Raw genomic sequence first — 55,121 nt, forward strand, 5'->3', positions numbered from 1 at the left:
TCAAAAAAAAAAAAGGTTTGAACAAGAGATTCTCCGGGAAAATCTGAGCTCAGTCCAATTTGGAGCTCATGCAGTGATCGTTGAAACATTGCTTTTTTGTCGGCGAATGAATGGAGCGCGCTCGGAGAAACTCAAAGATCTTTTTTTTTCAAATCGTGATGGTGCGATCGTTGGCGATAAGCGGCTTTATGACATTTACGCTGATTCACAACCTCCAGGCATCGGTTTTCAACCTCAGCTAAGGTCGCCAAGTCCAGTGAGGGCTATAATTATGTGTGGATAATGTCTATCCCTTAATAATTATGAGAAAAACTATGACAGTCATGAAATCATCATGGAGGGGCAAAACAGAGTAACAAAATAAAAATAATAAGGAAATTGTGTAAGTTAACAAAAAAAAATTGAAGAGTATTGAAAAAAGAAACTGAAAGCAAATAAGGAATTGTTTACAGGAAAGTGCACAACAATAAACTCAAGAAAAATTGGAAAAGTTGGAGAAAAATTAGTTTTTTTGTTAATCAGCTGCTGAGAAGGGACCTTTAGAGTTGGAATAAAATGATTTTTTCCCTAAAATAAAAGCTTACTTTCAGTCGTTGCACTTAAATGCGCAACTACAGAAAAATTCAAAGATGTACCGTAGGATAAAAGAAAATAAAACAGAAAAAAAAGATGGAAAACGACTTTTTTCTGGGATCTTCAGGCATAGGTTGCCGTGAAATCTCAGTTTTACTCTTCATTGCTAGAGTATTTAAGGAATAATTTGCCTTTCTATTAATGTCGCTATGAATTATTGGGGATTTTTGCATTCTGGATAGCTATACAGTCACGATATTCTTCCTTTATAGGGCCAAATATACCTCACAGTTACCGTATTTTTTTAACTAAGAAAGTCAGTCTTTAACTAGATACGGTTGGATTTGTTCCATTTTCTTACGTCCTTGAAAAACCTTAGTGGAATCCATTAAATTTAAGTCCTAAATTTAAAGATGAACAGGGACACAATGATACAATGTTGCTATATGGCAAAAAGGTGGACGAGGACGAGTGCTATCGATCGATGATCAATGGGCTACACGAGTTTTTCCGGTAATTTTAAAGGGTTTGAGGTTCATTTCATCTTAGTTCTTTTCTTTCTTCTTTCTGTTTCTTTTTATGTCCTCATTAGTTTCGCTTCTCGTGGTTTTCCGCGGTACGAGTGCAGTATTTCATTTTCTACCCGTTATTCACCCCGTTTGTTTCAAACCATACACCATTTAAAGGCATCACTTCACGAATCTGAGCTGGTACGGATTTCAGGTGGAGTATTTGTATACGGGATGGGAGACTATGGAGAGGAGGGTGATTCCGTCCATTTCTTCCTAATTGCCGTAAAAAAACGGCCCGGAAGATACGGCTTCAGGCGTTCTGGCGCACTATTTTCTAACAAGGAGTTCGGCTGGAGCGCGCCAGCTCTGTGCGGCGCCGCATCTTCCGTCCCGTTTTTTACGGCAATTAGGAAGAATTGGACGGAATCACCCTCCTCTCCATAATCTACTATCCCTTAGAAGAATACTCCACCTGAACTCTGTACCATCTCAGATTTGTGGGGTGATGCCTTTAATCCAACAGAGATACCTCGGATATAGCCCCAGGACAAAAATAGGTATGAATTAGGTAATAGGCTCTGCGTTCGAATAAAAAGTTGAAAAAGTAAGTGAGGTAGGATTTTGACCTAGAGAAAATGCGAGTAGATACAGTAGGGTCAAAACAAGATGAAGCTTGGTGCAGTTGCGTATGCGTCTGCGCTCAAAGCGTCGGTTAGAATCGAGGTGGGACCATCGGGAACTGCAACGATTCGAAGAGTGGTGCTAGCAAGGGTCTCCGCCCGGATCCTAACCGCTACGCTCCACCGTGCCGTTTTGAGCGTGGTCGTTTACGCAAACGCGCCGAACTTCGTATTTTGTTGTTGTTGTTGTTTACACCCGACCACGTATGTTGGTCCAGACGACAGCGTTCGAAACAGTTTCAGTTTTTCTCTGCTTATAATGCTTATTCTTTCCGTTTTTCGTTCAATCTCAATTAAACGCTAATTATTCTCGTTATAAAAAAGAAATAGGTCAGTGGGCATGAAAGAGTGGAATTTAAAAAAAGAAAGAAAAAAAAGAATGAAGAAAGAAGTTTTCGGGGAGAAAATATAGTTGGGGGTTGGGGGGCTGCGAGGACACTCCGTGGCGGCTTTATTTCTGGACGTTGGATTTTCTTTATTTCTGGATGTTTCTTACTTTTTTCGCTTGATAACTTTAACTTGCATGAACTTTAGCCTCTAAAATTTAAATTACACTTACAACTTTAAGTTGCTTGAACTTTAACCTCTTTAACCTTCTAAGACTAATGTTTAGGTGTTAGGGTCCCGTCTGATTTAGTTACTTTAGTTGGTCCCCCAACTACATTTTACCCGCTTCCGGTCTTATATTTTTTACGAGTATACTTTTTACGTGGGAGTGGAGTGAAAGGTGATTTTAATTGAGTACATTCTTAGAGATGTTACTAGTAGTAATGTAATATATGGTGCTTAACGAGAGAGAGAATGATAATTGCATTTCCTGTCCTTGTATACAATGTGAAGAAGAGCAAGAAATTACGTTTAATTCTTCTTTTTTTCAGACTTCCACTAAAAAGACAACGAAGTACTCAGTGGAACCGTCGTGGAGCGAAAGCGAAGTGCATTCCAAGAACTTCCGCTCAACGGACGAACAGACTAGAGGTGAGTTTCATTGAATTGTTATTTTTAGTTGCTTTTCATTCACCGTGGTGAAGTTCTGACTTTTTTTTTCGAAATTGGCGATGCTTGGATGTTCTTTTCTCTTTGTTGTCTTGATTACGTACCAGCGTTATCTGACATCAGTAGTTAAAATTGTTGTTAAATCGTTACTTTAAGCAAAAAATCGAAGAAGGTAAGGTACTAGGAGATTCTAGAAGTTTCTTTCTATAGATTTCGTCATGTGATTTTTTTTCCATTGCTTTTCTTTTATTTTACTCGCATTGTTGCATTTATATATTAAGTTAATATACGCCAGGTTTGTTTTCGGTGATGAACACTTTGATTTTCCAACATTTTGTTGTTCTGTGGCCCTATTTTATTGAAATCATCGTTGTTTTCACACTAATTCATCGTTCCTTGAAGTGATTGACGTAATTTTAAATTTCTTTTTATGAATTGGTGGGTGGGATTTGCTGGTTCTGTGATAACCTAGTTATGGCCAATATTCTTCATCAAACCTTTGAACCATCTTTCTTTTTAGACCCTAAAAATGATCGTTAAAGCATCTCGGGCTGTAACTCGTTCCCATAAGTCCATAAAGATTGTGCGAACAAAAAGACTAACGCTCATAAATTGGTTCGATCAATGAAATAAGGAAAGCGAAGGAGATTTGGGAATTTTTCGAGGGAAAAAATAAGTGAGAAACTTAGCAACTGCACAAAAAATGATAAATAGCAGCAAGAAAAAAGTGTTTACACGCGTAGATGGACAGTCAGCTGATCACAAAAAGTCTTGTGATAACCAGGTGCTGACATAAGGGATTTTTATCTTATCGTTGTGCCGTTTTACGACAGTTGTAGAATTGAATTGAAAAAGGTAATGCAATTAGTCAAAACTCGAATCGTGAATTTATTGAAGACATCGTCGGAAAAAAATTTTACCTCATCTTAAAGGCATCACCCCACGAATCTGAGGTGGTACGGATTTTAGGTGGAAAATTCTTATACGGGATAGTAGATTATGGAGAGGAGGGTGATTCCGTCCATTTCTTTCTAATTGCCGTAAAAAACGATCCGGAAGATGTGACGCGTGCACAAGGCTGGCGCGCTCCAATCGAACTCGTTGTAGAAAATAGATCGTCCGTTCGAAGCCGCATCTTCTGGGCCGTTTTTTACGGCAATTAGGAAGAAATGGACGGGATCACCCCTCTTTCCATAATCTACGATCCCGTATAGGAATACTCCACCTGAAATCCGTACCACCTCAAATTCGTGGGGTGATGCATCTAAGATGAGGTCAAATTTTTCCCGACGAACGCATATGATGGCTTAATGATGATGATAGTCTCCAAAACCAATTTTTTTTTGACAAAACAAATTTACGCAAATGTAAGTCTCTTAGCCTTAACCAAATGTGTTTTGGAGCGTAGATTTTAGCAAGTTTTTTATAGCCATCTGGGACCTCTTTATTAAGAATTGCTCTTTAGACGCACCCAGCGACGGTTAAGGTAACCAGAAGAATTTGTTTTCCAGTCCTAGCTCACTGACAATCGGTAAATAACTAAGAATATGATAGAATAAATTTGTTTTTGCCACAGTTGAAAGTATTCGGAGGGAAAATATGAATGAGCAGAAGGAAAAGAAACTTAATACTTACTACAACTTATTTATATTCGGTAGTCGAAACGACATGAATTTCGGTGCAGTTACGTACACTGGAAGCGGTGCGATGGAGATTTGAAAGCGTGGTTGGCTGGCAACACTGATAGCTGTGGTACACGATGGTCCCACCGCGATCCCAGCCGCCAGCTCAACCACGCCGCTTCGAGCGCCGCCGCTTACGCAATTGCTCCGAGTTTCATTCATCTTGGTCCGATTGTTTTTGTTTTCGCTTGAAACGATTTGTTTTTTATTTAACTCTTCCGTTTAGTGAATTTGTGGAGGTTAGGTGCTTCTTCATTGAGCGTTAAAATTTGTATATATTCATAGTCGCTGAGCGATAGGAATTTCACTATAACGCCTAATTCTTCTTTGAGTTCGTACTGCTGTCCCTTTATTGTTTTCCGGTCCCCAGGAATACTGAAACCATTCATAAAGAAAAGGTTGTACATTGAATTAATGCAAAATATACGACTAGTTGGAAATAGAAATAAATATATGATACTGCGTGACTAATCCATGTTTCGTCGAATTTCGTTGATTGCCAGGGTGCAAAATATACTCATCGATCTCAAATACGCTGAATATCGATTGTTATTTCCTGTGTGAGTAATGTAAAGCGTGAGTAAACATTCTAGAATCAATCCAAAAGCGGATTCACATAGATTGTTTTTTTATTTCTTTTTTTCTGTTTGTTATTTTCTTTTTTTTCTGTGCGCTGATAATTTGGTGATATTTTTTTGTCGCAAACGCTGTTCAGCTCCGTTAGGGTGAATCAATCACAGCAACAGGGAAACAAACAGATAACTGAGGTTAATATTTCTATCGAACCGATATTTCAACTTAGTATTTACATTGGGCAGATAGTTCAGCAGCTTAAATAGGTTGTATAATTTATGGCTACATACCCTTAGGACAGTTTCTCGTTAGCTGATTCCCGATCTTGTACGTTTTACGGTCAACCGTTTGCAAGTTTCCTTGGGAAATTGTCGAAAGATTCACAGTCATCGAGGAATTTATCTGGTTTTATTGATATAATTTTAATTCCAAGGCCGGTTTGTCATTAATATTTTTTTTTTTTAAATAATACTTTAACTTACCAACTCGTTTTAAAGTCATTTAGAATGTTGTAGCATACTAAATTAACTAAACACGTTTCGTGGAAATTATTCACATCCCTACGCCTAACAATCATCGCTCGGTGAAAAAAGATTGCAAATCGGTACGTCAGGATTTTGCGAAGTAATTTCCTTGAAAGATGGTTTGAATGACCTTCGTGCTTTGACGTTTTTTAAACAATTTTGAACTTACGACTAAAAACAGTGCATCACGAAACTGACAGTTCGTGGGCAAACATGGAGTTCGGAGTGTAGATTACAAGTGTGAGCAGTAGAGTGTGTGGGCCCGCACAATCCCCTCTAACCATCCTGAAAAACAACGTGGGAATGGCGTTTGTTCCTACGAGACACATTAGAACATGTCTCATTGCTCTGATCGCTCTGGCCCCCTCAGCAGACTATTCGTTGGTTTTTGCTTGAATAGGCTGCTGAGGAAACCTCATTGATCCTCGACCTCTCGCTAGTGGATTCGGGTTGTGCACAAGGGTTAAGGGTTTTCGCATACCTCATAGGAATAAATGCAGTTTCCCACACCATTTTTCAGGATGATGAAGAGGAATTGAGCGGGTCCACGCCCATAAATACAATCTGAACTCTATATTTGCCCAGAGAGACCTCATCACCATCAGTTTTATGATATGATACGCGGTCTCTAAAATTATGTAGGAAGGACAGACGCTACCGAAGACAAGATCTTGTCAGCAGTGGACGCAAAGTGCAGCTCGGCGCCGCGCCTTTACGAGTTCAAGAAAAAAAAAAGGACAAGGTTATGACTAACTTCAGCAGCACATTCCACCGAGGAATTTGTTGAAACCAACGATACGATGCTGTGGAGACGAAAAACGCAATATGAGCGCACTTATCATGTTTTTGTTTTGGAAGTCGTACTATACTTACGTTTTTTATTGCCATCGTAAATCTGTACCCCCATTGGTTTCACCAGCAATGTCATTGGAATCTGGGGAATATGGTAGGGATGACCAGAACGCTGAGGAGAGGTGCACGATGTTTGGTCATGAAATACCGCTTACGCTTCTCGTCTTCAGCATTGAGAAACTAGTCTGGGACACTGGGACCCTTCCGACACACGTTCATGACAATGTGCTGTCTGAGTGTTGTTTCCTCCAAGTTCTAGGTGTGAGTGACTTATTTGAAGAGGCATGGGGGATTATCTGCTCTAGTGTTTACTTACCGAGACCTCTTTGAGGTTCCCTTTAACCCTCATTCACTGACTGAAGCGGAGGAAGGTTGAGGAGGTAAATGCTCTAAGGATCTTAAGTATTTATACACTAACTGATGTGCTGATCGAAGCGATACTTAACAAGGGTAAATCAGAAGCAAATGAGGAAATGAATACAAATTACAAATTACAAATGAGGAGGAAATGAATAGTTTGAGAAATAAGAGAATATGAATAAGATATGTTAGCGAAATTTGAAGTTTTAAGCCTATCATCGATATATTTGAATTGATAGAAATCGATGAAAACAAAATTTTGAAGCATGAACTTCGAAAGCTTCAATCGGGGACGAGAAATTATTGGACGTTCGGCGAGATCAATTTGCAAATATTCTATTTCTGAACACGGGGGAACTGTGTCCAATGAGTCATACGTTTGTTAGATGAATTAATTTCATAGCCGAAGGAATTTTTAAAGAATCCATGCACGAATGTTCGTGCCATTTTGAAGCCATTGACGTTAATTCAAATTCGGAAGCTTTCACTACAGAAATAATAAGAAGAAAACAAAGAAAATAAATAGAAAGAGATGTTGCATGAGAAATCATATGGAAAACCTTTCCTTAGGTTAGGATCTTCCTGGGAACAGCGGACAACGCCCTTAATGCTAACATCCAGAATGTGGTAATAAAATTTGGCATTCAAGAGCAGAATGTGTTTCGTGTAGGGGCCTGATAGTAGTAGGTCGTGTTCTGCGCTTGGACACCACAACGTCGTCGCGAATCGTTTCTTCTTATCTATCCATGTAGGTGGCGGACCGTATGCAAACATATTTGCAATGGGTGGAGGACCGGCCCCAGCGATGGGCATGGAGCCATGGAGCCGGGCAAAACAGCACCGGTTTGGCGGTGGTAAACATTCCATTGAGCACTGATAACGGTAGTGAAAGCGCTCTTTTACTGTACTCTTACTGTTGGGCAAAGAACTAATGAGAAAGCCATGAAAAAGCCCAAATTCTCGTCATTTTTAAAATTGGACCCTGTACCCTCTATCACGAATATTGGACCCTATATTAGGTTGATGCATTAGTCATGGCGTTTCTTTTTTAAATTTGAACTCGCGCGGAGAAAAATAAGAGAGTTTGATAAAATCTACCACGTTATTTGAGCGAGCATTTCTTTCTCTACAACATAGTTTTTGTTTGGTTTTTTTTATGTAGATGTAATTTCACTTAGTTTTTAATTCAATATAAATTAAATTATACGTTGTCCCATAAAACCTCAAATCTTTTCGGAATGGTCCTAGCAGGTGGACCAATGTTTACAGAAAGATATTATTCACGTCGTCTTCTGAGTGACGTTTACTGAGGCTGAGTTGTCCGTGGGATTTCAAATTTCATATAACATTTATTTTTTTTGGGAGGAAAAAAGGCAAAAAACAAAAAAAAAAAAAAAAAAAGTAAAAAAAAAATATTTTTTATTATTTCATTTATAACATTCTCAATTTTTTTTTCATTCTCGTTTTTTTTCTTAAAGGCATACCACGAACTAGGTGTGCGATTTAGGTGTATTGTATACAGGGGGGGCCAGGAGAGAGGTGATTCGGTCCATTTCTTGCTAATTGCCGGGAAAAGATGCGGCCGGCGCACTTAAATGTCGAAAAATTCAAGACCTTCCATGTTGCTACTGTTTCCACCCAGATTCGTGGGGTGATGCCTTTAAGAATCCGGTCACATACAGTTCTGTAGAATTGTAGCTTCATTGCCAACGATCTGAGCACTCTGCGAGAGAAATGGGACCCTCTTTCAAATCTCTTTCAAATCAAATCGGAATTGGAAGTTATTCAGTACATATAGCTGCGTGTCAGTGATGTTTTCGCAGCCACCTGCGGATGGTTTCAAAAAACTGAGCTGTTTGTGCTGGAGCCAGTGCCGTCAGTCATCATAGGGCGAAAAAAAAAAAAACCCCCCCCCCGAAATTCAATTTAGGGCATTTGTTTAGAAGATGAAAAAAAGAATTTTGAGAATTTCGTAACCGGAAGCCGAAATTCCGCTCATCGCGAGGCCAGTTTATGAATCACTGGAAGTCGTTATGACTAGGGTTTATCACCGTGAACTTTGCTCCGTCGACGGATACAGTCAACTTGTATGAAAGAGGACAAATTTAGCCACATATATGTATATCCCGTAAACTATTTACTTATTTTATTTATTTATTATTTTCTTTATTTTACTCTGTACATGACGCGATCCGATCAATACATATGCTCATTTTGAATATTTTTTTTTGTCTTGGAAGAAATTGAAGTAATTTTCTAATATTTAAGTTTTTTCTCCTAACTTTTTTAAAACTGAGAAAATTTTTATGAACTATTTCGTCTTCCTCTATGCAACTACGGTCTATTTGTTTTTGATTCTATTGTCCTCAAAATCCTCCGATGACATTTTTTTGGAAATTGGCAATGTACAACCCTCTACGACACCATCATCTCAGGGAGATTCGTCGTAGAACCTGTTCGGATTATGCAGAAAGCTGCTATAGCTAACTTAATGATTAAGAAACGGCTTTAATGGAACAGAGATACGAGGTGGTTAGGTGATTTCTTCGGATGGTTACGGATGACGTCTTTAGCTAAGCTAACGTTCAGGCTTTGTCGTAACAGACATAAGCATTGCAAGTATTTACGGATGGATGGAAGCCGCTATGTCGTGAAATTCGTTTTATTTTTTTTTTGATTTTTATATTTATTTTGTTATTATTTCATTGATTTTTTATTTTATCATTTTTTATTATTTTATTAATCAATTATACTATTTTATTGTTGATATTACCATACATATTATATTATTGCATCTTTTAAAATTGTATTATTCTTATTTTATTACAGTACTATTCATGTTAGATCATATTATCATATATAGATGTACTATTCCTATTTTATTTACGATTTTTTCCAACCTTTTTTAAATCCATGCGACATAGTAATTGGAAAAAGCGTACCAATATTTATCGCTGATATTTTTACGTGCCGTCATCAAGGAATAAGGAATTTTTACGTGCCGTCATCAAGGAACAAGGAATTTGTAAACATGGCATTGTATGCCTTGCAGTGCCTCGCTTGTTTGTCCTCAAAATGTACAGCCCGGGCATACAATGAATTTATTAATAAAAAAAAATCATTCAAATCTATATTTACACTGAGCAATACTACAAATAATCCGCTTTACATTGTTGAATTTTTGGCTTAATGTTGACCCTCATTGTGCTGGTGATCACCCGTCGAAGTTCAGGATTGCAAAGCTGAAAAATCCCAATTTTTAGGCAGAATCTTTCATATTTATTTTAGCCAGTTTAATTTGAAATTCATAAATAATTCAAAAAATTCAATTGAATTAAATTAAATTCATAAAATTCATAAATTTCATATGATATAGAAGTTAGAAATGTTTGGAAAAAAAGCTAAAAAGTTAAAAGTAGGGATTACCATGTAAATTGGTAGCCGCATGGCACAGGCGGTAACAACTAGTAAAGATACTAAATCCGTAGAGAACATATAAAAACCGAAGAATCTGAAATCAGAATAGTTATTTCGGATATTTTAGGCCGTCATGGTACGGTAGGGCAGATAAAATGGCACATAAAATCTCTTAGTGGACTCACTCTGTCTGCAGCGAATGCATATCGATAAATTCCCACGCTGTAACGATCACATTGGGCAGATTTGAGAGGAGATACAGTAGGCATACAAGTAACAATGTCCATGTAGCTGATCGTACTTTACTCTGAAAAGACGAGGAAATTTTTGTGGATTTCTTTTTTCTCGATGAAGGAGGTGCTATGAAAAACACTGAATCTAATGTTCGTTCTATTTTATTTCCACTGGAAAAAGGAGATTGGGTGGATATAGAAGCCGAAGAGGGTTCAGCATGCAAAGCAGTAGGGAAATTACATATAGAACACAACTAACACGTTTTTTTCACGTGTTTACCTCACTGTCTGCGTCTCTTTATGTTTTTTTTTTCTCATTTTTTTCACTTAAAAAGTATTTGATGATGAATTTGATGGATTTCTACAGGGATTTCACACCAGTGGAAGACGGATCTTCGATTAATGGTGGAAACTTGACTTGAAACTTGACCGCTAAATATTCGCACCTACATATTTGCATTATTTTAATTTTCTACGAAATTTTCACTTGAATGAAACTCTGAACTTACAAGTTACAAGTCTGAACTCTATTTTTGTTATTTATTATTTTTATTATTTTTCTCCTTGACATTTTACCTGTTCCGTATGGATTCTTCTGAATGAAATTTTCAGGTGTATTAATTAACTTTCATTTATAAAAGTGAGGGAAAGAATCATTTATCTATTAGGAAATAATGAGAAAACTGGATAGTTTCTCATTCAGGAGAAAATCTTATAATTTCACTTTTTTCTTTATTGTACAAGACCAGTACTTCCTGAGAAAAGATATTCCTGTACGCTTTGATGCCACCTGACATAGATTTCCAGAATTGTACGAGAAATTCCTTGTACGATTCAGTACAAGAGAAATTTTCCAGGGCAGCATATCACGAATCTGACGTGATGAGGGAATCCGCGGAAAAAGCTAGAGATTGGATTGTAGATTGTCGGATCTCGGATGATTCCGCTCATCTCTCCGGGAGTAGAAAAGGTTTCAGTTGCTACGCCACCTTTGCGCCGCATCCACGTGCGAGCGGTCGAAGATTAATGAGGTGTACGGAGAAAACGTGAGTGTTCTGACGTATCTCGTAGGAATTAAAGCAGTTCCCACTCCGTTTTTTTACGACGATTAGAAGAGATGAGCTAAACCACCTCAGATCCCGCAGTCAACAACCTCATCTCTAGCTTTTCCCGCGGATTCCCTCACCACGTCAGATTCGTGGTATGTTGCCTTTAAGGTAAATCAAAGAAATGGAAATCGCAGTCATACTGAACCATTCGGTGCAAAAAGTTTAAGTTATGACTTTTTTTTTGAGGGGCGGGAGGGGATTTTTTTCACTTCTCCCTTCGTAGAGGCAATGGCAAACGATTTTAGTATTTCATTATGTTCTTCTGAGTTTAAGGGAAAAAAGAAAATTTGGTTCTGAAAAACAGTTTTCTACCAATTTCTCTCGTTTTCTAAGCTATATTTGTAGTATGGACTAGAATTAATGATTGATGGTCGCGAAGCTTTTCATTATTTTTTTTTGTAGTTCAACTCTAAGATTAGTTTCTTACCTTAATTTTTATTTTAAAGCAGTAGAAAATAGAAAATAGGGATAATAGTCGGAGAAGTAGGTTTTGATAGAACTGTAGAGAACTGTAACAAAGACAGAAAATATCGAAAAATATCGAGAAGAGTGCATCCAGAAGATGTGCCAGAAAAACGTGTACATACATATACACATAGGAGTAGTGCGCTGTGATCTGGATGATGATCCAGATTCGGACTCGGATTTCGACAATCAATCGATATCGATAACTTACAATAATTCGCACTTTTCTTATAATGCTCGAATATGTCGTTTGTACTATGGATTCGAATCGTAGCGGTATATAAACGAGTGGAACGAAATTTTGTAGTTCCGTTCCATCCTAGAATTAGAAGCGATGAAGTACGGTGATTATTTTGATCCTTGTTTGTTGCGCACGATTTTTGCACGATTTGTGAATTATACACAGCACGTATAATGCTGAATTTCTGTAGCGAATCTGCGAAATTTGCTGCAAATTTGGAGTATAAACAATTAGAATTTTCGTTCGTCATTATAAAATTTCATTAGAATGCTATTTACAAGAATAGTCCGGGATCTATTCGTTTTTGATGGAAACGTGATGCAGTATTGCTGCAAAAATCATCCTCTGAGCTGACAAAAACGTCTTTGTCATTCTATTGCTAGTCATTTTTCATATTTCATTATTTTTTACGTTAGAAAACAGTTATGTAGAGAATTAGCGTCATCACTACTTGTGAACAACTCAGGATGATACATAGAGTGAGACAACTTGTTCTGAAACTCGAAAACGTTTCGGGGAACTTGTTTTTTCTGGATGCTTGAGCCTTAATCTCCTAAAGCTTAAATCCTAGGATCTTCCAGTTTTTCTCCACCCTTAGAAAAGTAACAGTTCCCTAAAATAAAAGAAAAAAAGAACAGGTGCATTTGCAGCTGATCTTCGGTAGTTTTTAACCTTTGTTAGATGATTTAGACTTGATTTGGAATCGATTGATTTAGATGTATCCGTTAATTTCCTTGAACAAATTCCTTTCAAAAATTCAAAAATAAAATCTGTACACGTGAAGAATTTTTAACGAAGGTGAATTCTTACAAAATCCTTGTTTATTTAATATTTATGTCTTTCCCGGGGTTTTTTTTTTCGTGATGCTTAGATGAAAAGTTAGTTTATGGCTCTCTATCCACTGCTCACTTAGTCCTTTCCGATTTTAAGTTCTTTTAATATGGTCAAGCGTTTCCAGTTTAATGTTTGTCGTTGCTCAGTCACTAAACGATTAAGAATGTTTTTTTTTCTGGAATTTCTTTTTTTCTCCTTGATTACTGCCCTATTCTCGTGGACGGGGAGCAGTCCTAGAGTCTGTGTTCAATTGGGGATTTTTTTTTTGGGACGAAGTGTGTCCGAAATTACTTCACTACTAGAACCAGTAGGAGTTTAGAAGTGAAAGGATAATCACTAAATTCCTACTTCATGAGAGAAAACAATTTTTTCAACAACTTTGTAGAGATTTTAAATGTTCTTTATAACCTACATTTGGTGTATTTGTATTTTATTTTGTATTCTCGTGATTGTATTTGCTTCCGAGAGAGTGCGCTTCGCAGTTTTTTTCTTCTGAATGTTTTCAATAACAGCAGTGATTCCCTCAACGAGGAAAAAACTAAATGGTGCATTTAAATTTAGTAATTTTAAATTACATTTAATTTAAATTATATATTTTTCTATAATATTTTCTTTTTTCTTTATCATATTTTCTTTTGAATATGTTTGAATTAAAACCTTATGATAAATGAATTTTTCGTGGTTTTTGACGTAAAATCCTCCTCCGCCACCGATCTATTAAGATCCCCCTACGCTTCGTGAGAACTGCTATTGAAAGCGTGCAATCACACCCGCGCCAGGCGACGTCTTCCGGCTAAGGATAACCAAGCGCAAAAAGAGTCAAAGAGCAAAAGTCGGCCGACTGCAAACGCACGCGTACGCATGGAATTTCGTGTGATTTGTCCGCTGAACTTGAAGTTCGAGGATTTCGCGATGGTTTCTGGATGATTCGCTTCCATTCCTTTGAGATACAGAAGTTTTAGACGCAATTTTGCCAAATTAGTGTTGTGGAAGAGATTTTCCAGCTTCACTCAAAGACGCTGGATTCAATTTTGGCGCAGGAAAGCGAATTTACAGATAGCTATGATTTAGATTCTTTAGATTTTCATTTGAAAGAAATTTCTTACTTAGTGAGAAAACGACTTGAATGTTTGGAATATTTTTATAAATACTTTTTTTTATTTGATCGGATAATGTAATGATAATGGATGTTCGATTCCATTCCTTCAGGCGTTGAAGAAGTGGAATTCGCTGAAACATTAGCGAAAAATGAAAAATTATTAGGACTGAAGGATAGGATTATTAGGATTATCAGGATTGAAGGATTAGGAAAAAGTCTGCGTTTTCCTCCACCTAGGACGACAAATACAGTCTGAAAAAATAATTTCCAAAAAAAAATTGGGAGCTCGTTCTCCCCTCTTCCCCTCCCCCCACCACCAGATTTTGACAGCTTAGGTTAATTTTCAACGCGGTGTTAATTACTCAACCCAAACACATCACATCGCACCTGTTCGCTGCTCTCTCCCGCATTCATCCACGATAACATCATGAATTAATTAAAGCATCCAGAATAGATGTGTAACTGAACTGAGTCATCAGAAAAATTGCGTGCGGCCGAACGCGAACGACATTCATTTTGGCGCACAAATATTTTGAATATAGCCATATAGAACTCGAAAATCATTTTAAAAAAATCGGATTTATTTTATTTATTTTGTACATACAGTCATAAACAGCCTAAATATTCAGTTATAGCTATTGCGGGTCATACGTGACGGGTCCTAGATTTCATTATTATTTTTTTATTCTTTATGTAATATTTTGTTGTTATTTTATTGCTATTTTTTTCCCGTGAATGCATGGAATGTTCTTTGAAGCAGTAATATTCTGCTTTATCCTGAAAGAATTTTTGAGCGGCTAGGCTGACCCCTTCACGAATTTTCACATACCCGGTCAGATTAAATCTGTTTACTAAAAAAAAAGTGATAGATGCAGACTCGTTGAAAGTAAGGAAATGTTCACGAAATGGTGACCAAACTGAGATCAAATGTAGTGTTTGGATAAAACTGAACAAAATCTGGAATCCCAAAATTTTTCACTTTGTTTTTATCCAATTAACCGATTTTTGCTATCTGATCAGTTGGAATTTCCAACGAATATTTTAGAAGTATTGATCCGATCCAGGTGTAAATTGTTTATTTGAGAACAATTTGTTTTGCCCTCTGCGCTTCGCGCTCTCTTTGCTTTGCAAAACGAACGTTGAGTTTGAATGGGATGATTTATTGTCTACGGTATCCCTAGTTAGTAAAGAAACTGTTTAATTCCTATTTTTTTAGTGGAACAGCAGAGATCAAATTTTTGGTACCTTAATTCTTGCTATCCTTTAACGGCTAACCATCACTAGGAGAGAATAAGGACCAATTTTAGGGACGAATTTGAAAAAGGGCACATAGATGCGATAGTCGGACCCGATGCTCCGACCTCCTTCACTTTTGTGACGCTTGGAGGAGGGACCTCCTTCACTTCTGAACGATTGGCGAAGGGATCCTCATCACTTGAGTATCACCCTATGAGCTAGACCCCCTTCACCTGAAGAGGGTCTGTCTCCTCCCTATCGCACCTATGAAAGAGCATATCAGGGAAGGATTTGAGAAATGTAGAGGAGGAGTGTATAAATTGATTCTATTTAACTTTATAATTAATATTATTTTATTAAATGGGTTGGTGTTCTACGCTTCGGCTCATCGTCTTTCGGTTACCACATCACAAATTAAGTATGACGAGAAGTGTGCCGATGTTTGAAGACCTGCTCAAACCTTCGCAATGAAGGTCAGGTCCTTCTGCTTCTGGAGCTTTATCCGTTAGAAAGGTGTTCACAGATGTGGAAAATTACCTTATTCTCAACGCGAACCGAAAATTTCCGTTCTCCTAGAGTTAGTAGTGGCTAGACCTTCTGAGTTCTTTCAAAGATATGTGATACGATGCACAATTTAATTGCTATGGTTTTTCAAATTGCTAATAAATAATATATTTTGCAAAATAACTTTGGTGAGGTTCCAAAAAAAAAAATGCCTTGGTTTGCAGATTGAGTATTTTTTATAGTTTATTTTCGGAGTTTAAGCAGTTTTTCCTTGCGATTTAGACCTCGGAAATAAATACCTTCTTTTTTGAAGCTTTAAACCTTTTTACAGCTCTGATATTGTTGTTTTCCACAAGATAAGTTTAGAAAAAAAAGGCGTCGAAATTTTTCAACCAGAATCTATTTCCTCTTGTGACGCTTCTGCTTCTCTTTAGATCAGTAACTGGATATTTAGTTTATTTTGGAGGTGTTCTGGAGCGCTATCGCTTAGGTACTAACTACTGTAAGTACTGACTAAGCCAGAAAACTTACCTTATTCTCAACGCGAACCGAAAATTTCCGTTCCTCTTGAGTTTTCGCTTCTCTGAGTTGTGCCTTCAATTCGACGAGCGTTTTGAAGTTGATCAACGTCAACAGGAAGAACGGGACAAATACGGTCACGATATTCCGGACCCAAAACCGATACACGGTCCCGTAAATCGGATTCGAATTCACCTCGGTCATATCGACGAAGTACTCGTGTACAGTATCCTGGAAATGAATTATTCATTCGCCTAATAAGTGCAAGCCTAATAACAATCAATCGGCTAATTCCTGGGAAAATTTGTCATTAATCAAGGAAATAGAATTCATGAGAATTTTTATGTCAGTTGTCCTGCATAGCTGGGACTTCGCTAGGAAAACATGAATGATACATAAATAAAACACCACGACGAGCTTCGACGGACTTTTTTTTATTGAGTCACTTTTTTGAAATGAATTAATCACGTTAACTCATAACTCACTAACCCGACACGATTCGTCCTCTTCGGGGAAAATATCCAGCTCGAAAAAGATTCCACCTTTTGTGATCAACGCGATGGCGAGGCTGAGGAAACAAGCCATGGTACGTCGTCGTTGGAAAGCCTTCAGACGGGCGGATCGTATAGTGATCAGATATCGTTCGAGTAGAGCGCAAATTAGTACGAAACTGAAACGGACGAGTTTCTCTGTTGGAAGGCAACCTTTGGACAACTGATACAAAGTATAAACGGAACCATTCTTGCCTTTAAAGAAAAGTTGAAAGCTGAGCACTGACACTTATCGTATGGAAGTTCTTTTTTACGTTATATGTTCTGTTTTAGTTTATTTTATTTTTAGTTATATATATATATCTTTTTATTTTATTTTTTTTTATTTTCATTACATCTTATGTAGGAGAACGTGAAAAGGTTTTTTTTTTTTGTAAAATCCGATTTTTTTGACCTAACTAGGACTTCACCTTCTTCCACGATCGATTTTTGGAATAAATCGAACTCTCGAAGAGGAGAACACCCATAAAAATAATCCCCGATCAGGTATATTTTGATTTTGAGTCGTAGTTTTTTCCATTTGGGTAGATTTTATAATTGCCTCGCAGTAGCACAGTTTCAAACGGAAATTATGCGCCTCGTTTGTTTTCTTTCATCCCTCATTTAAAGTCATTTATTGTTGAAAATCGGCTATTACATTTATGGTAGCTCGGTACGAATATCTATTGAATTTATTGGACTATTTATTGGATTACGTCCGCTTTGAACTGCGTTCAAACCAATGGGGCGAAAAGTTTGACTGTAAGATAAGCAGGGAATAAAAAAAAACGATGCTAAGAGACTCATTCCTTACGCCAAATTTAACAGGCAATGCTACCGTAATGTGGTTGATTACGGTAGCGTTTTGGCTGTTAAAGTTACGAGCATGTTTTTTTTTCAATCCTGCGATTCCACTGAATGTATCTGTACAACAATGAGCAGCGAGAACTGGTCCCTCAGCATCTGGTACGAGCGACTACACAGATGGGTCGAGAAGCATAAGAGTTCCAACACTCAATGCCGCAACGTTTTTTTGAACTTTTTAGCGATGTTCTTTAATCCCCCGGTTTAATTTCTGAAAATTTTTGAACCGAAATAAAATAAATTGTAAAATATCCAATTTTTTTTTGTTGCAAAATTGCCTAGGAATATTTTCTGAAAAAAGCGTTTATGGTCCGGATTTGTCGCAGAGTGAGCCAGAATAGAATAATATGTTTGGTAAAGAGGCTTCCACCTCCCAAGCTGTAAAGTAAAGTGAAGAAGCCATGAGTGTCCTACTTATTTTTTAATTTGTTAATTTTTTAAAGCGTTTTTATTTATTATAATCAGAGAGAAACGTACATCTCGAGAAGCATACACAAAAAGTTTTAACATTCGATCCTACAGAGTTTTTTGAAGATCTTTCGTGATGTTCTTTAATTCCCGGTTCCCGATCCCCATTTTCTGGAACAACGTGACGTAATTTCCTCTGTTTGTTAGTGATAGTTTTTCAAAACAAATTTTATGTAAGTGTTTTCTTTTTTACTTTTGCTTTAGACGAATTTTGTGAGTCGGTTTCCCTGAATGGAAGTATCGATGATCACCGAGCGAAAATGTGCAGAAAACAAAGCAATAAACCGCTACTCATTAACGAGGTCCTTGTTTTTTTGGGCCAGGAGCGATTCTGGTTCGATATCCCTCATCCTGAACATACTGGGCATCCGATCGAGAATCTTTGTGAAATCTGAGTGGATTTTTGCCGGGGTCCAGAATTGTGTCTGGGCGCAGTCAGGCGTGCTCTGATTTGATTTACTCATAATCATTTCACTCAGAAAAAGTAATTTGATTTTTTATAGTTTTTTTTTTCTAATAATTAAATTTTCTAATTTGAACAAGTAGTAGATATAACACAGCTCGTAACGATCAGTGAAAGGATTATGAATTATAAAACGATGGGATTGAAATCACCTGCTCGCTTATTACTGTAAAGTACTGTATAGGATGACGTCACCCACCTTGCCGCCGTCATTGAGACATGAGTGAGCGCGAGTAGGTAGACGAAATAGCTCCACCATAGTCTGGCGAGAAGTATTGAATTCAACCAATCCTAGAAACTATGATATTACAGGATATTTTCAGTTTCTTTTCGGTAAAATCTTCACGTGACCATCAGGGGATAAATTATAAAATTTCTGAGACTTTTTACAAATCGAGAAAAAAGCGCCTGATGAAAGATTATTTTTTCAAGAACAAAAACTCCGTTCCATGGGATGGCTTATCTAAAAATTAACAAAACAAAATAAAATAAAAACGTAAATGTAATAATGCTATACTATAAATACTATAAATAATACTATAAATAAAACACTACTATAATACTTTAAATAAAATAAAAATGAAATAAAATATATAAAAATGTATAGAAAATGAAACGAAATATGAATATAATTCAATATAAATAAAATATAAGATATTTGTAATTATCGTAGATAAAAAGTTTGAAGTTACTATTTTCTTTTTTATCACTTAGTACACTGAAAGGATTAGCCGTAAATTTCAACAAAAAAAAAAATTAGATTAATTAAGATTGAGTGCTGACTTCAAAACGCTTACCTTTAAACTATCGACAAGGATCACAGGCACATAACACATAGAAATTATCCCATCGAACAAACTCAACACGAGTAGAAACTGAAAAAGGAAGTTTTTTCATTATTTATTATGCTATTTTTATTTATTATATTATTTTTCTTATTGATTTATTCGCCAGAAATGGCTTCAGCACTCAGCTTTAAAAATTGGGAATGTTCACGTTACCAAAGTGGAGATTTTGGTAGTAAATTTTCTGTTTCCATTAGAGATTTCAAAAAAAAAAACTCTTGTGGCACCAATTTTTCATTCCTTCCCCGGGAAAATATTTACACTCTTCACATTTTAGCTACATGGAATGAGGAATTTTCCACGTTTCATGTCTTTCCATCCTTAAGACTGTAATTTACCTCTGCGACATATTTAGCTTCTGAGAAATTCGGAAATGTTAAAGCATAAGGCGTGACTTTTTGTTTTTTTTTTTTTGAGCGACAAAATATGGACTTTGGAGGATTTTTTTCTTGGCAATTTTTTCGAGGGGCTCGATGATTTAGTAATTTTTTTTTGAAATAGGAACCTAAGGATTTCAAAGAAAAACTGTGATCAGTTTCCTTTTGTTCTGCTGCGTAAACTCAAGGAATTAAAAAAATGCAGAAAAATCCGATCAGTTTCATTTCGACGATACAGTACCCCGCCCTTCCAAGATCTCTATGTTATCACTTTCCTGAGAATATCTGGAAATAGTTTTCCGGAAATCTCATTGTACGTAGACATGGGTTCAGATTTATCGTTGTGGATGAATAATAGTCAATTTTCAATTGTAATTAACTCCTGTACTTTGCCGTAAGCGAAATGAAAGCAAACAAATGACCGGCTGACGAGCCCGTAACGTTCCTTTCCGAGATCTCCTTAGTAAGGCCGATTTTTCACCGCCAACTGATTACTAGTAAATGATGAAGATATACTACTACTGTACTGTACTAGGAAACAGTCGAAGGTTATCAGACTGTTCTTAGTGAGTAACCTCTTGGTAAGAGGTTCCGCTTCCTGCATGATCGGTCGGAGGTTCGAATCCGCCCTAGTGCTCACCAAGCCTTTCATCTCTCCGGGGTCGATAAATTGATGCCAGACTTGTTCGGAAGGATAAAAACACTGACTTGACCCGTCGGCTAACCCCTGCAAGTCATTGTGTGGGCCAGTTACACGTTCGGTGGACCTTAAAGGCATCACCCCACGAATCTGAGGTGGTGCAGATTTCAGGTGGAGTATTCGTATACAGGATGTAAGACTACGGAGAGGGGGGTGATTCCGTCCATTTCTCCCTAATTGCCGTAAAAAACGGCCCGGAAGATACGACTTCATTCGTTTTGGCGCACCATTTTGTACAAGAGGTTCGATTGGAGCGCGCCAGTCTTGTGCGGCGCCGTATCTTCCGGACCGTTTTTTACGGCAATTAGGGAGAAATGGACGGAATCACCCCCCTCTCCATAATCCACGATCCCGTATACGAATACTCCGCCTGAAATCTGCACCACCTCAGATTCGTGCGGTGATTCCTTTAAACGATTCTCAATTGAAGCGAACGTGGTGACGAAGGTCCCAAGCGGATTGATCAACGCCAGACACTTTATCCTTTCATCCTTTACTTTAACAGTTGTGATACATGGATAGTTTGAACTCATCTGATATCATATCTATTATCATATATTATCTAAGTACATTTTTCCCCAATAAGCAGGTGTTCTAGAAGATTAAGACAGATTTTCATGAAATACGTATGTAGTTGACCATAAATAAATAAAATTGAAAAGGATAAACTGAACTATCTCTACTAAGATGTGCTTACGCGTCGGAAGACGTCAATTCAGAATTGTTTAAAGGCAGCGTATCCGAAATTAACGTGGTAACGTGGTAACGCCAGGGAAAAGTAGAGTTAAGATTATAGACCTGGCTTCGCTCAATTCCTCCTGGTCGTCGTCCCAAGAAAATCATACTCCGGTCCCCTCAGCAGCCTACTCTCATTGGGTTTACTTGAATAGGCTGTTGAGAGTGAGGTGAGAAGACCTCATTAATCTTCGACTCCTTGGATGTGTACACGTAATTGTGCCGTGTTGCAACTGATTTTGTGAGAAAGAACGCCGTTTTTACCACGATCAGCGGAAGATGAGAGGAGATTCAGTAGCTCGTTTCCCTAAAGGCATCAGGTGGAGTATTCGTATACGGCATCGTAGATTATAGAGAGGTGGGTAATTCCGTTGATTTCTTACTAATTGCCGTAAAAACGGCCCGGAAGATACGGTTTTTGGCGTTCCGGCGCACTACTTTCTACAACGAGTTCGATTGGAGCGCGCCAGCCTTGTGCACGCGTCGCATCTTTCGTGCTGTTTTTTTTACGGTAATTAGGAAGAAATGGACGGAATCACTCCCCTCTCCATAATCCGTATACTATCCCGTATGCGAATACTCCACCTGAAATCCGTACCGCCTCAGATTCGTGGAGTGATGCCTTTAATGTACAATCTTAACTCTACGTTCCCCCTACAATTTCTTTACCTCGTCACTCTCGTGATACGTTGCCTTTAAGGTCCCACAAACGCATACAATAGCTTCTGGGACCCTGGCCGATATGTGATAAGTCATAGTCGGATAGTTTTTATCATGCCAGAGGAGTGAGAGAGTTAGAGCGGAACCTCTTACCGACTGAGCTACACCCGCTTCCCTTTATAAGCTGTTATTTAAAGGTCCCATATTTAAATATGCATGTATGCAGCCATGCAACCAATATATAACGTCGAAAACGATACGGAAGTGGCGATGTCCTTCACAAAGCCATCAAAATGCAAAATTTTATGAGATGATGTCAACGGCTGTCAGGTGCCTTACCGACAAAGTGCATAATAAGAAAAAACGAATAAAATCTCATGATGAAAAAAGAATTCTCAATTTTTCAGACAGATAGATAGGAAAAGGGTTAAAAAAAAGGTTCTATTCAGCCTTGCACTAACCTGGAAATAACATTGAAAACATTTTTTGCTCCTTATCAGACAATAGAATAAGACACAGTTGTTAATCACGGACGAAATAGAAATTCCGGAACCTGAAAATTATTGGAATTGTTTTCAAACACAGACAAATACTTAAGAAATATAAGAATGAACTTTCTAAAGATTTTTTTTTCATAAAATAAGCGTCACTTTCTTCGTTTAATATTCCATTGTTCTAGAACGAGGTTCGGTTTTTTTTTTCTCTAACGGAAACTTTCAATCGAACACTTTACACGTCATAGCTCTTTTTTTTTGGAATTTTCTTGGAAGCGCTGCAACAATTTTGCTTTATTTTCACAAATCTTATTTCTTCTTTCATTGCTTTTATTTGTTTGTTTGCTTGTTTGCCTTTTTTGGCCTTTGGTAAGAGGAACTCAAAAAAACAATAGAAAGACGCGAACATGCCATATTTCTGGATTTCAGGTAGATGGGAACTTAAATCCTACGAACTTTGAGAGCTTTCTGATTTCCTGCTTTTTTTTCGAAAGAAAACTGACTCATAAAAAATTATTTTTTCTTTGAAAATAGATTTGGATTTTGGATAAACGCCACTAAGCCTTCAACAATTACTTTTTTTTCAAAATTTTGCTCCAAAAATATGTCCAGGAAGGATCATAACTTGGGAAAACAATGAGAGGAAGAACGTTACGGAACATGGTGAGGATTCTTATTTGTTATTTGTTTTCTATCACTTTCAAAAAAAAAGAAAAAGTTGATGAGAAGGGAACGGGAGAAGGAGGTGTAGGACTCCTAGTTAGACCTCCTATAATTTACTATAACACTAAAAAAAGTAACTTTTTTCCAGAATTTTTACCAGTTCATGGCTACAGGGTCCCGCATAAAATGCTACATTTAACAGTGAAAGTAAGGTAATTGAAATGAGTACAAATTCGTTTACGACGACACAATGAGGGATAGATTTAGAGTTTTTCCCTCAAATTTTTGTCAGCACTCAAACCAGTGATGTCAAGAAAAATTGATTTTGATGCAGTTGTGTACTTACAAAACTTTGCAGAAAGTGATGTGACGAGAAGTTTTATGAATTTCTGGAAGGAAATTTAAGGAGTTATGGGTGATTAATTACATTTGCTATATCCACGAGAGCAGTGACGTAGTGTTAGAGGGGAAAAAATCTAAATATTTGCGCCACACGTTAATACGGAACGGGACATGACAATAAGAAATGCATTGCGTCGAATTTCTCTGTGGGTTTTTTTTGCTATGTTTTAAAACCAGAGGTATTTGGCTTTTTTTTTGGGCTACATACTATAAGAGATAATTTTTTTGAACAAAAAAAAACTGATAAATTCTTAAAGGGAAAACTATCCGGAAATTCCTCTACTTCATTAGAACTGCACATAGAAGGTTCGGATATTCGTCTAAGCACATACGTTTTACAGAAATAAAAAATAGTTTTCTTATCAGGGAACGCCAAACTTAGTCAAAGGTGTTTTTGTGGAGTTCTATTGTTTAAAATCTCCAAATTCTCAAAAATCCGTCAATACTTTTTTTTCTCTCTCGAGTTCTAAACTTTTATATAAAAGGTGTTGAATCAGGAAAAATCCGAGAGGAAAGTTAACGAAGGCCCTTAGGCACCCTAACGCCGTAACCGTAACCTAAACACCTAAATCGGCCATAAACAAACCTAGGATAACGGCTAAAACTGAGCCGACGGTTCGTTCTGCGATCGGAGGACACATTGCGATGCGAGGCCACGCCCACTTGCGTCGAAGAAAGAGCAGTGGGCGGAGCCTGAATGGAAATGGATGGTGGAGAAGTTCTTTCTGAAACGTAGGGCTTAGATTCAGGATCAGCGCAATATTTATGGTTTTTATAAGGGTAAACATTGCAAAACGAGTTTTTCGACATGGTAACAGGCTGATTTGAGAAGAAGATATGACGAATGAAAATAAATGGAAAAATGAGGAAAATGAGTGGATGAATGAGGAAAAGGAAAATGAAAGATAAGAAGTAGACAGTAGATAGGAGTCCATGGGATAAAATTTAGCTTTGCTTAGATTATTATTTTATTTAGATATTTTCCTTTAGTTGAAAGTTCTAAATATTCTAAAATCTAAGGTATTTATAATAAATGAACACGAAAACAGCACCAGCGCAAAAAAAAGCGAGAAAATAAACAGAACGATCCTTATGTATTGAATCAAACTTCCACGGTCTCAGAGTTTCCTTCTGGACATCGACAGAGCTCATCTTTGCACCAAAATCTCAACGAATGGGACATAGAACCTCGATCATTTTGAAGAGTAGAGGAGGAATAACAGAAAATTAGAAAAAAAAGAGCAGGACAAGGAATCTGTAGAAAGTTTGAGATAAAAATATGTGACTATAAAAACTGAATGAAATATTGAATTTTGCAAATTTTAGAGGGCTATTTTTAGAAAAAAATAGAAAAATGCTAGCCAACCCTGAATCATAATCTCAGTTTACATTTTATATTCGGTGAAAATTCAAAGAAATGAAAGATGAAAGTCGATTTACTTAGTTGTTGGGGCATGGAATTTACTAATGTATGTCTCAAGCGACATCTCCTATAAGGCAATAAAGATTTTTTTCTAACGACGGTAAACGAACACGAGGATTCTCAGCAGAAATTAATGGAAATTTTCTAAGTTACAAGGAAATGACGTATGAGTGTAATAGAATTCGAGATACACTTCCTCCTAACCCCCTATCGATTCTCAAAGTTTTTATAATAAATTAGGAAATTTCAAATGTTTTTTTAGTCATGGTAAAGCTTTCAGTTCCGATCAATTTCTGGCCTTAGGAATTTTTCTAATCGTTGTAAATAAATTTATTACAAAATATTGAATCAACAGAGACCTTGAAATCAATAGCGATTTGAGAATCCTTATGAATCCTTAAGATCCTTATTTTGAAAAAATTTTGGTATTTCTATTGAAATTTTTAATGGAATATATGACTGTGAATTAATTCGAATTAAATATATGACTGAGAAGAGATGATGAGTGTAGAGGTCGTGACCTTTTTCAAATGAAAATTATTTTGATGAGTGTAGAGGTTGTGGACATTTTTCTTAAATTAAAATTATTTTATCTTCTTTCATCCAAAACCATGAAATGGCAATGATAATTCCTAAACAAATGTATTGAAGGAACAGATCCAGAATTAGGAACAGTGAGCGTGTACGACCAGAAATGTGCATTATAAACGAGCGTTTCCGTCCGTCGCTCCGCCTCCGTCATCCATACCTCAGCTGCAAATCACTTATATGGACATTTTTGATTTTACGCTTCGATAGTCTAACTTTAGAAAGGAGAATATTTTTTTTCACAGCCAAAGTGCTCTTAACAATATGCTTTTATGACGTAAAACTGACAGGAAATGGTATGCTGACGGGAGAGATGGAATCGATTTTTTTTTCAGGGTTCGGGAAAACTTCCACGACCTATACTGGCTCTAATCCTTATTGTAGATCTGTTCACTTCAAAAAGAAAAAAAAACTTATGGATTTCAGACTTATAAAAACTTATAGAAGACTTATAAATTATAGACTTATGGAATTTGCTAACTTATAGACGTAGATACACATCAGAATAAAAATATTACTTAGTCAATTTTTGCAAAAGCAATAGGTTTGGCCATAGGTTGTTGTAGCGCAGTCGGTAAGATGTTTGGCTGCGAATGTACGATTGATCGATGGTTCGAAATCGTCCTGGAGCCGACCAGACCCTTTGTCTCTCCAGCGTCGATAAATTGGTACCAGATTTGTCTACGACGACTAAAAAAACGCTGAATTGACACATCGGCTCGCCCCACAGATTACTGTAAGACTGCAATCGCGTTCGTTCGGATCTCAAAAGATTCTTAAATAATGTCGAACGCGTTAGTGCATCCTCATAGGAGTGGATCCACGCTTATCCCTGCATTTCATCCTTAATTTAAAATAAGTCTTTGGAATCAGTGGATCACCTTTCTTCACGGTCCCTAACACATAACACTAGTTCTGAATTGAGGATTACAGTACCCCTCTCTCATATTTCTTTCAATTCTAACCACTATTTATAGTTGTTTTCGTGTCGATCTAAGAAAAGGAGAAGTTCGGCTCTTGTAGAAGTTTTTTGTGAAGATTTTCTTAGTATTCCTATTACCTTTTACTTTTTCCTATCACTTATTCTATTACTTCCTGTTACTAGTAATAGTTTCTGTTCTCAGAACTTTTGCGGTCCTGCGGTGATTGATACTACCGTACTTTGTCACAATTACCCTTTTTCTCCGTGCCCATAACCGTAATCAAATCAATGCATGATAACCTGCACGCATGTGAATGTCATTGATAAGAAAAAAGAGAAATTTCTATTAGCAGAGCATTTGCAGGATTTCTGAGAACACACGGCGGGAAAACGGCGCTAATCACCTGAAATCGTAGATTACATTTCAATACAACTCAAAAAAAAATTCAAATGCATAAATAATTATGTTTGTGGCTGCAGTTTTTTTTTGTTTCCCTTCAATTGCATAAATTTTGTGCAGACTAAATTTCAATTATGTCTGCATTTGCACACGAGAACTTTGATGCTTTTTCGCAAAAATATGTAAACATGTAAATAAATGATAACAATACTAAAAATAAATAAACAATAATAAATAGATATCTAAAAATATGTGATGTGAATCTGTTTGAAGAAGAGCTAAAATAGGAACCATGTTTTTTTTTCCGACATATATGTGAAATGTGAAAATCTCCTTATTTTCACATGCGCATATATGTCACTTCTAATCCGAGAAAAAAAAAAGAGAAATAAAGTTCTTCTGCTAAAAATACGATTACACCTTCTTGGTCGACGATAATTTCGTTTATGATTTCTCGGATTTTTTTTCGGAAAAATTGATCTGCGCTTATCTCGATAACTCATAGTGCATAATACAGAAAATGTGCAAAAGTTCTGTTTTCTGCAAAGCTTATTTTCAAATTGGAAATTACCTAAAAACAGAGGAGGATTTCAAAGCCACGATCCAAGCAACGGGGCTAGATGCCAAAAATGGTGAAATTTTTCTCCTTCAGTGCTGCGCCATGCGAGTTTTCAGGGAAGCAAACCACATGAGAATTTCAGAACTTTCAATTCTACTGAAAACACAAAAATAGTTTCATCTCTTCTTTTTGCCTCATGACATGCAGAAGATACGTTATTGAAATAATTATAGAGTTAGATCCGTCTTTACAGCACCCTGGAGCATTGACGTTAAAAAAAAAACTTGTGATTACTTTTTTTAGTGCTCAAAAAGTACAGTAATGTGACAGCGTATCCGCTAAAAAGTTAATTGCATGCGGTGCGGTTACTGTTTTTTTCTTTTTCTTTTTCTTTTTTAGAAGAATTACATCGTGATTATGTGGTATGTATGATTCGTAAGTACAAACAGCAAACAGAATGCTTCGTCGACTTTTTAAGAGCTTCTTAAAAATCAAATAAACTTGAATAGATGTAATTATTCTGTTCCTCGAAGGAATCCTTATTTTTCCGATGGTGAGATAAGGTTTCTTCTCAAAAAAAGTTGAATTAGCCTTGTTAACCTATTCAAAATGGCAATTCTGTAGAATTATAACAAGCAATCTTCGGATATACCTATAAACACGTGATTTTCACTCGATTCATGAATGACTTTCAGTAAGGATGGATCCGTCGTCCTAAGAAACTAGGTTCCTCCTCTTTCTTCTGACGCTTAGCTTTTGCTTTTCGGTTTCGGTTAGGAAAATGTGCACTATTAAGTAGGATAGCAATGGGAGCCACAGATGAAAACTCCTTCACTGGGACCAGTTCTCGCAACTCTTCTTAAAAAGAACAAGGATCAAATGGCAGGGGATGTTTGGGCAATGTTCTGTAGACATTGTGAAACCATAGAGATTTCCGAAATTGAATTGAAATAGATGGATGATTTTGTCTGGAATATCTGGAGCTAGCTAACCGATCACTAACCCTACGGAGTCATTCAACGGGGAAAAATTCCATCGAATAGTTAAACAGTCAATCAATATGATATATTTTATTTTGATATATTTTCATGTAGATCAAAAATACTATAGTATAATTTTATGTACAATAATATATGTTCAGTCATTATACATAATGAAGATGTTATAGTTTGAAGCAGTACTCTAGCATTAGCATAGAGTTAGTCGATTCGAATATTTCGAAAATATTCGATCAACTCTTCAATTCGCCGATTGAAATAATCAAAAATAGACAAAGAATTGTCATAACGTTTGTTTAAAAAAGTTCATTCAAACATTTGTAAGCAACAAAAACCGTAGATGTCATGAATTCCCTGTTTTCCTCAGGTGGTGGATCCTCAGAAGGTCACCAATCCTTAAGAGAAAAATTAAAAAAATAAAAAAAATAATAAAATTAATAAGAAATTGTTGAATAAATATTAAATATGTTGTAATGAGTACTAAATAGTAAATACTAAATAGTAATGAGCGTTCGTTTTTAGCTCTCAGATAAACTGAGGACCTTAACGATATCTTCTTCATAGAACTTATGTATTTTCACCTAATTACCTTACAACATGGATATTTTCAGTTAAGGAGGGAAAGGTCAGAAAAATTTTCATATTCTGAGAAGTCTGTGTCGTCTAAATAGATACATTTCCTCACCATTTTTCTAGACAGAACGTTCCAGAAGCAGCGAACCTGGGGAGATTCAGATTTTGTGTGGATATGTATTTCGTTTTGTTTGTATTTTTGTTGGTGTTTTTTTTTTCGGAGGGGGTGGGGGTAGGGGGCACAAATCTTACCTTTTTCTAACCCCGTTAGCAGCGTGGACAACGGAAACCGAATAATTTTCGTTGAAACAACTCTTTGCACCTTTGTACGCGAGATGTGTGCATCTGTGTAGTTCTGAGGAAGCTGTTTCCATTGAAACGATCCTTGAGAAAGAGGTTCAGCAAAACATCCCGTACTCATAGGTGAAAAACCGCAAATCCGCGAGAATTCCCACAGTCACGTCGCCGCCGTTGTTATTGAAAATATACGGACAGCCATCCTTTTGGATTGAATCTCATCGATGGGTACCATATCCATGGAATTATGGGAGAATCTCGTCATTGAGGAGTGCAAGAGGATCAGATGAGCGAAATATCTGTGGATATGAGATTTTCCGTTCTGATTTCTGCTCTTCATGCGCCTTAATTCAGCAGAATTTATTGGATCATCGCGAATTATGAATGAAAATGTTCAAAATCAGAACTTTATTAGGATGCTATGTACACCTTTGGCAAATGAGGGAATAAATATATGTCTCATTGGGAAAATAAAAAGTAAAAAAGGGATACTGTAGCCAGTAAACCTTTGTCCGGACAGCAAATCATTAAACATAAACTTATATGTTCATATTTTACTCATATTTATTCATTATTTCTTCATTATTACATTCTACTTTTTATTTCCATTTATTATTTAATATTTATTATTTTTTCATGACTGTCTAATTTGTTCAAAACCAGATCGAAAAAATCCAAATAAATGGGAAATTTTTCCGAGTCAGTTTGAATGACATAAAAGTAAATGAGCCCAGATAAGTGGCCCGAGAAATCCCGTAATCTTCAGCTATTCTGACTAAGTAAAATATTTCTACTAATGAGCCTAGCTTAAGGAGTTATACGGTACTCAAAAACACTACTCAAAAACACTAAAACCTGTTTGAAGAATTTTTTTTTAATCTATCTTTAGAACTAGTTCCAATAATTTTAATTTCTAATTGGTTTCTAATTGTTCTAATTTTATTGTTCACCTCCAATTTTTTTCCACCACACGCTATAAACAGAAATAAAAAGATAAATAATAGAATAAAAATTAATAGGATAAAGTAATAAAAATGGAATTAAAATAGAAAATAATAAATAAATAAAAATAGGGATAGATATCTATTATTCTAAATAATCCAGCACTCTAATGGAAATAAATTGAAACAAAATGTACAGGGTGGCCCAGGGAAAGGGAAAATTTTGAGGTAATGGCAGACCTAAGAAGTTGCTGCTTGTAACACTATAAATAAGGAAATAAACACATCAGAACACAATGGCTCACTGCTTATTGTTTTCTTCGCTGAAATAGGGATTTTTTGTAAGAATTTTCTGAAATTCCGCTACTTAGCACATTTTTTTCCTGAGAAGTTTTTTTCACGAATGCAATTGCAAGTGGAACTAAGCTTCTGTTTTCTTACAGTGCTTAGAAGCACAATTTTCTTAATTGTACATATAAATCCACGAAGTTGTACGTGAAGGATTTAAAGAAATTCTCAGAGTGGAATTCGCTAAATCCCTTCATAATCCTACACATGGAATTTTCTATCATCAAAAAATCAAAATTAAAATTTTCATTGGGAATCAACTAGGATGCGCTCGACGCACCTTTATATTTCTTTATATTTCCTCGTTTTCACTTTTTTCTATTAGTTTCTGATTTTTTTTTTTGTATTTACTTCCTCACTCCTTGCCAGCTATTCCTGGAGGATTACGGTTGGCAGAAATTTCAGGAAACGAAAGCAGAATGAAACAAAAAAAAAAAGCAAAGTTGTCTTTCATTGCTGAATTTCTACACTTGGGAATGGTTCTCAATTTAACATTGAAACATTGTTCTATGAAATTTCCCAGAAAAACACCATTGCCTTTCTCTTTAATCAATTTTGACAGTTATAACCTCTTTTGCCGTAAATTGATGTATAATGGAATTTTAGTCTAAAGATAGATTAATTCGTTTTGGGATCTAATTAGTTACCTATCATAAAGGGCAATGACAGGAAGGGGAAATCAAATCAAAACGCAAATGGAAAACACGTAGCAGGGTTGTGGACAACACGTATCGAGCATAAAATGTCACACAATGAAGAGAACAAAGTTTTACTGGGAATCTCACACGAATTGTACCCCGCTGAATCAAAGAATTGTGAGAATAATGTTGTGAGAATTACGTTCAAGATGAGGTAATATTGCTTGAGGATGAAAAAGTATACAGAGGAGAGGAAAATGAGGAAAATGACTACAAAACATCAAAAGTTACATAGAAACAGCTAACTGACTACTAGTCTTTTTCGTTACGATTTTAATAACATGAATTTTTCATGGAAATTTATGAAAATTTCAATGAATTAATGAATTTTTAATGAAATTCAATGAATTAATTAATGAGGATCTATTGAAAATTTTCAATAGATCCTTATTAGTTCTGGATCTCAATAATAAGGGTTTCGAGTGAACGAAATGAAAAATGTGATCAACATCGATGATTCTATCGATAATACAGTACCCCCCGCCTCTGCGGCTCCCTGCAACAAATTTGTTTTTTACTAGAACAAATCGCTCCCTGCTTGTCTCTGATCATTTCCTCCTCCAGAATTTTTGCTCTGTACCTCATTAAGGAATAAGTTTTCCCGTTATTTCACTCATTCATGGGGATGAAATGGTTGAGACCAATCATCTAGATGTTTTTTTTTCCTTCAAATCAAGCCTTGTTGTTATCTTTAGAAAAAACTAATCTTACCTTATCCGGAGTTGATCTATAAACGTAAACCTATTACTACCAAAAAAAGCTAGGAACATTAATCATCCATTCGTCTTAGATTTTAGATTTCATAAGAAATAATAAAAAGACAAATGAATGAAAGATAATAATCACATTGATTGAGTGAATGATTTTTCTCGTTCTTTTTCCGCGTTTTCATACTAAACTTTAGATTTTAGACTGTTCACGCGTGCGAAAATAAGAGAAAAATATTCTCACGAGCATAGATTCTGGAATGGGATTGAAGTTTTCTCAGTCGCTCGGCGCTCCATCTCTCTCCTTATTTCTTTTGCTATTAATTAATTTTTCATTTCTTCACATGTACTAGTTGTGCATCAAAAAAAGAAGAACACACCCACCTGTCTGAGTGAAAATATTTTGGAAAAAAAAATCAAAATCAAGGCAAAATTAATGCCAATGGAACCTGGCGTAGTGCTTTTCGTGGCGGATAACACATCTCCTAGTCCAGAAAGTGAAGAGCTCTGTCTCCATTTATTTATGTTATTTATATTTTTATTATTGGTATTTACATTTACACTATGATTTATATATTATTGTTTATATTATTATTTATATATTTATACTATTGTTTTATTTACATTTTTTTCTATTCTTCCTGCCTCACATTTAAGAAGTGAGGTCAAAACAACACTCGTTCTCGAAATCAAAACAAATCTCATTCGAAGAAAAGCCTAAGCCGTGATAGTGCACTCTGTGAGATGAAAAAGCGACGGATTTAGTTCATGACTCTTCCGAACCTCCTTCGTCATGCGTTTTACGTCGAAAGAACTTTCTATTCATATGGAAGAATCCATTCAAAAGCAGCTTTCAGGGAAATTATCTCTCCAGTATTCGGGAAGATTCGAAAAGTACTCTGCAAATATCATCACGAAAGCACGCACTATCCTTGGAATCCAGAAGCTAGATGAATCGGGAACGCTAAGCCAGGGGTCAATTTACATGACGAAACAACTCTTTACAGCTGTACGAGTGTTGAAATGAAGAAGTGTAAATGGGAGAAGCGTTACTCGTATAACTCTGAAGAATTACTTTGTCTTGCAGACTTTGATGCTTCGGATCTGTCCAGTTGACCTGATTTCAGGATTTTAAGGAGATGTTTAGCGTTTTTGTTAGGATACTTGCAAAGTATTATATATCTCGAACTCTGCAACTAAAGAAAACGCATTTTCGCTGGAAATTTCTCCGCTCGCTGCCTTTCTCAGCCGTTCCCGGAATTTGTGGAATTTCTCTCGGTCCAGGGAAGAGTGGAACAGTGCAAGACATTCATAAATTTTTCATTTTCATTTTTTTCATCCTTTTCATTTTTTTCATTTTTCATTTCATTGGCATAATGACAATGGTGCAAATATCTAATCAAGGGCCAAAGTGAAAGTTGTGAGGAAGAGTGCGAAAATGGAAAAAAAGTTGAAGAATTTTTTAAAAAAATTTAACCGTGCGATGAAGTGTCTATGAGGTGTTTTTTCCCATTGCAGACTCTCCGGACGGTATGGAATTGTGACTTCTGATATTTTTCCACTTCATCTTTGATTTTTAGTGACATTAAGGAAATGTGAAATATGTGAGAATTAATCCACATTCGTTGAAGTTTTTTTTTTTACTTATTTATAAACCTAGGAAATGAAAGTCAATTAGAGTGGTTCTTCAGATATTTGTGAAGGAGGCATAGTAGATATCGGTTTTTTATCCCTGAATATTCCTCGAAATAAACGTTTTTTTTACTTTATTTATTGTTCCCTCTTATTTAATTTTGTTCATTTTCTTCACCGTTCTCTTCATGTTTCACAAGAGGATTCGGAAATTCAAGGCTTAGCTCTGGATTTCTTTCCCACAAATTTTTTTGCGCTTATTCTAGGAAGAGACTTTTTTCTTCAACAGTTTAGTTTTGTAGAGCAGTACATATTCTTGTAAAATCCGTAGAATGTTGCCATTCAAAAGTAATGTAGGCAGGAGGAAGCAAAGACGGACATTCCGGAACTATCCTGGAAATTGGGCAAAAAAACTTTCTTCTATCTAAGGATTTTCATTTTTCGAAGAATCTTGAGCGGTTTCTCTTCCCCTCTAGGATTTTTAATTTTGAATTGAATAACTTTGCTGCAATCTATCCAATTCACCTGTATATTTTTTGAACTTTTGAATGTTTTGCATCATTTGAACATGATATATCCACCTAATGAATGTGATATCAGTTGATTTAATAGAACTGATAAACGTTGCTATAGAAGCACAACGAAAAACCCGAGAGAATTTAATAAGCAACCAAAGGACACGGAATTGTTCCAAGAAGCACACATACACTGATTTTTTTCTTTGAAATTTCACTAACAAATTTGTGATAGAAATTGTTTTCGATTGGAAATTCGTACATGAAAGTGCAGCAATAAAATATGTAGTAATTGATGGAACTAAACATTTGTAACGTCATTATTAAACTCGTAACGGATGACGAAAATAGAGAGACAGTTTTTTACGTATTAGATTGATTAAATCGTTTGATTTTAATATAAACTGGTTAAATCGATTGATTTGAAATTGATTAAATCGTTTGATTGATCGTTTCAAATTGATTTTCTTGAGCTGTAGCCAAGATTGGTATTGATTTTCCCTATTAAGTTTAAGCAAGTTTTTTTCATACTTTAAGCGATCAGAGTGTTTTCCCCTATACACCTCAACAAATTTATTTTCCGATATTATTACTTGTAAAGAGCGGGTGTAGCGCAGTCGGTAAGAGGTTCGACTTTGACTACACGATCGATCGATGGTTCAAAATCGCTCAAGCGCCAACCAAGCCACTCACCCCTTCGCGATCGACAAAATTGTGTCGGACCAATCTAGGAGAACAAAAAAAAAATAAAAACACATTGGTAAGCTCCCCCAAGTCATTTTAAAGACAACGTATCGCGAAACTTATGATGTTGGGCAAATATAATGCTGGGTGATAGATAACTAGTATGAGTCCCCGCGCAGATTTCCCTAATCGTCCTGGAAAACAGTGTGGGAATGGCGTTTGGTCCTACGAGACACTTGAGAACGCAACACCCCCGTATTACTGAGCGAGCGAAATCGAGAGCGGTCTCCTCAACAGTCCACTGAAGTAAAACCAACGAATATGCTACTGAGTGGACCGGACCGTGTGCAAGGGTGGCACGTTCTTACGTACCTCGTAGGAACAAATTCCGTTCCCACGCCGTCTTTCAACGTGATTAAGAACAATTGAGTGAGGCCACGTCCGCACTCGTAATCTACACTCTGAATTCTCTCTTTGCCCACAGAGACCTCAACATGGTCAGATTCATGCGCATCCACATAGAAATCGGTCAGCGGCTCGCACCTTTTCGTTTTTATCCTTTATTATACTCATTATTCTGTCGAGAAAAGATGTTCATTTGATCCTCCTTTGAGAGTACAAAAGCTGAATGCGTTCAGTTATTAAATTCACTATTACTGTAGATGATTTGAACTTATGGTTTATTAAAATAAATGAACTGAACTCCATAGTTTTTCGAGAAATGAGTTTAATAATTAAGTGCGGCTCCTTGCGCTTGACTCTCAAATGAAATTCACATGAATATCTGCATTGTGTACTATAAATGAATAAAGGAATTCGATATCAGACTGTGGGAAAAATTAATGTATGGAATAGAAACGATAGAACTGAATAATCGCTGACAAATGAGGTAAATTCGAGTGGGAAGAGAATCGACTGTGACTCAACCGCCCCTCTCCGTCCTCTTCCGATGCTTCCCCAGTGGTATGGGGGAAAAAACCCGACCAAGATACTGTGAAATTTGCTCAAATATTGAAAAAAATTAAAAGCTGGGCGAAACTAAGGAATATCGTAGAACAAGGGAAATTTCTAATGACTATGAGCGCATGGGGGGGGGGAGGGGAATTGTGATCTCGTTTCCTCTTCCCCTCCTCTTCCGATAGTTTCACAGTGGATTTTAGAAACAAAAAACTTTTAGAAACAAAAGTCAAGAAACTGAGGAATCTCGTAGATCAAGTGCAATTTTTAATGAATAAAATTTCCCTGAGGGGAAAAATTGAAAATGAACTTTCTTTCTTCTTCATTCTCAAAATGAATTACCAAGAAAGCCACTATAAAAATAAGCATCGAAATCAGCTACGAAGTAAGAAATCCAATTTGTGAAAAATAAATTTGTATTTTGAAGTATTTTACCACGTTTGACGCTTTGTATTCGCTCTGAGATTTGTAGTTTCAAGAAACTGGAGACACAAACGAAAAAACAATTCGAATTCTTGTACTTAGGAAGTGATAACGGCTGATTTATTTTAATCCTTTGATTATATGATGTAGAAGAACAAAAGTACAAATTCAAAGATAGATAATAGGTAGAAATTAATTTAGTTGATTTGATTTATCGATTTAAAAAAATAGTTTATTAATAACTTAGTAGTAAACTTTAACTAAATAAACAACAACTTTTGCTTCTGCCACCCCTAGAAATTTTATTTTAGTAGTGAAAAAGCGATGAAATGTGGGGATTTTTGCCGGAAAAATTCACATTAAATGAATTTTAAGAAGAGGAAAAATCTTAGAAAGTTCTAGGATCGTTGTGAAAATTCTGGCATCTGTGAAAAGCTGTTGACAAAATCTACTGGACATGTGTAGTCTCACAGCTAGGTGCTCACATTAAAATTTATGAGCTGACATTGAGTTCCTCTATAAGTCTGTTAAACGCGTTCGATATTTTGTTAGAAGACAGTTTTACACCCCTCTCCTTCCCCCTAAAAAAAAAGAGAAAAGAGAATTCTTGACATAATCCCTATACTTCTTGGAAAAAACTTTCTTTTTTTTCTCACCATCAAAAAAAAAATTCAAAGAAAATTCGTGGCATTGGCCTTGTACTTTTTGGGGAAAAATTTCCTTTTTTCATCTTGAATAGAAAACTAACCGACTGTGGAGTATAGATTGGTAGCGAAATTAATTTTCATTAATAAATTCGGTTTTTTTATATTTATTTTTTCGGTGAAAATTCTTAATTTCATTAATAAAATTAGTAGTCATAAAATTAATGAGATTAAAAAAAAGAATAATAAAATTAATGAAATTAAGAATTTTCACCGAATTCTTCCCTCGGATGACTATTTTTCTTTTATTGCCTTGTGTTGATTTTTTTTAAGCAAAACGTCACCTGAGATGAAGCCTTTTTTCGGACATTTAGCTGTCTTCCTTTAGGTACATACGTCTTGGGAATCATCAAAGAGTCATTTCATCCCTTTTTCGCAAACGGAATGAGATGTAGGCGATTTCTTGGAAATTTTCGTCACTTTAGTTTATGTTTGATTTTGCAAACGACGCGTTTCTATTCACAGTTGTTTGTAAGGGATTTGTTTTTATTTACCGATCCATACATAAAACTAGAAGGGGGATTTTTCCAGGCAGAAACAATTTTCTAAGGAAACCCGTCTACACCCCGTTATCAGACTATTCATACACTTATTTATAAGGTGCGTTCAAGATTAGATTTTAAAATTTGTAGCAATACAGTACGTTACAGTACAGTACATTCAAAATTAAATTTCCAAAAATCTTCAGAAAAAGTTGGATTTAGGTTCGGAAGAAGTATATGATGTCTGACACCTGGGTGTAAACGATTTTCCTCAGAAAATTCTTTGTGATTGGAAAAATCCACCGTCTAGTTTTTTTCTTTCTCTCGGATTTGCAGAACGTGTTAATTTGTGCTATTCAATTTTGCTTTTTCTGCTATTAGCACTTGCTTCGTTTGCTTAAACTGAAATCCCTGATAATCAGTTAAAGTTCATGCGAAATCATTGCAGCGGTTAATGTGAAGTGTCTGAAAAAAGGAAAATCACCTTAGCGCAGAGTTTATGGCTCCATTTTATCTGAATTCTAAAGTTTCCACTTAAAGGCATCACTCCCCGAATCTGAGTTGGCACGGATTTCAGGTGGAGTATTTGTATACGGGATCGATCGATCGATTATGGAGAAGGGGGTGATTCCGTTCATTTTTTCCGAATTCCCGTAAAAGGCGGCCCGGAAGATACGGTTTCGAGCGTTCCAGAGCGCTATATTCTACAACGAGTTCGATTGGAGCGCGCCAGCCCTGTGCACGCGTCGCATCTTCTGGGTGGTTTTTTGCGGCAGTTACGGAGAAATGGACGGGATCACCCTTCCCCCATAATCCATGACCACGTATAGGCTTAACCCACCTGAAATCCGCACTACCCTAGATTTATCGGATGATGCCTTCAAGCTAGACTAATGCTCCCCTCGTTAACGCGTTGGCGACAACGTATGGACCACATCCACATGTGGGCTACACTTTTTTGGCCGCATGGGACCGTGTAGTCCACATGTGGACTACAGTTGTTTCTTTTTTTTTCTATTGATTTAGTTAAGTTTCTACTTTTTTATAGGTTTTTTCTGGAATAGTTAAATTAGGCCCAGTTGAATATACTGCGTGGTCCCGAGAGATCTTTTGTTCTTTCGAATTTCAATCATTGTACCGATAGTACGCGAGGGCTTGACGATTTGTTTCTACTTTGTTGCAGGCGAGAAAAGAAGACCCCGGTCCCTCATGACTGATTTTTTCCCTTTCCAGAAGCCGATCGTCGTCAACATGTCGTCAAGCCCCCTCGCAAAACTTACGACCATAGTTATATTGCCAATCCTACATGTGACTGAATGTGGTGGGGAAAAAAACTTCGATTCTGTTGATATGCACGCAAATACGTTGAACGTTCGATGTTTCCTACTTCATTTTTTTTTTCTCCCCTGAGAATTTTCCACCTGGAACATTACAGTAATGTGAATGTATGTATATTTTACATATGTACATCCACACTTCTGAGTACATTCTAACGTTCACGTCAAAATATCAAATAATAGCCTATTAAATTATAATTAATTACGTGATGAACTTGTGCCCCGCCAAGACAGCGTTTTCTTATGAAAAGAAGAGGTGGTTGTGAGAAACGTCGTAGTTTTTTTTTCTTACAGTGACAGAGTACATACTTTTGATTGTTGATGCTTGCTAGTTTTTTTCTAAGAGCATTTAAGTGCTTTGAAATATTTATTTAAAGAATTAGAAAATATTTTAATTTAGGGAAAAAGGAAATATTTTATATCGGGGAATATTTTAAATATTTTGTGCTATTTAGAGCTACAATCAAAAGTTTGTACTCGGTCATTGGGAAAAAAATATCGCGTGCTACAAAAAAAAACTATGACATTTTTCACAAATACCTCGTCTTTTTATATGAAAAGCTATAAATGATCACCTAAATTATCCCGACTTTCAAAAAATCTCGGGATAGTCGTATTGGATTTTTTAAATGAAAACTATAATAAAATAATAATATATAAATAATAAATAGTAATAATAATAGGTAAAATATATAAATAATATGAAATAATGAATTGCTGCACAATAAGTAAATAATAATATAATAAACATGAAATAATAATATAAGTTAATATGCTCGGTACTGTTTTTAAGTCAGTAATCTTAACATTTTCCTAGTTTTCTTATTGTTTATTAGTTTATTCGTTTGTTTTTACTAGTTTTTGTATATTAGTTTTTTTTTTCTTAAAGTTAAAAAGAAGGACCAATCAAGTTACTAGTTATATATATAGTAAAACAAAATGCAAAAGAAAATTTTCCCAGATTCCATGTGACTTTTCCCTTCTATCAGTTCATTTTAACGATAGAATTAAATTATTAACGGGAATTTTTGAGGATTATGAGAATTAAGGAGTGGATAATGGAGCTGGAAAATGGAAAAAAAATCAAAATAAAACAAAGAAAGACTTTCTATCAAGAAATAAACGCTAAGAAATCGAACCTGAATAAAAATTAGTATTTTTGAGAACAAATATTTGAAACGGCGATGGTGACATTCGATGACATATTGATGCTTGCACTCCTATGACTACAACATCAATTATTCGGAAAATAAGCAATACATCATGGGTTTTTTCGTTTATTTTGCAATTTTTCATGGTTTGCAGTTATTTTTGTAAAAATCATAGCAGTTAATAGAAGAAAGGTGCAAATGATGCAATGATTAATATTAAATAGCATGAACCCCATTGCACTAGGTCAGGTTCTGACCGAGGAGCACGTTTTTTTTTTGCCAGCAAAATGAACGTTTATGTATTTTAATCAGAATAGAAACATTACTTAACTGACATCTAAACTTAATAAGGTTCCCTCGAGGTATCCAGGCTTTCCTTTTCTCCAGGGGTTTTCAAAACTTTAATTCCTTAAGGTTTATTGGACAATAATTGAGTAATAAATAATAAAAATAGGAAAAAAAGCAAAGAATTGAAATTTTAATTTTGGAATTATGAAAGCAGCAGCAAGCAGCAGATGATATTGCACTTTTTTTTCAGACAATTCTAATCTAACGCTAAAAACAAGAGTTATTCGTGACAGTAAAAGTAGAGAAATGTCACCCGCGAGCTTTTTTTTCACGTGGACATAAACGAAACTAGGCAATATACGGGGAAAAACCCCTACATATTGGTTTCCTTCCAAATCGTTTTTCAAATCCTTAACCGGAAACAGATAAATATTAACCTTTTTGAATTCCGTCGTCGCCGTGCATGCGACATTGAAAATATGTTGGAAATAAATAGAAAGAAAAAAAGGAATATAAAAGTAAGAAATTTGAAAATATGACATGCTTGTTTAACTTATTTCGGCGCCTTCAGCAGATAAAAAAAAAATAAAATTACTTCATTCTTGTGGTTTTTTGCACTGCATCTTCACTTTTTCTCGCTTTTTTTTTACTTTATATATCTCGAAAAAGAATGAAATAGACCGTGTCGTGTGTTGAAATAGACAAAAAAAAAGGAAAAACGACCCGAAAGTTGCGAGTTTTCTGATAATTATCCTGAGAATCCTTGAATACATATCGATGATTGCTTCCAAAAATATTACGCTTTAAGAAATTTCAAAATGAAAAACCAGGATTCTGTCACAGGCGTATCAGCATTCCACTTTGGATGCGTCAACGCGTTTTACAGCAATACGTTTGTACATCCTATACATTCGGAATAATCGACAAAAAAAAAAAACGAAACATTTCAGCACATTTTTCACTGAAAACCCAATATTAATAGAAAATAAAGCTGCAAACATTGTTTCAATTTTATTGGGCGTAGATTCAAATTCAGCGCAAATCCCGTTCGTGTCCCTTTAAACTAAAAATGAGTCTCAGTTGAATGCTACCGTATGAAATCGGATATTTCGCGAAACTTCCAGGACCGCAAGGATAACCGTAGTCATTGCATTGTTCATAAAAAAAACCAAACAACAATTACTTTACTTAGTAATGCGCACAGGGTCTCTCCGGGCACTACTTTCCGCCTGAAAGCCTATTTGTGCCTACTCTATTCATTTTTGTGTAAATGCACTCTAAACAACGCAATAGACGATATTTTTTCATACATTACCATTACCAGCAGTTCATTTCCGGCATAAATGGAGTTTTTACGGTAGAAAAAACGACGCCACATCACATGCGATGGGAAGAATTGTTCCAGATGTTTGAAAAAAAAACAATGAAATAAATTTTCCGAGGGAAGAAGAACATAAAGAAACGATAGTGAAGGGAAGGAAATGAGAAAAGAGCGAGTGAGTGAACGATTATAATGATTAGATGGAGTTTGTGATTGTGGAGTTTTTCTTTTCCTCAATAGGAGTCATCTCAGTCTCACGTTTATCCGGAGGAGGAGCAAAGAAGATTAGGTGTACATTCTAAATGACCAGTTTAGGATAAGGAATAATAGCACCTATTAGAGATGTTTATGTTTAAATTTATTATTCTACAATGTAGCTAAACATATAATTAACTTTTCTGCGATAGCTCACTGATGAGCCGCGTTGTTCTCTTTTTTTTTTTACTCGCTTTTTTTTCGCTCGCGTAGAAAAATGTGGCTCATCGGTGAGCCGCACGCTTTTCAACGATTATTTTTCATGATTTTCTGATTTTTAAAATTTTTTTCTGGATCTAATAGGTTTTTTTTTAATATTATTTATTGTCTTCTTTTTTTTTCGTCCAAGCATAGCGCGTAAAAGTCAAATGGGAACTTATACGCAAAGAAAAAAACGCGCTGTTGTCAATGGGTTGAAGCAAACTGATTGTCTAGAATCCAAAAACCATAACTAAAATTTTGAATCCGGATTCTCCGGACAAAAACGCTTAAGAAGCTAAGAAAAAGTTCAAGAGAAATGAAGAAAAATTAATGATCTCTCATCGACATCCAGGACTAGGATACGTGAATTCGAATGGACATATCCGCTATTTTTTGAAATTATTGAATTTTATCTGTTTTTCAACGCGGTGGGAGGTCAGCATAGGTGCGATAGGGAGGAGCCGGACCCTCCGCAGGTGAAGGGAGTTTAGCTCATGTGGTGCAGCTCAAGTGAAGAGGGTCCTTTCGCCAAACGTCCAAAAATGAAGGGGGTCAGAGCACCGGCTTCGACTATCGCATCTGCTGTGAAGGTCAGGCACGAGGTTTATTGGTAGAGTGTGAATTTAGTGATGACGACGCCAGTAAAGAGGAATCCTTCAGCGACAGCGCGACACATGTGTCAATTTGAGTGGGGATTGGTGAGAAGTCTTGTGGGATGGTGGCACATGTGTCGCATGTAATTTCAAGACTAGAAATCATTTCTAGTCGGGACGCTTCTCACAGTAAATCGCTGAATTACGACGCCTGTCAGGTGATTCCGTTGGGTCCTGGATAACTGAGAAATTTTCTTCAAAGAAATACATAGTACCGGCTATCAATAACAAGTGAAACCCTCAATTAATCCCATAATTTGCTTTTTATTTTTTTTTATTTTTTTTTCCAAGGAACTAATATGTTTGTTCAGTATATTTCTCTAAGAATTCTTGCCAAGCGAACGAAAAAAATTCGAATTTGAGTTTTTTTGGAGTGGTAGGTAAATCCCAGCAATTTCACCTGAGACACCTCATCCACCTGTCCCCGTCAGAACGAGCAAAATTCATCATCGCTTAATATTCGCCCTAGTTAAAGTGTTATTTCTTTAAAAAAAATTCGATATTGAGACATTTTGCGCAGTTTATAGATAGTTGCCGCGAGAATTAATCATATTTCAGCTACAGAGTAGCAGAAACAAAAAAAACTTTTCTAAAGAAAAACTTTTGGAAAAGCTAATAGTAGCTATCCTACGATTATATTAGGTTGTACAATACGTTTCGTTTCACGATCGTCTACATCTTCTCGTCCTCTGATGACTAAATTTAATTTAATTTAATCTGTGCAAATTTCTAATTTATGACATTTTTTAAAATATTTAATACTTCTGCGTTTTACTTTCTCTGCTACAGCATGCTCCCTTTTAAGCTAAAATCCATTATTATCAGCTTAAGGATGCGAAATCAAAGCAGTGCTTAACGTTAAGTGTCTGAAAAAGGACGTGTCGCCTTATGCAGAGTTTATGAGCCTCCGTTTAGTAACTTTGTTTTTTTTTCTTCCTTTTTTTTCCTAAGATTTCAATTTCCTGGCTCAAAAAATTCAATAATCTATCTATCCATCTGAACAAAGAATGTTGACTATTCTGCTGACTATATTATTGATTGGAATGTCTTTGCTGTTCAATAAAAAATACGAAAATCTCAGAAAAGTTTAGAAGAAACTCATGGGACAACCTAAGACATTAACTCTTAACGAACAGTGCCTAGCCGCTAGCGAGAGGAGAACGAGCAGGGAATGTCGGGAAGAAGTCCTAGTTACATTAATTAAAAGTTATTCTGTAGACTATAATAAAGCTTCTATAATCATTGACATCGATGTAGTTAATTAGATGATAGAATTTGCTTGTATTATGCTATAATTATCTAGGAACTAAGAAAGAAACTAAGGAAAAAAGTTCTCCTTTTTCGGAGTTGAGGAGGGAAAGGAATAAAAAATTTTCTCCGAAAAAAGCTCGTGCCATCTACGAGTAGCAGTTTCCCGGCCAAAAAATAAGTTAGACAACGAATTAAATTTTCCAGTAACAGAGCAAAGGTCGTTCAATTATTTCCTCCCACTCCAATCTCCAATCCACCTGGATTGCTCACAATTTTCCTCTTCGACCGATGACCATGAAAATCACTGACTCGTGCATTACTATTAAAAAGATTAACAGGATTACCCCTTTTCTTGTGAGGGGGCGAGGAAATTTGTGATAGGGTTTTTGAAAAAAAAATGGTTTTTTTCGAAAAATTGTGGTGTTCACAAAATTTTGAAAAATAATAAGGTTAGGAGTGGGCGGGGAGATAATAAGGTAAAAAAAAAGAGGGAGGGAGACAGTAAGATAAAAATGTAGGAAAAATGCCTGACAACTGGTGCTGGTTACGTTACTGAAGCACTGAAATGATGATAGTGGACCTGTTTACGGTGGATTTATTTCCGCAATTATTCGGGAGGAGAGAAATCTATTTTAGACCTTATAGATCAATATGAGTGCTTGTGGTCCTGTAAAGAAACAATGTGTGCTAGAAAAGTTTAGAAGGAAGGAGACGGGGGGGGGGGGGGTCAAACCTCTTCCTTGACTATTCCTATGTATATCAAATTTCTAATTTTCCTGTGCTAGTTTTTTTTTTTTGTAGGACACAAATCCACGTCGTGATCCATTTTTCATGAAAAACTAATTGAAAAGAGCTCTTCTTGGGCCCATACTCATAATTAACCCTTAGACGACTTCGCGACTCAACGCCTTTTTTTTTTGTTGCGCGGGGCAATGCGACTCAAGGCCCAAGCCGCACAATTGAACGGTTATTTTCCATGATTTTCCAGTTTTTTTTCCAAATACTACACATTATATTTTGTTATTAAATATTAAATTTTTTTTACTTGAAAAAATCGACTTTCAATGAACCTCGGCATAGTTGAAGTTCGTATCGATTTTGACAAGCTGCACACGATAATGTTAAATAATTTTGTTAAATAATTTTATTTTGGCTAACGTTTCGGCACTATCGCCTTTTTCAGAGCCTGAAATAGGCGACTTAATCCACAATTTAAACGACCAACCTTTCCATAACTAAATATTTTATTATATTATTATTTTATATTTTATTAAATATTTCATACTCAATTGATTTATTATTATTCGTTATCATTATTTCCTTGTCCAAATATACTTCGTAAGAGTCGATTGGGCCCAGAGACGCCAAAAAAAAAATCCGCTTTCGACAACGGAACCAGAAGATGTGAATCACGAGATGTAATATGCTGTACTGCTGACGAACACGAACTATTTTATTCTCTTTCCAAGTCATTGATTACTATTGATCTAGAAATCGTTGGTGTAAATCAAAGCAAATCACTAACCGTAACACACCTTATCATTAATGGATTCAAATGAAATGGATAAGATCATTGTTTGGCAGGAATTGTTAGAGAGACACACACTAAACAAAAGGATGAAAAATGTCGACGATCGTAGAAAGAAACTTACGAGAGAATCTAATTTACTAAGACTGAATCTATTTTTCCGAAAAATTGGGGATTTTATAAGGTGGGACCTAGCTTATGCTACGGAATGTTTGGAACATTAATCTGATTTTAAATGGAGATCCGACTATGGATTTTTTTATCAGCGATCGATCGACAAAAACAGCAAAATCACATCCGTCCTGTCGCGCATACGAGAAGCGTTGAAAAGCATATTTCCAAAGCTATTAACACTAGAAGCGTTCCCGAGATTATTTGTTATTATTTTTATTTATTATTATTATTTATATTACTATTACTATTATTTACTTTTTTGAGGAACTCCATTCCGAAAACATGGCTACTGTCAAGTTATTGAACAGAATTCCCTGAAAAAGTACAGTAAACAGAGATTCATAAAAGAATTCCGGACCGGAAAGATTCAGGGACTCGGCGAAGGTGCAGTTTGTAATCGAAAAGGTGGAGAATAATGATTTAAGGATTCTTCTTTGGGTAAAATTCGAAACAAGGAAGAAATATTCATATGAGCAGCTGCAAGTAGCAGGAAATGAAGAGGAATATGTGGAGAAAAGTGCAATTCTTGTAAAAACTGTCAGTCGTTGAAATTACATATGTACATCCATCCGAGAGATGTCAAATATACGTAAGTGCTGAGGTGAAGTCTGACGAAGTTCTTGACATTCCCCAGGATGTGAACTTATGTATTTCCTTATTCCTTCCTGTATTAGGATGTATTTCCTAGCGGGGGCGAGCGGAAACGAGTGAAGAAATGAACGAGAATTACCCCTATGTTCCTCTTTTTTTCCGTCTTATTTATTTATTTACTTGTTTATTGAACTCAGTGAGTTTCCGAAAAAAGAAAAGGATGTGGCAAGGACAAATAAAAAAACAACTACAGTAAATAAATACATAGGGAAAAGATGGAAAGAACTATACAAACGAGCAGGGGGCAGTTTTGTGTTTCTTTATTGTCCTATTTTTCTTTTCATTTATTTCTTTTTTTTAATCTTTTTTCCTGTCTATTATTTTTTTTTTAATTTTTTTTTTATTTACTTGTTTATTGAATTGTCATGCACAACAGTAAAATTTAATTACAAACAGCGGGGTTTTTGTTTCTTTATTGTCCTATTTTTCTTTTCATTTATTTCTTTTTTTTATCTTTTTTCCTGTCTATATTTCTATGAACTTATTCATATCATTTATACATGAAATTCTATTTATTTATTTTTTGTTCAAAAAGACGCTAAATGCGGCTAGAAGCAATACCGGACTGAGTGACTTTCGATTACTTTTTTTTTCAAACAGGAGAAATTTTTCCTTTTAATGATGGCTTTGATGGCTAGCGCAGTTCGGAACAAAGCTTGGAATAAGGGAAATATTTAGCATGAGAGATCTGAGGGGAATAAAAATATTCAGGAAAGAAAAGTGGGAGAAATAAAATCATCTTTAAAAAAATGATGGTGAACGAAATATAGTTCATGTGTTGCTGTTTATACTTTATTTGCTGTATAGGCCCACGCATTAGAAATTCTTTTCAAAATATTTTACTGTGCTTTTTTTTAAAACTTCTTGCTCAGCAAGTAGGCTATTCCACTATTTTCTCGGCTACGGTATCGACTGCAATTTTTTGAAGAGAAGTATAAGAAAAAAGTTGATTTTGAATGTGAAAAAGGGATTGGAACTTATAAAAAAAGTGAGCTTGCCTTGGCTTTTTAGGAATAAACGAAATGAATGAACTTATATTACTTATTATTATTATTGTTATTATTATTATCATTATTATTATTATTAATTTTATATTAAATTAATCACTATTACTCATCAACAGTGCGCCCGAAATTCTGGATAGTTTCCTGTTGATCTATTCAGAAATTCTGGAATTCCGGAATGAATACAGGGTATGAATTCAGTATTTATTCAACAAACGTTACACCCTGCAGCTTACACCCAGTAGCAAACAAATGTAAGAAACAATAAGAAAAAGTTATTGAACTTTCTAGAATTTTTGGAAAATTTTACAATAAAGGATGAATAGTAAAGTGCAGAATGTTGATTATTCCCTACGGGAATGCGCCAACGGGTTCTGCTGCAATTCTGTAATGGCTGAGATTTACGAAAGTGTAACTAGGTTACACAATAACTTGCGGTTGCTAGCCGGTGTGTTTCTACCCTCCCAGACAAGTCTGATACCAATTTATCGACCCCGGAGGAATGAAAGACTTGGTGAGCACTAGGGTGGATTCGAACCTCCCGTCGATCGTGCAGGAAGCGGAACCTCCAGTGTCCAGTGCCAATTTATCGACCTTAGAGATATGCAGCGCTTAGTTCGCACTAGGACAGTTTCGAACCATCGATCGATTGCAGAGTCACAGTCGAACCCCTTACCGACTGCGCTACAACCTTCCATCTCCTTAACTTTATCCTTTTTAAAATTACCTTCAGCAAATTCTCAAAAATATCATTTAATGTCACGTATAGTTTTTTTTAGACTGTGAATGGATCATACGAGAGGTCACAATGTTTTTTGTAACAAGTGGACTTCAGGGAGACAAAGAGTTCAGCGTGGTTCTAGGGTCTACATAGCTTTATAGAAATATCAATATTTGAGGGGGAGAGGATGATGACGAGGATGATGCTGGCTGGAAGCGTAGGATATTGGAGAGAATGATTGATGGTTTTTATTAATGCGGTCTCGTAAGGTCCGTACAAAAAGCCGGCCCGGCATCGAATCAGATGCGATACGGTAGGAAAAACTGACGGAGGCGTGAGGTGAGGAAAAGGGAGGGAATTCGCTGAAGCGGAGTGAAACTGCTGTTAACGAATGCAATACCTACGGTCACCGCATGAACACGATTTTTATGTCTCTAATTCGGTTCGGAAATGAAGCATCGATAAGTGCTTGCTACGGAAACGGGATAACATGGATTATATATGTGGGGTAGCGTGAAGGTGTTGCAGATCTAATGCATCTATTTCAAGAATTCCCGTGAATTTCTCTTTAATTCCCCCGTTGTTACGTCAATCCACGTTGAGTTTACTTTGATTTTAGCAGCTAACTCTTATTTACTCTTATTTTTTTCCATCCACATCTAATCCTACGATTTATAATAATTAATGTTTATATTTATATTTTTTAAAATTAAGTCCGGAGGCTGTGCAAGATTTCTAGCTCTTGATCACAACTTGTACTATATTATTTATTCTATTGTTATTTTATTTATTTATTTATTATATTACATTACGTTATCCTATTCCTACTTATATATTATATACTCTTTATATACTTTACTCTGGGAAGATATTTTATTAGTTTTATTAAATTGGATTTAAAATTTTAAAAAAGGAAAAAAATGGCAACTTTGTGGATTTAAACGCGGCGAACTCAGTGATAAATTCATTTCCAATAATTTTACAGTTTCCACTTGTTCGAGAGAAAAAAAAAGTGGTTTTTAAATTGTTCACAACAGCCGTCATACTATCAGGGAACAGCTGCTAAACAGGTGAAAAGGCAATTTTATTGAAACAACTGGAAATCCTCAATGATTGGATGGAAATTCCTAAATACTAGCAAAGAAATTGTCGAAAAAAAATTCTTTCTTTTAAAAAAACTTCCTTAGCTGATTCGAAAAAGTCTTTAAAAAAAATGAAAATTTCATATATTTTCTCATTAAAAAGATTATGTCCCCCGACTAGTCAGCCAGATGTAACCGAATGACTTCTTTACTCACTGGGATCTGCTCCATGTAGGCTAATCCTATGAACACCTATTGTTTCCCCACAAATAATCTCAATCGTAATCCATTCAGGAACAACATTTATCGTTTTCTTTTGTATGACGCAGACGTACAACTAATAATCTCTTCTTGGTAAAAAAAAATATCTCGCGAAAATAGCGACTCGTTCTCTTTGTTGTCGAAGAGCCGACATTTGGATTACTGTAGCTGTGAGGATTAGTATTAAGGAACTGAAACAACACCTATTTCCTGAACAGATAATGCATACAGTAACCTAAGCACAATAATCTTAGCTTTCTCGGTTTGTACAACGTTTGCTTATATGATAATTATGGATAAGTATAATGAGTATTAGTTTTTTTTTTAACGCTTATTTCAATTTTTATGATTCGTGAAAATTGTTTGGTTCTTGTCGTCGTCCCTCTTGAAAGAAAACTGCTCCTTCATCTCAAAACAGGTATTTGCTCACACCCTTATTTCACTCAGAAACATCCGATGTTTTCCAAAATTTTCTCCTCCTGATGTGTCATCGTCAGAAACAAAAAGTAGGATTAAAGGATCATAGGTGTTGTGGCTGTAGATCAATTTTAAGAAAATTACAGTGAGTACAATATTCAAAGATTCCGCAAAAATTAACAACTTCAAAAGGAAAACAACAAAAAAAAAGAAATAATTTTTGCTGTTTCTTTTTTTTGCTTTCTTTAGTACTACGTTTTTAAGAAAAATATATGCTTAGAATCATTACACCATTTCCTTTTTTGGTTTCTCTCCAAATTATTTTTGATTTATTTCTTCGAGTTTCTCGGTAAGTTCTTTTGTTCGAAAAAAAGAAAAAAAGGTTTCCTTCGAAATCCTACAAAGTTCGAAAGAGTAATCCTATTTAAAGAGCAGATATTTCTAGTCAAGAAAATGTTCGACGAATATTTTCAAATTTTCATTTGTGTACTGCAAAAGGAATTTTTTTTCCTCGTAAAAAAGGAGAACAATAAATGGGATATAAATATGTAGTTCTGCGGTTACATAGTTGGTCTGAAATTATCCTTGAATGGTGAATGGATGATGAATCTGGAATTGTTAGCGGTCCGGAACGGAAAATTACAGAATCTTAGACGTGAATGTAGGCGATCCGTCCGGGGTATTCGGGTGGAATCCCGTTCTTATTCAGAACTTTACGAGGTTAGCGTTGAGTGAGCAGAGGAACAAACACAACAACTTTTCAATTCACTCGAAATTACTGGAAGTTGGTCGCAATCCGTTCAAGCGAATTCACGTTAAATCCCTGGCTAAACGAAATTTTTTCTTTCTCCTGAGCGCTTTATCCACGAAAAATTGTCTCCAAATCGTCTTATTAACGAAATTTTCACAAGAGAAAAGGGTTGTGCTTGAAATAATCCGGGTTTTTTTTTATTATTGGGAAAAAAACACTGTAAAACCATAGAAATAGGTGCAAGATTCAAAAAATAAAACAAAAAAGAAGATCGTCTAGTGCCTCGAAAAAATTCATTTTGCATGGTTGGATCGATGGTCACAAGTGGATTTCAAGTGTGAAATTGTAGGAATTAAATTCTATTATCTCCTTTTTCACAATTTCATGCGATTAAAAGTTCTTTTTCGAGAAAAAGAAATCTAAACAAATGCAACTTGGTAATCTTATTCATTAATGTGCAATCCACGAAAATATTACAGGAAATTTTGAGAAATTTGAGGACTTTTTTGCGGCTAAGATTTGCAACGAAGAAAAAGTCCACAGACCATGAAATATAATAAGTGACAACGGCACGACAAAATTCCTTCACGTCGCCGCTGGCGCGTAATGACGCGGGGCGAAAGATCGTAACGTGATTTTCCGCGATATGTTCCGGATTATTAGCTCATCTAGAGATTAGAGTAGGCGATTTTTGCGAGCCCAACGCTAAATTGCTTCCTATTCCGGCTAATAAACAATGTTCCGAGATGCGTGAGTGCGCTCCTTTGCTTTTGGCAATCAAAAATCTCAACTCTCTCTAGGAGAAAAAAACGAAGGAAAGAAAAAAAAAACCGAATGCGAAATAAATAGCGCAAGCTCGCAAAATGGGGTTGAGACATCACATTTCTCACAAAAAAAAAACGTTCTCTGCGCCGCAAAATCAGTTCAAATTTGTTTGATTATAAACGAAATTTTGAAGACTTTTTTTTCTGGAAAAGTGTGAACGATTGCTGGGAATCCACGAAATCTATGCATATTTGGAGAATAGAAAGACAAGAATCAAATTGGAATCAATAGGAATAAATTATATTAGATTATCTACAAAATTACTCTGGGATCCAACAAACATTCCAGTAACGAACAAATGACTAGATTAAATTAAATGGCAATATATTCTTATATATTGATAACGGCTCGTTTATTTAATAAATGGTTTGCCAGCAGTGTATAAAAAAACCCTATTGCCTGTAAATCTGTAATTGCTCTGAAGTTATCGGGTGAAAAACGGAGACCAAAGAGATCAAGTATTTTTTCATACCGTAAAGTAAAATAACTTTATTATTGGACTTTTGTAATACTGTAAAGTAGATTCGTAAGGATTAGGATTACTGTTATACTGTAAAGCAAAATAAATTTTATGAAGATTTGGATTTTCGTCGTACCGTAAGAAAGTTTTATAAGGATTAAGATTTCTGTCATACTGTAAAGTAAAATAACAAAAACTGATATCAAAGAGACAAAGCATTTGCCGATACGGTGAAGTGAAACAAGGTTCAAAGCGATTTGAATTTTTGTGGATTTGGATTTTCGTCCAGAAAAAAAAGAGAAAAAGAGAAGAGATTCTCAGAAAGCGGAGCTGTGCAAAGTCTCCCACCAGCAATTCTCCATGTGGATGGAAATCTCACAAATCCCGGAACTACCGAACAGTTCCGGTTATGTTTACATTCTCATGGGGAAGGTGGTGACACATGGATTTCTCACAGTTGTTTTCTGTTATTGGTATGAAAAATGGAAACTTTCTCTGAGCTACATTACTTACATAAACTTCCGGCCGTTGTAACATTAATAATTCGTTCCAATATGTGATGGTTACAGTAAATTTTAGAAAAATCACATTACTATTATTTACTCTCTAAAATAGTGCATTTATAGGAGTTAAATGCACTTGTAGCGTCCGGTACATATGTAAGGAAATTATGAACTTAGCTCTTTTAAATGGTACATGTTTATTTAAGAGGATGTTTGGATTTATTCAGATCATATGACGCAGCTATTTATTTATTCTTTAAATTATTGACCTTAAATTCTTCAACATAAACATTTTCTGAAAATAGTTCTTTCATAAATATGGGAGCTGCGAGAATTGGTTGATTGATTGATTTATCAATTATTCCCCCCCCCCCCTCTAAACTTGTCCTCCTTTCTCTAACGGACCCCCTCCCCTAAATTCCCCCTTCTATTTCAAAGGAACCAGTCAGTGATTTAAAATGAAAAGGGGCATGAGTTAAAGCGCAATGATTTTTTTTTCTGGAAACGAAAATCAACTACCAAAGAAAGTATTCAGGTATCCGGAGCACTGAGAATGAACAAATCAATAAATATTGTTATTGTAGGATTATATTATACTAATACTTATATTTATATTATTATATTTATCTGTTTTAATATTGAATATTGTGTTACTCCTGATAACATATTACTAGTATTGGTAGTATGAGAAAATATCCCTACCAGGGCTGGATTGTTTTTTTTTTCTGTGTTTTTTTTTCCCTGATAGGGATATTTTCTTATAAAAAGTCAAAAAAATCAAAAAAGAAAAACAATCTAGCCTACCAGAGACATTTTCTTCGGTACACTGATTGGTTTTTTTTTTTTTTTTTTTTTTTGAAAATACTGTTACTGTGCTATAATAATTGGCAACTAGAATGGAAAACTTCTGCAAAACCGATCATTTTTACGTTTAACTCACATTTTTTTGGTTTTTAATGTAATGACTGTAGCCGAGAGATATATGTCATGTTTATATACTTATAACAAATTTCTTTTTAAATGATTTATGACCAGAACAACTGGCTAGGATCCATAAATAGGATCCAGACATTGACACAACCTTCCTTTTTCAAAAAAAAAACATTTCAATGTTTCCTCTAGAGTCAATTTCCGAAACCTTCTCAATCAAGGAATATATAGGTTTCAGATTTTTTTTCATTTTCCCAGTTCTCAGCGTTTTATTGTTTCGATCCTTTGAAAGTACAGAGAGATATTGACTGGCAAAATCACCAACATTTTCTCGTAAGCAAAACAAGAATAGAATAAATCCAGTGCATCCACAAATTCAGCCAAGGTTTCAAGAAGAAAGCACATGCAGATTATCCATAGATCAAAATTAGCAAGCATTGCTCAACTGTAACAAAAATCTATCGGACTTTTTTGTCTCGGCTCTTCAAATATTAAAAAGAATTTCAAAACAGAAATAAAATACAGTTCGAGTGTCAGGATTTTGATTTTTTATTAAATTAATTATTACTATTAAATTATCTATTGATTTATTAAATAATTCTCGAAATAAATCGATTCTACCACGATGTTCTTTCGGCTTGGAGCCTATGTACTTACGCATTATTTGGACAAAAGTCTCTCAAATGAAGCGGAATAAGCGAAAATGCAAAGTGAAAGGATAGAGGAAAAATAAAAGACATGTGTTTTTTTTTTTCTTCTTGAGTGCATAGGACTTTTATTTCCCAGGAAAGTGCAGCAGATGTTTGCCGTTATGGAAAACCACCATTGCTTTATGAGAAAAGAAGTTCTGAGAAGCATAAGTAGGATTTTCTTTCCCAAATTGTGAAATCTTCTGGAAACTGTAAACACCTGCAAAATCACACAAAACTGTATGAAAACCTCGCAAATATACAGAATACTGGTTCCGCATCAACAAGATTCTGTGGGAAATTTACTCAGTTACCCCAGTCTTGAGAAATTGAGAAAAAGTGAGAAAATGGGGAGAAATTGATCGGTTAATTATCACAATAAGGATTTTTTTATAGAAATGGTTTTTTGGAGGATTCCTCTATAAATGATGTTTTTTCCTGAGCACAGGATACATGGTGACTAAGAAATTTTGAGAAAAAAAAACCTTCTCGAAGTCAAAAATAAAGGAAAAGCTCATGGACAATAGTATGTGTATGGAAAGGAGATTTCGCTTAGAAACTATTTTCTGATAGTCTGATACGATAGTCTGATACTTAAAGTTGAGCACGCAAATAATTAGAATTCCCCGAAATCCTGGTTTTTTTTTACGGTTGAAATTTAGTGCTCCAGACGTCGACGTGCATGTTTTCCTTCAACTATGTATTGAATAATTATTGCTAAAAATTTATGTATATGGAAAGGAGTGTCTGCTTAGAAACTGAATTTTAAAAGTCTACGAGTCTTTGTTTTTGAATTTTTGAGTAAGTAAGTAACCAATTTTCTTTCCAAAATCCCAATTTCTTAAGTTGAATTAATTTAAACTGAATAAGATTTAGTAACTAAGTAAGAATAAGAAGAATAAGAAGAATTAAGAATAAGAAGATAAGAATAGAGAATAAGAATTAAGTGAAAGTAAAATAACTTTTGCATGCATGCATCATGCAAGTTTAACTACTGAGTAATAAAAATCAGTAAAACTTCCACAATTCGCGTACACAGTGCAATACTACCTCAAAATGGACAAATTCTGGACAATTATGTGCAAGAAAGTAATCGAAATCAGGAATTTCCTATCATTTCTGATCTAATGAGCGTAAATTTGTACCTGAAACTCATTGCGAGATTTGGAAACTTTCCTGATGACCTTCATATCTTTTCAAGGCTCGA

At 35.6% G+C, this 55,121-nt stretch overlaps 2 protein-coding genes across 2 annotated transcripts; both read right to left on the reverse strand.

Moving 5' to 3' along the window:
* Positions 1 to 9,901: 9,901 nt before the first annotated feature.
* On the reverse strand, positions 9,902 to 24,251 carry RB195_020679 (uncharacterized protein; the record flags this gene model as incomplete). The annotated part of the gene is made up of 9 exons (XM_064189079.1): positions 9,902 to 9,994; positions 10,179 to 10,263; positions 10,355 to 10,476; positions 16,422 to 16,640; positions 16,899 to 17,079; positions 18,934 to 19,025; positions 19,532 to 19,609; positions 22,513 to 22,604; positions 24,197 to 24,251. 9 exons carry the CDS (start codon positions 24,249 to 24,251, stop codon positions 9,902 to 9,904), a joined length of 1,017 nt encoding a protein of 338 aa, XP_064044960.1.
* RB195_020680 (uncharacterized protein) lies at positions 16,429 to 16,994 on the reverse strand (the record flags this gene model as incomplete). Its single annotated transcript, XM_064189080.1, has 2 exons — positions 16,429 to 16,640; positions 16,895 to 16,994. 2 exons carry the CDS (start codon positions 16,992 to 16,994, stop codon positions 16,429 to 16,431), a joined length of 312 nt encoding a protein of 103 aa, XP_064044961.1.
* Positions 24,252 to 55,121: the final 30,870 nt, after the last annotated feature.

This window comes from Necator americanus, chromosome II (genome assembly GCF_031761385.1).
Source record: "Necator americanus strain Aroian chromosome II, whole genome shotgun sequence".
Taxonomy (NCBI): Eukaryota; Metazoa; Nematoda; class Chromadorea; order Rhabditida; family Ancylostomatidae; genus Necator; species Necator americanus.